The 71,037-nt window shown below is 48.6% G+C and overlaps 1 protein-coding gene across 2 annotated transcripts; it reads left to right on the top strand.

Moving 5' to 3' along the window:
- Positions 1 to 12,192: 12,192 nt before the first annotated feature.
- On the top strand, positions 12,193 to 68,754 carry TRIM67 (tripartite motif containing 67). 2 transcript variants are annotated; one of them, XM_045437379.1, is made up of 11 exons: positions 12,193 to 14,229; positions 48,168 to 48,263; positions 49,415 to 49,537; positions 50,581 to 50,691; positions 52,264 to 52,423; positions 54,461 to 54,606; positions 57,140 to 57,278; positions 58,616 to 58,919; positions 61,603 to 61,765; positions 62,907 to 64,952; positions 65,248 to 68,754. In XM_045437379.1, exons 1-10 carry the CDS (start codon positions 13,186 to 13,188, stop codon positions 62,970 to 62,972), a joined length of 2,352 nt encoding a protein of 783 aa, XP_045293335.1. In that variant the 5' UTR covers positions 12,193 to 13,185; the 3' UTR covers positions 62,973 to 64,952; positions 65,248 to 68,754. The 2 variants fall into 2 exon arrangements, with proteins under 2 accessions (XP_045293335.1, XP_045293337.1); XM_045437381.1 differs by lacking the exon at positions 65,248 to 68,754 and having other exon boundaries at positions 52,264 to 52,417; positions 62,907 to 63,745.
- The last annotated feature ends 2,283 nt before the right edge of the window (positions 68,755 to 71,037 follow it).

Here is a 71,037-nt window from a genome sequence, read left to right as displayed (position 1 = left end):
CCAACTCTTGGTTTCAGCTCAGGTCATGATCCCAGGGCTGTGGGATTGAGTCCTGCTAAGCATGGAGCCTGATTGAGATTCTCTCTCTCTCTCTCTCTCTGTCTCTGTCTCTCTCTCTCTCACTCTCTCTCTCTCCCCCTCCCTCTCTCTCTCCCCCTCTGCCTTTTCCCCTCTACCCCCCCCCCAAAAAAAAAGTTTAACTTTTCCCTTTTCCTAATCTGTAGGCCTTTGATTTCATCTTCCTGGCTTATTGCATTGACTGAGACCACAAGTAAAATATTGAATAGAAATGGTAAAAAGTATTCCTGGCCTTGTTCTTGAGGTTAAGGGGAAAGCATTCAGTTTTTCACCATTAAGTATGTTGTTAATTCTAGATTTTCCATAGATGTTCTCTGTCAGGTTAAGGAAGTTCCTACCATTCTTAATTTGCCTAGAATTTTTTATTGTGTGTAAACCTTACCTTTCTTTCTTTTTTCATGCTATTTCTTCATTTATTGAGAGGATCATAGGTTTTTTTTCTTTTTCGGTATTATTGATGGGTGATTTATATTAATTAATTTTCTAATGCTGAAACAGACTTGCATTCGGGGAAAAGCCCTTCTTGGACATGAAGCACTTTTTATACATATTCCTTTTATATATGGAAGGATTTGAGTTGTTAAAAGTTTGTTAAGGATTTTTGCTACCATGTTCATGAAGGATATTGGTCTGTAGCTTTCTCTTCTAAGATCTTTGCCTGTTTTTGGCATCAGGGTAATGCTGGTCTTACAGTATGAGTCGGAAAGTGTTGCCTTCTCTCATATTTTCTGAAAAGGCTTATATAAAATTGCTATTATTTACTCATTTTTTAAAAGTTTATTAAGAGAGAAAGAGAGTACAAGCAGGGGAGGGGCAGAGGGAGTGGGGAGAGAATCTTAAGAGAGCTCCACGGTCAGCTTGGAGCCTGACATAGGGCTCAAACTCAGGATTGTTAGATCACGACCTGAGCTGAAATCAAGAGTCAGACGCTTAACCGAATAAGCCACCCAGCTTCCCCTTATTTCTTAATTTTTTGGTAAAATGCCTTACTTTTTTGGTAGAATTCACCAGTGAAGCCACCTGGACCTGGAGTGTTCTTTGTGAGAAGGTTTTCAACTATAAAGTCATTTTACTTATTTGATACAGGACCAATCATTATCTAGCTCTTCTTGAGTAGTTTGTGTCTTTTAAGAAGTTATCCATTTCATTTAAGTTATAAAATTTATTGGCATAAAATTGTTTATGATAACCCCTTTTTTTCTTTCATGACAAGGGATTTACAGTGATGGTGCCTCTCTCATTCCTGATACTGGTAATTTATTTCTTGTCTCTTTTGCAGATTAGTCTTTCCAAGAGCTTATCAATTTTACTGATCTTAAAGAACCAATGTTTGGTTTTTAATTTCCTCTATTATTTTTCAGTATCCTATTTCACGGATTTCTGCTCTGATCATCATTGTTTCCTATCTTCTGCTTACTTTTGTTATAATTTGCTCTACCATTTCTAGTTTCTTAAGGTGTAAGTTTAGGTTGTTGATTAAGATGTTTCTTCTTTTCTGATACAGCCATTTGGTGCTGTAAGTTTTTCTCTAGTCATTGCTTTCTCTCTAAGCTGCATCCTATACCTTTGATATGTTGTATTTTTATTTCCATTCTGTTCAAAATATGAATTTCCCTTTTGATTTTTCTCTGATCCATGGGACTAGAAGTGTGTTATTTAGTTTCCAAGTGTTTAAAAATTTTCCAAAGATTGGGGCACCTGACTGGCTCAGTGGGTAGAGTATTCAACTCTTGATCTCGCATTTAAAATTGCTGTCTCCTCTACATGGCCTGGAAATTCTATGAAGATAGCAATCATATCTGTCTTCTTTGTTAAGGGTCCCTGATACATAATAGGGACACAACTGCCTTCAAATGGATGATGATGTGAAATCAGAAAGTGTGGGTTAAATTTCAGCCCCACCACTTAATGGGCAAGCACACCTGAGCAGTAATGTATTCCATCCTTTACATTTTCTTCTAAAAAGTAGAGTCATCATAATCCTATTTTATAGGGACTTTGTGATGATTAAATTGGGGAATATACACGTCAGGTATGATTCTCATGCCAAATACTTAGGAAAACAAGAAATGTAACTTTTTTATTCTCTTTGTAAGTGAATTCAATTTCTATTTCAGCCACCAGTCTGCTGGATGATGGAAATATAATAACAATTATAATAATAATCTGCCAATTAAGTGTTTTCTTAGTCATGTCCAGGCAAACACTCCCCACTTCTGTCCTCCCTGGGGTTAACTTGAGTTCTGGAGGGCTTTCCACTGTGAGAGCATGTGCCGTTGAAGAGACACTAAGCATCTAGTCTCATGTAACCATCATCTTCATGCACATTGGCATCAGCTGGCATATCCGGTTTCCAGTCTGGCTTCTAGTTATACGGTAGATTAACTAGTAGATTCTAGTAGATTCTAGTAGATTCTAAATCTAGTAGATTTAATCTACTAGAATTTAAATCTAGAATCTAGTAGATTCTAAAAGGTTGCTTTAGGCTTGCCAGATTTCTGGGGATAGATCTGAGCCATTATAAGTCACACACAAAAAAAACACTCTGGTGCTTCTGGAACACTTGTGGGGAGTGCAGGGACCCAGCTGGACTGCCTTGGCCTGTCTGGACACAATGTGTAGCTATTTCAGCTCTCCTGCCTTTTCACCCATCTGGGCCCTCCATGAAGCTTGAGGCTTCTCAGGCTACTCCCAGAAATTAAAACTCTGATTCCCTCTGCTTTCAGATCCCCTGATCTACATGAAGTGTTTGCTCTCCCCATCCCTTCCTGCTGGGTCAGTATGGGATCAGGGGTCAGCAACACCCACCTAGTGACATGCCAACACTCAACTCTCCAGCTCTCTTTCTGATTCTGTATCATTTTCTCTGAAGGACACTTTTGTTTGTTTGGTAATTGTTTCTTCCTGAAGCAGGAGAAACTGATTCTAACTGATCTTGCGGTCTTTTAAAAACTATTATTTATGACATAAATTATGTGTGCTTAGTTATTTCAAGCTCAGAACTTTTTCTATACTCCAAATTTGAAAATTACTTTCTTTTTTCTTAAAATATTGTCTTTGCCATGAGTTCAAAACCTTATTTGGAAGTCACAAGCCAAGACTTGACTCTTTTTCTCTCTGGTTCTACTATGAACACCATCCCTTTGAGATGGGTATGGAGTTTCAATGAAAGGATCTTGATATAAAGAGAAATCCTTGAAAATAAATTATTAAAAAATATTGAGACTATTTAACTGATACATCAAAATATCATCCAGTTACATGCACATAAAAGACGTGCAAGTATGAGTTGGTCACAATTTTTTAATTTAGCATTGTTTCACTAAAAGCTTTCAAATCAATGCTGTTAAACTTTAATCAATGCATAGTGTAAGCACTTAAAAGTCTCTCTTTGCTTCCTTTGTTTTTTAAAAAAAATCACTGTTCTCTATTTTTAGCAAGTTCATTACTTGCTGTTTTCTTTGTTCTGACTGTGATATCTGTCTTAGATATTAAGCTCCTCTGGAGCAGAGATTGTTTTTCCTAAATACTATACCCATTTCCTGATAGATTGGTTCTGATAGCTCATCTATCTTTCTCGCTCACACAAGACATGTGGCTCGCTTTCCCTACTATCCTCCAATGCGGTCCTATATTTGAGCCCAAATAGTCTACTTTCAGTTCATTTATTACCAATATCTATTGAGAATATAACACAACATATGTTGGGGGTGGGAGGCAGAAAAGTAAAAAAGTATTTATACTAATAAATGTCCGCTTTTCTTAATGTTTTATACATGTTACTTCACTAAGCTGTCCCAGCCCAAGGTATATACTGTTATTATCTCCACTTACAGCTGAAAAGTCCAACTCTGAGAGATTAAGCATCTTGCCAAAATTTTTCCAGCTAGATCCAGAATTCCAACCCATGTAGTCTAGCTCTAAAGTGCACACTTCTAATCTGTATACTGCCTCAGAACCCAGAAGGTTTGTCATATTTCTCTTAAAACCTGAAGAATCCTTAGGTAGAAATAAGTCAAATATGACTGATGTTAAGAAACTACAGTGCTGGGGTGCCTGGGTGGCTCAGTTGGTTTAGCGTCCGACTTTGACTTGGGTCATAACCTCACAGTTTGTAGGTTCGAGTCTCACATCTGGCTCTGTGCTGGCAGCTTGGAGCCCGGAGCCTGCTTCAGATTCTATGCATCCCTCTCTCTCTCTCTCTGCATCTCCTGAGGTCACACTCTGTCTCTGTCTCTGTCTCTGTCTCTGTCTCTGTCTCTCTCTCTCAAAAATAAGCAAACAGTTTTAAAAATTAAAAAAAAAAAAAAGAAACTATAGTCTACCTAAGTTTGTAGTGACTTCCCTGTCATAAAGTAATGCTTTTGGATAGTGAATTGGATAGTGATGTGGTTTTGAGTGGTCTTCAGCACTTTGCCATAAAGAAGATGCCCTGTCTGGTGCCCTATGTGTTTTCTCTCCTTGGTGATATATCTTTACAGGGGAGATGGGTGAAAAGCTATCAGGGTTTGAAAGCACTTCTACACGATATTCCACTTCTTCTCTGATCTCTTATTCCCACCGATTAGCCAACAGGTTTATAAGCTTTGGGGGTTGGCCCTTTGTTTTAATATAGGAGACTGTTGGACTTAGAGGCACTACCATCCCATTCTAACATCCCATTGATTTCCTGTCTAAGAGAATATTGAATGGAGAAGATAAGGACATCATGGAGCCATGACTTCTGCTGTGGTCAGTGAGAAGCATGGAGCCCAACAAAGGGAAGTCAATGGCCCATTTGAGTTGGAGATTAGGGTAGGAGCAAAGGGTGAAGTGAAGTTTAAGAGACCGAAAAAGGACACGCTATGGGTAGAAAACAGCACCTAAGAAGGAAAAGAGCAAAAACGAAGAAAAGTTAAGGCTATTATTCAATAAAAACAGGTTGAGAGCAGAAAAATATCAACATCCAGACACAGTTGACTAAAATATTCAACTAATCAAGGGCGTTACCTTAATCATTTGAATAAGCAGATGGTCAACCCAATCTTGTCTTTCTGAACTCCTTTCTGAACCCCTATCTTTTCTGAAAGGAAAAGAAGGATATAAAAATATCATAAAAGCAGAGGAATATTTCATGAAACCTAAAGGTAGGAGTGTAGCTCAGTGTCAGAACATGCAAGGTTGTAGGACCCTCAAAGGCCCTCTTTCTTCTCTGTCTCTGCATTTCTCCTTAATTCTTTACTGTTGCTTCTTTTGCTTTTTCTAAGATCACAACAGCTCATTAACTTTGGTGTTAGAAGCCCATCCCATCCAGATTCTTTCTCTGGATTCCAATTCTACATTCTAGGAAGAGAAGATTCGAATTGACTCAGTCTGGTCAGATGACCACCATTGGAATAAACAATTGTGCCTAGGTTTGGGATCCAGTTATATTAGCATGGCTGGTGAGAAACTACCATGTAGGCCAGAGCCCATCCTTCAATTTCACCATCTCCCGGGCCAGTCTGTTTTGCTGTAAGGATCAGATTAGATAACATACAGGAAAGGGTGCCATGAAAATGTAAAGTACTATTACAATTTTCGTGGCTGAAATTTGTAACCATAGAGAAATATTTGAAGCCAAATTGCTTTTATGGTAACAGGTATTAGTTTCCATGCACTATAAAGATACTCTGGGTATGTAAAGAGCCCTGTAAATTGGAGTCCATTTGTTTCATCTGATATTTTATTCTAGACCTTCTGCTCGCAAAGGATGCCGTGAGGGAGGAACAGGCTTTCCAAGACCGTGTTTCCTGATCTGCAGAGAAGAGTCTCAGCCTTAGAGGAAGAGTGAGGCAGTCATTATTTGGTACTCAGGAAGTTGAAATAGAAGGTCGTTAGGCATCGATCAAGGATGTCTGAAGGAGAAAGTGGCTGGGTTTTAAGATTCCTCTGTAGAATCTGTCTTCTGGAAAAGAAACCAATTTTGTACCCTGGAGAGGATGTTTTATGTTGCTAGTGGTAATTGTTCCTCATCAACTTTGCCACAAAAGGCTTTGGTGCACTGTGCATGGGGGGGGGGGGGGGGGGGGGGGGCGTGGCAGCTTTTTTCTAGTTAAATGCAAACTACTTTAGACCATATGGTTCCTGGGCTGTAGATTTTGATTAAATTTCCTGAATCCTCCTATACCGTAAAAAATAAGCCAACGAAAACGTAAAAGAAAAATATCATAAGCTTTCATTTAAAAATTTCAGAGATTCTTATGCCTGAGAATACGACATCTATTTTCAGTTGGTAAAGCCTTAAATACCATTCCAATTCATACTTGTAATTTGAAGGACAAAGCAGATTGATTGTTTTACTTGTAACTTGCTGTGTTCATTGGAGTGAATTATTTAACTTATTTGTACTTTTTTGGGAGGAGAGGCAACATTATCCTGCCTCTTGAGTGTTTCTGGGACACTTTAGCATAAAAAGTATCTGAAGCACAAATAAAAACTCATGGCAGAGTGTTTTTCTCTGCCTTGATGACAGTGCATTGTGGAGTTTAAATTACTAATGTGCTGTTCCAATGTGTCCAAATGCTTCCCTTTTAAAAGAAACAGGGCCATAGAAAATGGAGTGCTTAGTATGACAGTAGAGGGATTTATGTTCATAACCAGGAATTAAATATGGGGCCATCTTTCTGAGATTCATAAGCAGTTTAAAATAGAGATGGAGGGGCGCCTGGGTGGCGCAGTCGGTTAAGCGTCCGACTTCAGCCAGGTCACGATCTCGCGGTCCGTGAGTTCGAGCCCCGCGTCGGGCTCTGGGCTGATGGCTCAGAGCCTGGAGCCTGTTTCCGATTCTGTGTCTCCCTCTCTCTCTGCCCCTCCCCCGTTCATGCTCTGTCTCTCTCTGTCCCAAAAATAAATAAACGTTGAAAAAAAATTAAAAAAAAAAAAAATAGAGATGGAGATGACCAAAGGAAAGAGAAGCAAGTAGAAATAATTAAACACTGAAGACCAAAGTAAGTAAAGGATGTTAAGAGAACATTCACACTGCCAAAAAACAACAAGAATACATTTTAAAGGTCTTCTTAGTTTTATTCAGTGATTCATGAATTGGGCAGCACCCATCTAGCAGATAGAAAGGAGCTCTTTGGAGCTATACAAAAATGAAAACCTTTTATAGGCAGAACAGAGCAGGAACAAGGAAGTCATACTAGACAAAAAAATGGGTTGGTTATTACCTGAAAGTGACTTTCCTCAGGGGATGACAAGGGTCTTACTAGGCAGACTACCTAACAAGTGTTGATCAGGCAATTCCAGATTCACTGGTTTCAGATTCCATTTCTAGGAGAGCTGAAACTGTAATTAAATCTCAGTTTGTTGATGTGGGGCTTAGCATAAGTGACTCTATTTTGAGCCTGTTGTCTTTAACAGCACATGTACACACACACTCTCTCTCTCTCTCTCTCTCTCTCTCTCTCATGCTAAAGAACAAAAAGAACATAACCTATTTGAACCCAAGACTTAAAAGGAAAACATTTCCATGTGGATTTGTTGATACCTTCTGCAGAAAAAAATGGTTTCCCCCAGAACTATGCTTTACAGGGAAGGTTATAGGGATGGATAATATTTTTTTTTTTATATAATTTGCTATCAAGTGAGCTAACCTACAGCATATACAGTGTGCTGTTGGTTCCAGGAATACATTCCCATGATTCATCGCTTACATACAACACCCAGTGCTCATCCCAACAAGTGCCCTCCTCAATGCCCATCACCCATTTTCTCTTCTCCCCCACCCCCCAATCAATCCTCAGTTTGTTCTCTGTATTTAAGAGTCTCTTATGGTTTGCTTCCCTCTCCATTTGAAACTATTTTTTCCTCTTCCCTTCCCCCATGGTCTTCTGTTAAGTTTTTCAAATTCCACGTATGAGTGAAAACATATGACATCTGTCTTTCTCTGACTGACTTATTTCACTCAGCATAATATAGGGATGGATAATCTTGAACACACAGCCAGTTGGTTGGTCCTCAAAGGTGGATACTTAGTAGGATCCAGGCAATGGTGGAAAAAACACAACATAGGGAACAAGACAGACATGATCCCATCCTTGAGGAGCTTCTTGTCTAGAGGAGACAGATACATAAACAAAATGGCAGATGATGCAGATGATGATAGTGCTACAGAGGAATAATATAGGGTACTTCCAGGAACATATGAGAGGCACACCTAACCTGGAGGGTAGTGGTAGCCTAGACAGGCAGAGAGAATTGCATATCTAATGCATGTTCAACAGTGCTGAGTGAGAACAGATAACTTGGCTTGTCTGCATGTTCCTAAGCTCCCCTCTACGAACCACCAGTTACTCAAAACTCAGAGGGAAGTTGACAGCTGTGGCTTAAAGGAAGATGCTTGAACTTGAAGTCAGACCAGTTCTAGGTCCATCATCACAAGTTGCAAGACCTTGAGTTTCCTCACTTCAGTTTCCTTGCTTGTAATTGGAAATAATAAAATATTTCCATGATTCTAAGTGATTATAAGATGCACATTAATTTAATAAGAAATTTTCAAGGTAAGGGTAATGAGAGAGAGAAATATCTGTCAATTGTAGGATACTTCCTGATTTTAGCAGCATCAAAATGTAAAAATATGTACATCACAGGGGCACCTGAGGGGCTCAGTCAGTTAAGCATCCAACTTTGGCTCAGGTTATGATCTCATGGTTCATGACTTCGAGCCTGCATTGGCCTCTCTGCTGTCAGTACAGAGCCTGCTTCAGATCCTCTGTCTCCCTCTCTCTCTGCCTCTCCCACCCACTCTCAAAAATTAATCAACATTGAAAAAAAATTTTTTTAAGTTGATACTAAAAAAAAGATATGTACATCATAAAGTTTAGGAAATGTGGTGACCTGTACTTCCCAAGGTTGTTTGTGAAGATTAAATGAGATTATATGTGAGAATATACTTTCACATTGTGCTATGGACTGAGTGTGTATCCCCTCAAAATTCATATATTGAAATCCTAACCCCCAATGTGATGGTATCAGAAGGCAGGACCTTTGGGAGGTAGTTTGGTGGTGAGGGTGGAGCCCTCACGAGTGGGATTAGTACCCCTATAAGAAAAGATGTGAGGGGTGCCTGGGTGGCTTAGTCGGTTAAGCATCTGACTTCGGCTCTGGTCATGATATCACAATCTGTGAGTTCGAGCCCATGTCAGGCACTGTGCCGATAGCTCGGAGCCTGGAGCCTGCTTTGGATTCTGTGTCTCCCTCTCTCTCTCGGCCCCTCCCCCACTCGCACTCTGTCTCTCTCAAAAATAAAAACATAAAAAAAAGAAGTGATAGCTTGCTCTCCCCACTTACATGTAAGGACGCAAAGAGAGAAGGTTGCAGTCTACACATGAGCATGGGAGCCATCACCAGATACCAAATCTGCCCGTGTCTTGATCTTGGACCTCCCAACTCTACTTGCCTCACCCTCTACATGGCCCAAACTTTTTTTTTAAGTTTATTAATTTATTTAGAGAGAGACAGAGATAGCACAAATAGCTAAGAGACAGAGAGAGAGAGGGAGAGAGAGAGAATCCCAAGCAGGCTCCAAGCTGCCAGCTATGGAGCCCGACATGGGGCTTGAACTCATGAACCATGAGATCATGACTTGAGCTGAAAACAAGAGTTGGTTGCCCAACCAATAGAGCCACCCAGGTGCCCCAGTGGCCCAGCCTTTGATAATATACTAGTGACTTGAAAAACTGGATAGGGCATTCAATCCTGGGATCAAATTTCTTCATGAGTCATTTTTATGAAATGGGATATATTGTTATTAATAACTAATATACAGAGCCTTTTAGAACCAAAAGGAAATTTAAAGTTCAATGAATCCTATCCTTAAATTTTATAATCAAAGTAGACCGAGGATCAGAGATACTAAAGACTTTTCTACACACCTATGCACATGGCACAGTTGGGGCTGAAAGAGGCCTTTTGATAGATAATTGTTGACAATTATTAGTAATTATGGTTCTATAGAGTGAAGTATTGGAACTGGTTGTATCACATGAGCTCATCTGAAGCAGCTATAGAATACCAATCTCCCAAGTGAGCAATGCCTTAGCAACACGCAGTAGAAGGCTAGGCTGATTTAGGTCATGGAATTGAGACGGTGGGGCCTATGGTATACACTCACAGGCATACATTCTTGATGTATTACATGAGCTTCCTTCCCAAGAGAAACAAATTCATGCTCAACCTGAGTGACAGAGCTATTGAAATGGTGGGTCCTCTGTAGGGTAAGATTTACATGCCCCTCCAGCAGTCATCCTCACACCGCCCCCAACCAGTTTACCTGGGTCTGAAAATAACAAAGTAGATTAGGTCTCAGGGTTATGACTGCTTGGTGGGGGAGGAGGGGCTGCTCACAAAAGAACCATAAGAGGTTATTACTTTCTTTGTAGTCACCAGGAAGCAGGGCTGGGCTGGGCTGGGCTGGACTGAGCAATGACAATGCTAAAATCACCAGAAATGCATCTTCAAGTGCATTCAGTCACAGATCTACCTATGCTCATGCCAACCATCCACGACCTGATACTGTAGCAACTTCCTTGAAGGCTTATCAAAGCGTTGCAGGCAGGATCCAGCTCATTGTGGCTTTATCTACAGAAGGCAGATGAGGACAGACTTGTCACCATCTCCCGCCTGGGGAGACTGATACCTGGTTAAATAACCGTTCTAAGCTCCCTGTCGCTGAAGGGAAGTCAAGTCAGGTCTCTTACTTCTGGGGTGCTCTATCTGGCACTAGGTTGGACTGCTCTTCAACCTTAAGACAAACTGGAAGCGGGCTGCTCAATAGTGGACAAAACAGAACTGAAAAGTCCTAGGATTTCAAAGCAGAAGGAGGCTATGCAATTTGCATTTAGGATTACTTCATTTAGCTCGAATACATAATTTGACCCATCTGACAGAGGTGGGATCCGAGACTAGGAAAGCTTAAGCAAGCTGCTCAAGATAGGACGACGGATCAGTTAGTTAAAGGGCCAACAATCCCAAAGTTCCGGGCGGGGCCACAAGGAGTACTGCGGAGAGTGTATCGCCACCCCGCTGCCCCAGCGGTGTACCCGCGAGTAATCCCTGTCCCTAAGGCAGCAAGCCGCAGGGCTGCAGCCTTTTCCTGCTGTGACCCGTCAGCCAGCTCAGCCCCCTCACCCGGTGACCCGCAGGCGCTGAGCCTCCACGCCTTGCTCTGTGGCGCCTATCTTGTCTTTGTTTGGAGTCCTGGAAAATCTGAGACCGGGGGAGGCGTGACTTCACTATTCATATCGCTTTTAAACAAACGATTTCCCAATGTGTGTCTGTTTCAAGGCTGCTGACACTTCCGTAGGCAGAGCCTGCCGCGCGGCGAGCCCTACCTTCTGCCTATCCCCACCCACCAAGCCCTCGGCCTCCCCCCACCGCGCTTCCCTCGGCAGCTGAGAGAGAACAGCGGAGCAGTCGAAACAGCCAGGGCCGCGGGTGGGAGGCTGTTCGCGTAGCTCGTGGCTGGCGTGGAGATCTCCCCATTCATAAAACTACCATCCCTGCTCGCTGAATTCCCGCCGGCCCCGCACCGCCCCACGCGCAGCAGGGTAGGGCTGGGCCCCGGGTGCTCGGTTCCGAGGGCCACGGGGCCTAACGCGGCTCGTTTTCGCGCTTCGCCATGAAGTCCCAATTTACAAATCCCATCTCGTGTCCTCGCTCAGTCTGTATGGACCACTGACATCGACCGCGGATGAGCGCTCTCGGTTGAAAGCAAGAGAGAAAATGGCTTGGGGTTCAATGCATAAATAACACCTCACTCACCCTTTGACTTCAGGCTATCCGACATTTTGTGACTTGCATTTTTTGCTCTATCCTAGATTTAGGAAGCGCCTGTCAAACTATGCTACCTATTCATTTGTAAACAACTGGCTTTTTAGGTCCCTTTCTACCCTTTTACGGTGGTGGGTGGGAGCGCGGTAGTGGGCAAGAGAGATGATGGCAGGGGCGGGGCGGGGCAGGGCGTTGTACTAATTTAAGATGCAATCTCCATTCAAATAATAGATTGTTATTAACAATGATCCTCTCCGCGAAACCCTTAAAATTGCCCCCTGACTCCCCTAGCAGCAAAAGGCGAGCCCTTATTCGCTGAGCTGACGCCTCCTCGGCTCCCCCCGCCCCCCACTACTCCTGCTCTGGAAATTACAACTCCTCAGCGCGCCGCGCGGGGAGGAGGAGGCGGCGGCGGCGGCGGCGGCGGCGGCGGCAGGAAGGCGGGGAGGGGATTCCCGAGCCAGCCGGGCGCTCGCCCTCCGCCCGCCGGCTGCAGCGTCTCGCGGCCAAGGTCAGTGGCTCCGCCGCAGCAGCAGCAGCAAACCAGATCAGCGGGTCAATCCTTGCCGCGGAGGGGAAAAGCCCCAGGGCGCATTTGGTTCGCACCAGCAGCCACCAGGGAGGGAGGCGAGAGAAGGTCTCCGAGCCTGCTGGGCCCCACCGAGACAGTCGCGGGCGCAGCGACCCGGCACGGCAGGTGGCCGCCTCTCAGTCTGCGCTCCAGGAGCTGGGGCGGCACTTTGAGCTCTGGGCGCTGTCCGTCGCCTCGTGGTGCTGAACCCAGCCCCACGGCCAAGGGGCCTGCTCACCCGCCTTCTCGCCTACTGATCGCTCCGATTGGGGCAGGACAGGGGCAAAAGGGAGCCCCTGGGCAGCTGCCCACTGGAGCCGAGGGGTTGAAACAGGACAGCTAGGAAACGGCAGCCTGGCCGCTGCTCCTGATGTGCATAGGAGACGCGCGCTGCAGCCGGCGGCGGCGCTAGTGCTGATTCATCACCTAGAGCTCCTCACAGGCCATCGCGAGGGCAGCGGACTGACTCTGGACTCTGGCCGCAGGTTGAAGCCGCTGGCGCAGGAGCCCCGCGGGCAGGAGGTGAGGACCCCTTCCCTTCTCTTGCCCCCAGTGGTCCTAGGGCGGTGGCGCCAGGACACAGAGAGGGGCGTGCCCCCAGGCTGTGAAGTAGTCATGCCTGTGTAATGCCCTCGCCTGCAGTCTCTCCGGTGCTGACCACGCTTGGTCCCCTCCTCCGCCTGTCTCTGGAGCTTGGGCCGTTCCATCTCCCACCCTGAGCACCTCGGTCTGTTCGCGCCGCGATGGAGGAGGAGCTGAAGTGCCCCGTGTGCGGCTCCCTGTTTCGGGAGCCCATCATCTTGCCCTGTTCCCACAACGTCTGCCTTCCTTGCGCTCGTACCATCGCCGTGCAGACCCCGGACGGTGAGCCGCACTTGCCCCAGCCGCTCCTGCACTCCCGGGGCTCGGGGCTACCCGCCGGCGCCGCCGCGGCACCCCCTCTGGACCACGACGCGGCGGCTGGCCCGGCCTGCAGCGGCGGAGGCGGGAGCGCAGCTGGCGGCCTGGGCGGCGGTGCGGGCGGTGGCGGGGACCACGCGGACAAGCTGAGCTTGTACAGCGAGACAGACAGCGGTTATGGTTCCTACACGCCGAGCCTCAAGTCCCCCAACGGGGTTCGCGTGCTGCCCATGGTGCCCGCGCCGCCAGGCTCCTCGGCCGCCGCGGCCCGGGGTGCTGCCTGCTCTTCGCTGTCCTCGTCCTCTTCAAGCTCCATCACGTGCCCGCAGTGCCACCGCAGCGCTTCCCTGGACCACCGAGGCCTGCGCGGCTTCCAGCGCAACCGGCTGCTCGAGGCCATCGTGCAGCGGTACCAGCAGGGCCGCGGGGCCGCGCAGGGGGCGTCCGCAGCCTCTGCAGTGGCCATCTGCCAGTTGTGCGACCGCACCCCGCCGGAGCCGGCTGCCACGCTATGCGAGCAGTGCGACGTCCTCTACTGCGCTGCTTGCCAGCTCAAATGCCATCCATCCCGGGGACCCTTCGCTAAGCATCGCCTGGTGCAGCCGCCGCCGCCACCCGCGCCGGCGGAGGCAGCCTCAGCATCCCCGGGCGCGGCCCAGGGCGCCCCCAGCGGAGGTGGCGGCTGCAAGAGTCCGGGGGGCGCGGGGGCTGGAGCGGCGGGGGGCAGCGCCGCCCGCAAGTTCCCTACGTGCCCCGAACACGAAATGGAGAACTACAGCATGTACTGCGTGAGCTGCAGAACCCCGGTTTGCTATCTGTGCCTGGAGGAGGGCCGTCATGGCAAGCACGAGGTGAAGCCGCTGGGAGCCATGTGGAAACAGCACAAGGTGAGTGCAGGGTGCGCTAGCGTGGGATCACGGGTGCAAAGAGGGTGGGAGGAGAAAGGTTCCTGGTCTCTTCCCTGGAGAGTTGGCAGAGGCAGGGATTACTTTGTTCACTCACTCATTCCCTCATCAGTCATTTGACAAACACTTAAATGAATCCAAGAACTCTGAATTGGGTGTGGGGAATGGAAAAGGCAGGGAAAGAGGACTTACTCGGTGCCCTTCCCCTGAGACTGTATGATTCTACACAAAGGGCACCCATCATGCAGAAACAGGGCGTTTTTCATTCCCAAAGTTGACTAATAAATTACCCTGACGGCCCCTTCGGTTTTATGGCATCCAGGGCCCTCTTCCTCCATGGAAAAAGATTTTTTAAGTACAGATGTTCCCACCTGCTTGCAGGAAATTGCAAGGCAGGGAGGATTCTTTCCGAGCCCTCAGTGAAGAGACACACTATTTCCTACAGAGCAGAACTCCCCTCTGCTACCAGAACAGAAATTTGCCTACTGTTTCAAGGAGTCTCTAGCACTTTCTACCCCCAGAATGCCTCTCAGCCAAAAGGGAAGATATAATTGCTCATGGGCTTTATTTGAGAATTTGGCGGTGCGCCCTCTTAAGAAAGGAGCATCATTTTCCCCCAGAGACTTTCTCTTCCTGGGACTCTGTCACTCATGCTGGTGGGAGTGTGGTGGCCCTGCAGAGCAAGCCACCCTTCCCTCTGCAAGCTGCTGCAAACCTTCTTCCCCTGCAACCGGCCTGGGGGTGCCACCTCCCAAGTGAAAATGGAACAGCCTCTAAGTGCCAGTTCACGGTTGCCAATGTGTCTTCCTATCTGACACTGGGCAAGAGAATCCTCAAAATCAGGTCATGCCCTTGTTCAGGCCCCCAGGCAAGAGTGGGTCCAACTCTTCTAATGAACATTGACCTTAATTTCCTATCCAAAGGCCAAGCCAAGCAGCTGGACTCAGGGGCACCGAAGGTCAGTGATTCTGGTCTGGCAGAGTTAGAGTCCCTGTTGGATGACCCCAACTACACCTGCACATTTGGACACTTATCATTCAATATCCTCTTTCCAGTAAATTCTCACTCCACAAAGAGGCAGGAGGTCTCAAGGTCCCAACAGAATTATGTATTCTGCTTGAGGAGGAAAGACACAGGAAATTAATCAATTTGCCATGGTTACCTTGTATCATCTAACTGGAAATGGACAGAAAAGGTAGCATACATGAGAGAAGGGACTAACTATTCCTAATATAGATTTATTATAGTCACAATAAGTAACTATTAACTATATAATTTCATCTGCTGCAATGAGTGTGCTATTATTGTAATTTAACATTTTCAAATCAGAAAATTAGAAAAGGAATGGGGAAAACTTTAGAAATCCCCCTTGGAGATGGAAATTTGCAGAAGAGACATCATGTCACAAATAAAACTTTTGCAAAGAGGGTGTGATCAGTTACCAAGACAAGAAGTATAGGTTCACATTCAGATGTCACAAGCTGTTAAATTTTCACAGTCTTGAAGGCTAGAAATAATTCTAGGTATTGCCACCCAAATCTTTAGACTTAGTGAAGAGTGGAAACCAACATGAATTGAGATTTTTTTTTAATTAATCTTTTTAAAAAATTTTTTTAATTTATTCATTTTAAAAATCTTTTTTAAAAATTTATTTATTTTGACAGGGAGAAAGAGGGTGTGAGTGGGGGAGGGGCAGAGAGAGAGAGTGAGATGGAGAGAGAGAGAGAGAATCCCAAGCAGGCTCTGCACTATCCGTGTAGAGCCTGGCATGGGCTCAAACCCACAGACCGTGAGATCATGACCTGAATTGAAATCAAGAGTCGGATGCTTAACCGATCGAGCCACCCAGGCTCCCCCAGATGAATGTGCAGTCTTAAAAGAGATTAAGACTCTTGCCAGGAAAAGTGAGTTAGATAATGAGCTATGGTTTCCAGAACCTCTTGGTTCTTGCAGAAAAAATCATTAGTCATCCTTCCCTTGATGTCCACAGCACTTTTATAACATTTCTAACCTCAACCAACAATGCACAGTTATGAGAAAATACGGAAAGCACACGTGAAATTTGCTCAACAGACTGGGAAAGTTGTCTATGGAAAACACAACTATGCAGAATCTGGTGTGTCAGTGCTGTATGTAATGCCACAGCTTCAGGGAAATCACAACTTCACAAATCCAGAAGGAATGATGGGAGATACTTTCGTGAAACCCCATTTCCAAGAATGAATAGAAGTTCTCCTGTTCTCTTTCAGCAGGCACTGGTTTTCTAAAGAAAGGAAAATTATTGAGTGCTTATGATGAGCAGCTCACTGGAGGGCATGGAATCAAAGGAAAAGATAAATGAGGAAGCACAGGTGGAACGTTTGGTCTTGCTTTGTGGTCAGGCACTCTCCACTGTGAGAGTGGCTTTTTTTTTAAAGTTTATTTATTTATTTGGTGGGGGGAGGGGCAGAGAGCGAGGGAAAGAGAGAGAGACTCTCAGCAGGCTCCACACTGTCAACACAGAGCCCATCGCAGGGATGGATCCCACATCCGTCCTCAAGATCACGAACGGAGCTGATATCAAGAGTTGGGCACTCAACCGACTGAGCCCCCCAGGTGCCCTGGTAGCCACCTTTGAAAGAGAAACTGGAACACTCAATTTCACAGTCCCACTGGGGCAGTTTAAGTTCTTCAGTAAAACTTAGAGTCTCTGTTGTTGTTATCATCCAAAAATCCCAGCCGCCATGACAAAGGCTTGCTGCCCTACCAGAACTAGACTTGGGACGGAAACATTTCCCTAACACTCCTGTGACTGCAGAAGCCTTCATTTAAGCCCTGCTCTAATTCCTCCCAAGCATGACCAGAGCTTGCCATCTAATTAGTGACTCTTCAGCAAAGAGAAATGTAAGTGACACTGAAATCTATTTTATTTTTTTATTTATTTTTTTTTTTTTAAATTTTTTTTTTTTCAACGTTTATTTATTTTTGGGACAGAGAGAGACAGAGCATGAACGGGGGAGGGGCAGAGAGAGAGGGAGACACAGAATCGGAAACAGGCTCCAGGCTCCGAGCCATCAGCCCAGAGCCTGATGCGGGGCTCGAACTCACTGACCGCGAGATCGTGACCTGGCTGAAGTCGGACGCTTAACCGACTGCGCCACCCAGGCGCCCCTGAAATCTATTTTAAAAGGAGACTGATTATCACCTTTTGAAAACAGTGTAAAAACTTTAGGTGTTGGCTCAACACATTTTTATGTTTTTTTTTTTTTCAACGTTTATTTATTTTTGGGACAGAGAGAGACAGAGCATGAACGGGGGAGGGGCAGAGAGAGAGGGAGACACAGAATCGGAAACAGGCTCCAGGCTCCGAGCCATCAGCCCAGAGCCTGATGCGGGGCTCGAACTCACTGACCGCGAGATCGTGACCTGGCTGAAGTCGGACGCTTAACCGACTGCGCCACCCAGGCGCCCCTGAAATCTATTTTAAAAGGAGACTGATTATCACCTTTTGAAAACAGTGTAAAAACTTTAGGTGTTGGCTCAACACATTTTTATGTTTTTTTTTTTTTCAACGTTTATTTATTTTTGGGACAGAGAGAGACAGAGCATGAACGGGGGAGGGGCAGAGAGAGAGGGAGACACAGAATCGGAAACAGGCTCCAGGCTCTGAGCCATCAGCCCAGAGCCCGACGCGGGGCTCGAACTCACGGACCGCGAGATCGTGACCTGGCTGAAGTCGGACGCCCAACCGACTGCGCCACCCAGGCGCCCCTTTTTTTTTTTTTTTTTTTCAACATTTATTTATTTTTGGGACAGAGAGAGACAGAGCATGAACGGGGGAGGGGCAGAGAGAGAGGGAGACACAGAATCGGAAACAGCATTTTTATGTATTGAAGTATACTTGACATACAATATTCTATTAGCTTCACACGTACAAGTTAGTGATTGGACATTTATATATATTGTGAAAACTGACCACCATAATAGGTCTAATCTCCACCTGTCCCTGTAGAAACTTAATACAATGTTATTGACTGTAGTCCCCATGCTGTACATTGCATCCCCATGACTTGGTTGTTGTATAACTGAAAGTTTGTGTGTCTTGATCTTCTTCACCCATTCACACCACCCCCCTTTTGAACCCCTTTCCCCCTGGCCACCACCACTCTATTCTCTGTATCTATCAGTGTGGGTGTTGTTTTGTCTATTTGTTTGTCTTTTTTTTTTTTTTTAGATTCCACTTATAAGTGAAATCATGTGGTATTTCTCTTTCTCTGACTTATTTCACTTAGCACAATAACCTCAAGGTCCATCCATGTTGTCACAGGTGGCAAGATATTGTTCTTTTTTATGGCTCAGTAATGAGAGAGAGAGAGAGAGAGAGAGAGTGAGAGACCACCTCTTCTTTATCCATTTATCTATTGATGAATGTTTAGGTTGTTTCCATATCTTGGCTATTGTAGCACTTTTTAGATGATTCTTCCAGAAAAGTATTCATCCTTTGAAAGACACGTTGATGTAAAGAAACAATGTGTGGGGAAAGATAGGACAAAGGAAGGGAAGCTTTCTAGGAGAGCTTTTGTCTTTCTGCGTATTGAATATGGAATTCTAATTTTCCAGAAGCCAGGGGAAAAGGATTGTTGAAAGCTGTGTCTCTTCCCTAGACAGACACGTCATGGACTATCAACAAGTCCATCTGTAACTCCTACTGGGTGCCAATGATCAATGCTAAATTATTATCGGTAGAAGTTGATTCCTGAACTGAGGTATAAAATTCTAGATGAATAGAAGTCTTTGAAGATCCCCGAGAAAATAAGAGAGTATTAAAACAAAATCTCATTGAGACCCCAGGATTACTGTTCCTAACGAGTCAGCACTTCACAAGAGCAAAGGAAGGGATGACGAGGCCTAGAAATCTCAGGGAAAACAAGACTTCAGGTTACTCTCATGTCTTGAGGTTCTGCCAGAGGGCACTTGACTTCTCAGCACCCTGTTCCTACCTGATTTTATTTTTATAAAAGGGATAAGGAAAGGCTTTTAGCCTTTAAAGCCCGAGTGTAAAGGCTTCCTCCATTAAAAGAAATAACACATAAATAACAAAGGCAGAACATGTCATTGTAGCTGAACTATGATCATTAGTACACTTATTTGAATATCGGCAGAATTTTATAACACAAGTGATCAATGCTCATTGTTAAGACTTAGAATTACAAATCTAGAATTGTAAGAAAAGAAATAGCCCTAAATCCCAATTTGGAGAGAAAAAAAATTTTCTAATGTTTTAGGTTTTCCTTGTAGAATTCTATCATACATTTATTTTGTGTCCTTTTTCATTAATCATACAATATAAATATCTTTTCTGTCAATTAATGTACATCGTTTTTGATACAGCACGCCATTGCTGCATAAAGATTTAGTATTTTACTTGAGCCACACCTTAGTGCTGGACTTTAGGTTGTTTTCAGTCTATGTCTATACTCTTATTAATTATTTAAATCTATGCCTATACTCTTAATTATTTCCTTACGTTACATTTCTAAACATGGGGTTACTATGTGAAAACATACCTGGCTTTAAGATATTTGATTAATGTGGGGCTCAGTCCGTTGAGTGTCCGACTTCAGCTCAGGTCATGATTGCACAGCTTGTGAGTTCAAGCCCCACATCAGGCTCTGTGCTGACAGCTCAGAACCTGGAGCCTGCTTCGCATTCCGTCTCCCTCTCTCTCTGCCCCTCCCCCACTCATGCTCTGTCTCTCTCAAAAATAAACACTAAAAAAAATTTTTTTAAAGAAATCCTATATATAAAAAAAAGATATTTGATTAATGTTACCAAATAAAAAAAATTTTTAAAGAAATCCTATATATTAAAAAAAGATATTTGATTAATGTTACCAAATTACCTTTCATAAAGGTTATACTTATTTTATCCCAAGAGAAAAAATTATGTAAATAATAAAAAAGTCATGTAGAGAGGGACCATGGTGGGGCAGGAAAAAGGTGGATTATTTTGTGTCTAGTAATTACTACTTGCTATTTTCATCACATTATTGATAGAATTATTTTTAAAAAGAAGATTACAAATACAGTAAAATCTTGGATTGCGAGTAACTTGTTCTGCGAGTGTTCCGCAAGATGAGCAAACATTTTTAAAAAATGTTAACTTGATAAGAGAGCAACATCTTGCAATACGAGTTGTACGTGATGCTGAATGTCACATGATCACAACTGAGCCAACGGCTCTTGAAATTCACATTGATATATGAGTGCTTTGGATTACAAGCAGATTTCCGGTACAAATTATGCTTGCAAACCAAGGTTTTACCATATGTAGAATTTTAAATTTTTTTTTAAGGTTTATTCATTTTTCAGAGACAGAAAGACAGAGCATGAGCCGGGGAGGGGCAGAGAGAGAGGGAGACACAGAATCCAAAACAGGCCCCAGGCTCTGAGCTGTCAGCACAGAGCCCGACGTGAGGCCAAACTCACAGACGGTGAGATCATGACCTGAGCTGAAGTCGGACACTCAACTAACTGAGCCACCCAGGCGCCCCCATATGTAGAATTTTAGATCCCTAACTACTAGTTGGGGATCTGCCTTCTCTCAAAACTTGGTTTGATCTGCATGGCTATTGTCCAAATAGCCCTCTTGATCTTGAAGGCCTATGAAAAGACCAGGCCTTGAGGGCCCACCTACAGCACTTTAGGGTGGGGTTGGGTGGGGAGAAAGAGTTCAGTAGAGAGAAGTGCTTGGCAAAATCCTTTGGGGAGGTCTGAGCTCTATTACTCTATAGCTGATTGCTGCACAAGAGCTGAGCTGCCTGTTCTAAGCCAACTGCTACTGAGTGAAAATGCATCAGTGTCATCAGAGCATGTGGCATGGAAACATGTGCAATCTGAGGGAAAGTCTGGATTAAAAAAAAAAAAAAAAGGAGCATGCACAAGCAGGGGAGGGGCAGAGAGAGAGGGGAGACACAGAATCTGAAGCAAGCTCCAGGTTCCCAGCTGTCAGCACAGAGCCCCTCCCGGGGCTCGAACTCACGAACCATGAGCCAAAGTCAGACACTTAACCAACTGAGGCACCCAGGCACCCCAGAAAGTCTGGATTTTCGAGAAGCTGAATCTTTCACCAACTCTAAAGTTCTGAGAAATGTACTGTAGGCTGGCTTCTGTTCCATGTGCCCCAGGCCGGCTAAGAACCAATGGCTAATCTGTTTAGACTTCTGGAAACATGAGTTCACTCTGATAACTAGAGACCACCACGTCCTCTCAAACCACCCTCCAGGTTCACATCACCACTGTCTTCAAAGACACCTGGGCTATAGTCCTGCTCTTTTCTTGGATTTAATCCCAAGCAGGTTGGTGATTTCAGAACAATTACTCGAAAGAACCCTTATGTTAACAACCTTTGAAATATATGCTTTCCTCATCACTCCACACATTTGGAAAACAGAAGTGGGTTTCAGAGAAGAAGGCAAAAATCCATAAGCTTGAACTGCTTTCCCTGAAGGCTGTTTATAGAGATAGGAGTACTTAGAATTTAGGAAGACCTTAAAGAATGTGAAAGGACATTGCTAGTGATAAATAGATTTCATACTGTGTGCTATGGTAGTCATTCCATGGCTGAGGTGTTGTATTTTTAGCCTGCACTGGGAGGTATGGATAAATATTTATGGTGGGTGGATATTCGTGGTGATGGGACTTTAGCTGTGGATGTCAACAACGTGGAATATTCCAGAGGGGAGCTTATCTCTTCCTCTCTGAGGCAGACTAGGGAGAGGGTTGACAAACTGTAGCCCACCATCTGTTTTTGTGAATAAACTTTTACTGGAACTGAGCCATGCTTGTTGGTTTACATATTGCCCATGGCTGCATTTGGCTACAGTTGCTGTTGGGGAGGGTTGAGTGTCTCCAACAGAGACCTGTGGCTTGCAGAGCCGAAACTATTTACCATCTGGTCCTTTGTGGAAAAAAGCGTGCTGACCTCTAGACAAGGACCTGCGACCACAGTGTGGTCTGCTGAGCAGCAAGCAGCAATGACAATACCCAGGAGCTTGTTGGAAATGCCACAGTCTTAACGACTCCAGATTTGAATGTTAACAACATCCCGTGTTGATTTGTGTGTACTTCAAAGTTTGAAAAACCCTGATGGGAATGCTTTCTGGGCTTCAGGGCACTGGGCCCATCATTCTAACTGTGCAAGTCATTTGAGAAGTGGGGTGCCCCCTCAAGCCTGAAGCTGATACTCAGTAAGTGGACTCTAAGGAGTCTAAGCAGATTGAACCAGAGAGCCTTACTTAATTACTCTGGCACCAAACAGAATCTTTAGGTTCAGCAAATTCTGGGTGCTGGGAGACATTTCAGTGTTCGAAGAACACCTGGCCCGGAGGGGCAGGAATCTCTGAGGGGTGGAGACGTGTGCAAAGCTGAGCCTTCCTGGGCTCAAGCGTAGGTATCACAGGAGAAGGGAACGCTGGACAAATGCTCTTTGCTGCTTCCCTGGGATTGAACAGAAATGGATTTACTGTTTGTATCTCTGGATTTCCTTTGGGTTGGTGACTTAGTTGTTCTGTAAAGAAGCAAAGAGAGTCTTTATCCACTCTTTAGCCAGGTTTGAAGGGCCTGCCCAGGGAATGGTGGAGTTTGGAAGTATCAAAACCATGGAACCTAAGGGGCAAGGGAAAATCCAGGCAGAGATGGGGGGGGGGGGGTATGAATTCACCCTTCCCTGCTTGCAATTTCCTCTTGCAAAGCAAGAGCTGTGCAGGATTTTAAGTTTTTCATTCCTAGAATAGACTGTTTCCGGCAGACGTGGTGAATTCCAGCCTCCTCATTTTGCAGATGAGGAACTTGAGGCCCAGGGGCTTGCTATTGTTGCACAGCAAGTGGTGAAATGATTTCGTAAAAAGATGATCCTTTCAATCTCTTCATTGTACCTTTTGATTAACTACAAAAATGTAACAGAATGCTGTGTATGTATCTGAACAAAAACATGTGTATGGCATCACTGAGAGAGTAATTGTGAATGGAAGAAATATTCTAAAAAGTAGGGACAGAGATTGGGCATGGCCTCTCTTTCATTCAACTGCAATGGGGCAGCATTAAATAAAATTGGAAATAAAAGGATGTGGAGGAGACAAAGCATCCTGTTTAGAATAAATAGGATGAAAGAATTTGAGGGCTGGAGGGAATGTAACAGATCACATAGCACCGCCTCTTTATTTTCCAGGTGGCTATAGAGGGGTTAAGTGGTTTGGAGGCGAGAGTAGGGAATGGTCCAGAAGGGACAGGAACGGTGAGGTGGGGCTAGTGAGCTCAAGAGTGTAGAAGAGGTCTAAGTGACAGAGATAGCAGAATGGAATACTGGCACCTGCCAGAAGACTGGGCCTTGGTCACATGTCATTTGAAAAATCTGTTTGGACAGGACATTGTTTTTGTTTGTTTGTTTGTTTTAAGATATATATATATATATATATATATATATATATATATATATATATTTTATCTTTTAGAGAGTGAGTGCAAGTGAGGGAGGGTCAGAGGGAGAGAAAGAGAGAGAGAGAGAGAGAGTGAGTGAGAAAGAGAAAGAGAGAATTTTAAGAGGCTTCATGCTCAGTGCAGAGCCCAACTTGGGGCTTGATCCCACAACGCTGGGATCATGACCTGAGCTGAAATCAAGAGTCCGATGTTCAACCAACTAAGCCATCCAGGCACCCCAGACAATACATAGTTGTTGGTTTTTTTATGTTTGTTGTTTATTTATTTATTTATTTATTTGGAGAGAGAGAAAGAGAGAGAGAATGAGAGAGGCAGAGAATCCCAAGAAGGCTCTGTGCTAACAGCACAGAGCCCAACAGGGGGCTCCAGCCCATGAACAGTAAAATCATGACCTGACCTGAAACCAAGAGTCAGATGCTTAACCTACTGAGCCACCCAGGCACCCACAGACAGTACATAGTTTTTAAAAATGAGGTCAAGGCTGTGTTCATCATTCAATGAATTATGTGTTGCCATATGGTTGACTTTGCCTATCAGCTGAGCGGTATACCCACATAACTAAAAGTGATGTCTAGTACTTAACTATGGATAACTAAAAGCTGGTGGGTGCCTCTTGACCATTAAGCCCTTTTTCTGAGCTTATGTCTCTAATAAGTATTTATTCTTCAATTCAACTAATTACTTCTTCAATCAACAAGTAGATTGTGAATGTCTAAATCATACCAGGCACCATTCTAAACACCAAGGCTACACAAGGGTGTGCTCTCTTCTCACAAAGGGCATAAATGTAGTCCCAAGAGAAGGAAGATCAACAAGTGTACAAATAAATAAATTTCTAATATTAGATGATTTCTTAGTGGACATCAGAAATTATCTGATATCCACTAAGATGGAAGTAAAATAATGTGATAAAAAAAAAAACTTGGTGGACTTCTTTGGGGGGAAGATGGAAAAAGCAAGACTTGAAAACTGGATGAGATGTGGCCAGCCCAGCCCAGTTCTGAAAGTAGCATATTTCATAGGGAAAACAAGAACCAAGAACCAGAGGTGGAAGGTGCCCAGTGTGTTTGTAGGACAGAAATGGGCCCCTGTGTTTGGAGTATAAGAAAGATGAATAAGTTGCAGAAGCAGAAAGATAGGCAGGGTCTGGAGGACACAGGACCTGGCAGGCCACAGGAAACAGGTTGGATTTTATGGTAAATGAATGTAGTGGGAGACTGCCAGAGACCTTCAAGCTTGGAAGTGATGTTTTTTTTTAAATATCATTTTTGACTGCTGTTTGCAAAATGCATAGTAGGGGGACAAGAATAGAGGCAGGAAGACAAATTGGAGGTGATTGCAGTAGTCTGGGCTACTTTAATTGGGAGAAAGGCAGCAGTGATGGAGAGAAGTTTGTATATTCATGTCCCGCTTGGAATTCTCTGAGCTTCTTGGATTTGTGGTCTGATGTCTTTTATTATTTTGGGAAAATTCTCTTATATTGTCTCTTTAGATAATTTTTTTGTTCTGCTCACTCTCTCTTGTCCTTTTTTTAAAAATTCTTTTTACCATTTATTCATTTTTGAGAGACAAACAGAGTACAAGCAGGGGAGGGGCAGAGAGAGAAGGAGAACACAGAATCCAAAGCAGGTTCCAAGCTCCGAGCTGTCAGCACAGAGCCTGACGTGGTGCTTGAACTCATGAGCTGTGAGATCATGACCTGAGCCAAAGTCGAATACCCATCCGACTGAGCCACCCAGGAGCCCCTCTCTTGTCCTTTTGGAGTTCCAATAACATATATGTTAGATTGTTTGATATCATCCTACAGTTCTTGGATGCTCTGTTCTTTTTTCTTTAATCATTTTTCTTGTCTCTTTGTGTTATGGTTTCAATAATTTCTATTGCTATTCTTCAAACTCGCTGATTCTTTCCTAGACCGTGTCCTGTCAACTGATTAGCTTATTTCCAGATTTCCTCTGCATTTTCTTAGTTTCTTGTCCCTTCTCCAGCAGTAGGAGAAATAGTCTGGACCCATGACTGTTTTCTGCATATCCCCCAGAAACATAGGTTTTTTCTCTTTCCCTTTCTCCAGCCATAAGAGGTCTTCACCTTATTCAGACCAATGAGGTAGAAGGACAGGAGTTGCTGTGTGTCCTCAGTGGCTTAGGATTTTGTTCTGGATGGGAGAAGGATCCCAGTGGAGCTTTGTACTTCCCTGTAGTGATTGTCACATGCCTCCTTCAACGCAACTTCTGGGGTGCAGAAGTTTCCCTTTTTTTAATCTAATGATCACTTTAGATTATGTAACTAATCAGGTTCCCTTTTCTCTTCAGCTGTTAAAAAATGTCTAGAGCCAAATATTTGATACATACATAATAGATTTAATTATGTTACGGATTCCAAGCTTTATTTCTGGCTCCATTTATGTCCTCACCCTTCTTTTTCTTTCATTTAAGTGATGCACTATTGAATTCTATAGCCCCTTGCAAACTGCCTTAAATACCTTTTGAAATAGATTAATAAAGAACACAAACAGTGGCCTACTTGAATCAAACGAAAAAGAATAAGAAACCTCATTAAGATAGTACCCTACTTCTGAGCAGTGCTCAGTCACTGCTAAAGAAATGCTGCTTGAAAACATTCAGTTCAGGGAACAGGGATCTTCCCAGTCACTGGGACATGTGGCTGCTCCCTTTCAGTCCTATGTAATAAAGAGACTCCAAAACGACTGCCTGCTCTAGACAATAGATCATTCACCCTATTTCACATTCTTCATGGGAACAACACCATATACCATTGGCTTGTTTGGAGGGTGTGATTACTACCTCTCAAATTGGCTTCCTTTCCAAGTATTTGCAGCTTATCACTGATGAATGTGTGTCCTCCTTACAGTCCAATCTAGCAGGGGCCACACCTGTAGCTTTTAATGAATACGAAGATGCACAAAGGGGCAAGCCAGGGCACATTAAAGTCAAGAAGATCCTGCTGGGAGTAGTAGCGTCAGGAACTGTGAGACATTTGAAATTTTAGCCTATGTACAAGCTCTCGAATCCAGTTACTACAATTTCATGCATGAAGGCAGAAGACATGAGACTCGAGGCAGAGATGAAGAACAATTTATCACTCCCAGCAATAGCAGTAGTCAGAGTGTCAATCAGTATATCTGTGCCAATTCCCTGAGCCGCGATTCACCCTGGGTTGTATGCAGATGGCCAGATCCACCTGCACACATAGTAGGTTGCATCACAAGACAGGAAGCGTGAACTTAGAGAACCCAAATCTTTTATAAAGGGCAGTTATCATGGGGCACTTTGCTCCAGAGAGAATCAGCTCTCTAGTTTCCAAGATTGTTGTCTCTACAAACATTCTTGGAAAGACTGTCCAGAAAAAAAGAGTAATCAGTACTTCATGGTCAGACTTGCAGAAATGTGTGAGACCCACAGAAAAATGTATTCCAACAGGATTAAAAAAAATTTTAAATAGTTCCTCGAGTGATTTCCACCTCATGTGCTTCATGGGAAGTTACACAGGCCCCTCTGGTGCCCAAAGCTTCTTTTCAGTTCAGGTACGCAGGCCTTAGAGCCACCTGGGTAAAGCAGGAAGGATTCATGCTGTTATCTGTCACGTTTCTTGCTCCTTTAGGGTTTGCCGGGTGTCATGATGGTGGTGGTGAGGGAATCTGTGTAATGGAGCCCAAATAACGTTATGAGTTAACATTGCACAGTTAAGGTAGCTTTCGTTCCTGAGTCTATTCATGTTTCCTCTAGCATATGAATGACAACAAACATCATTTCGTGGCTCTGTATTGTCTAATCAAAACATTCCATTGGATAAGCATTTGTTGGGCACCTACTGTAATTCACAGGCTGTGCTGGGGACTGGGGATACGCATAAAACAGGCCACAGGAGAGCTCAGCGCCAACTGGAGAAGAAGGATCATTTGATAATGTTGTTCTATGTACAACCTTATGTTCATAGAATTAATATTAAACAGTAGAACAGATGGGGTGCCTGGGTGGCTCAGTGGGTTAAGCATCCAGCTCTTGATTTCAGCTCAGGTCATGCGTGACCCCACGGTGGGTGAGATCTAGCCCCACATCGGGCTCTGCACTGACAGTGAGGAGCCTCCTTGGGATTCTTGGTCTCCCTCTCTCTGCCCCTCCCTCACCTGTGCTCTCTCGTGCTCTAAGTAAATAAATAATTTTTTTTTAAGTGGAACAAGTGCCATATTTTAAATGTGAATAAGCCAGTGAGGGAACAGAGAGGAAAAGGCAGTTAATTCCGCCTAGAGTTTCAAATGGGGAGGGGGAAAAGAGTAGTAAGGGGGAGACTGAAGACAAGATCTTTGAGCTAATGTTATGAATGATGAGTGTGAGTTTTATCAGTCAAGAAAGAAAGAAGGAACTTACACGTACAGCAATGTGTGGGGTGTTAAGAAGAATGTTTTATGGTAGAGTAAGCCAGGGCCTACCATATATCCACTTGAAGCAAAGGGACATTGAGAAATATGATGCCATTCCTGATTCAAAAAAACCAAACAAACAAGGGATCCTCAGTTACCCATTTTTTTAGCACCTGAGACTTACTGAAAACATATTGGATCTGGAGTGGTAAAAGAATAATGAGGGTAATTGGATTCCAGCAGCTGCATTTAAGGGGACATCTAGCTTGAGAGGCTAAGAAAGGTTAAACATTAGCTTTATTTCAATTTCAGTGGAAAACAGGAATAGCTTGGGTATAATCCTTTAGAAGATTCTTGTAATGTTTCATCATTTCCCCAGGTGTTATATTTACCCTGTTTGCCAGTAAAACCTGGTAACAAAAATCTGTGAACATTTCAACTTGCTTTGCTCGGTTAATGGGTTAGGGGAGGGAAGAGAGGAAACAAAAGGAGAAGAAGAAGGAGGAGGAGAAGGAAGAGAAGAAGGAGGAGAAGAAGGAGAATAAGAAGGAGGAGAAGGAGAAAGAGAAGAAGAACAAGAAGAAAGAAGAAGAAAAGAAGGAGGAGGAGAAGGAGAAAGAGAAGAAGAACAAGAAGAAGAAAGAAGAAGAAAAGAAGGAGGAGGAGAAGGAGAAGAAGGAGAAGGAAAAGAAGAAGGAAGAGGAGGAGGAGAAGAAGAAGTGAGAGAGCTGGATGAGAAAAGAGATTCACAGGACAAAGGAGGCGATAAAAGGGACTGGACCCAAGGGCTGATTAATAGGGTGATTTTGGATTGGTCATTAGATAGACAGGAGGGCTCATCTCTCCACTGAGGCACAAGAGATAAAGAACAACTCCAGAGCACGAGTAACTTGTGCTGAAAGTGCATGGAACCAACCTAAGAATGAACAGGCTCAGAGTAGGGAGTCATACCAGCAGAGACGTCAGGGAGGGCTGTGATAAAAGGGGGAGGTGCAGTTGAGTTTCAGAGAACTAGAAGAATTTGGAGGGGTGAAAAGGAAGGAGGTGTCCCAACAAAAAGGCAAATGGTATTTTCCGTAATTTGACCATGTAAAGAAAACTCTCAATTCTCATCAAACATGATTGTCACAAAAACAATTCTATTATGGTTACCAGTGACGACAGTTGGCCTGATCCTAACGAAGCAGTTTGGGTTACTGGGCCATAAAAAGGTCCCCTCACCTTTGCTCAGTAAATGTTTTTTTGTGCATTGGCAAAGTCAGGATTCTAGTCCCGTGGGGTCTCTGGGCCCGACATCCTATCCCAGGCTTGTTTGGTACCACCCACACATGATCTGAATTACTGTCTGCTCTCTGGCCGGTCTTCATGGTCATGGCTGTGCCCAATTTTACTTTCCTGCCAATAGGGTCCTCTCAGAGTCTTTATTACTCCGAGAAGTAGTTTATTACAGAGACGAGACTTTATTATAACAAGTAATACTCATTGTAATACTCCAGACAGCTTTAAAAATAAAATCCCATCTTGATTAGACTTTCCTTATTTATACATATCGATGGGGTCTTGCAGCTAACAGAGACTTACCAGGTGTCTGTCCTTATTTAACCACCTTTATACATCCCATGCATAAATAACACTGTACTTTGAACATCTTGACAGCAAGAACTGTCTTATTTATCTTTGTATTCACAGTACCCAGCAGAGCGGCTGGCACCCAGTAGGCTATGAGAAACATTTATTTAATAAAGGAATAGTGACGATACCAAAATGTGTTTTAAGAGCAATGCCACAAATGACTATTCCAGTGGAATCCTTATGAATCCGTGGTGAATCACGAAACAGAGTGTGATTCAGCCAACTGTACGGAAAATGAGGGGAGGAGGGATTTTGCATTTTTCTGGTCCCCCTATTGAAAAGAGTCATCCGCACTTGCTGGCATGGCACTCCCTTCTCTCATTATATGTGGAAGTGGTATCGGAAACAGTGAGCTAATCTCATGGCATGACAGAAGCTAGCTGGAAATGTTGGTGGATTTTTCCTAGATGTTAGCATTGCTACATCACTTTTGTCATTAAGTTTTAAAACTTTAATTCCAGTGTAATTAATATACAGTGTAATATTAGCTCCATCACTTGCCAGGGAATGACCTTGTACTAAATGCGATAATGCACTTCAAGAAACTAAGGCAGTGCACACGCCGTAGTAGGTGTTCAAAAAAGGAAAGCCACTATTATCATCATTGTTGTGGTATTATTGTCAGGGTCAAGTGTGGTGTGAAAGGGCACTGGGTCCATCTTCCAGCATCGGTCCTCTGGTGGGACCACTTCACACCATCGCGTAAAATGGATGTCTAGAGAGATCTATCCCAGGATTGTCGGGACCGACCTTCTGGTCCTTCGCTGGCTGAAGTCATGGGAAGGATTTGAATTGAAATCAAAAGATCTAGGATCACTTTGGAGCTGTGTCTTTGGGTTAGTGTTTAATGGCTCTCCTGCCTCAGTTTCCCTCCACTTGAAAGGCTGGTGTGGGATGAAATGAGATGGAGTAAAGGTCCCTATCATACCTTTGAGGCACTCATTCCTTGCGGTCCTCGACTTCTTTCCTGAAGGTACGAGGAACTTGGCCTGCCTTCCCTTTAACTCAGTACTTGTATTTATGATGTGGAGACTGAGGACGTGTGATATGATCCCATGCAGTGAATACGTATGAAAGAATACATGGTTAGATAGATAGGTAAAAGGAGTATACATCATGGCCCCTTGTTAGGGCCGCTGAAACAAATTGTCACAAAGGGTGACTTAAACCCACCACAATTTATTCTCTCCCAGTACTGGAGGTCAGAAGTCAGAGATCAAGGTGCCAGCAGGGCCATGCCCCCTCTGAAAGCTCTAGGGAAGGACGCAGCCCAGGCCTCTTTCCTACTTCGGTGTGTTTCCTCGGCTTGTGGCCATGAACTCCCAGTTTCACATGGCATTTTCCGTGTGTGTGTGTGTGTGTGTGTGTGTGTGTCTCAGTATCCAAACTCCCCTCCCTCGCTTTTTAAGTTTATTTACTTATTTTGAAGTGGGGGGGGGCGCTGCACAGAGAGAGAATCCCAAACAGGCTCCACACTGTCAGCAAAGAGCCCTATATGGTGCTCGAACTCATGAACCCTTAAGATCATGACCTGAGCCAAAATCACAAGTTGGACGCTTAACCGACTGAGCCACCCAGACCTCCCCAAACTTCCCCTTTTTATAAAGACATCAGTCACATCCGATAAGGGGTCACCCTACTCCACTGTGACTTCATTTTTTTTTTTTTTTTTACTTAACTAATTACATCTGCAATGACCCTCAGCCCAAATAAGTCACATTCTGAGATACTGGAGATTAGGACTTCAATATAGGAAGTTTTGTGGGACACAATTCAACCCATGGCACACAATAACATTCATAAATCAACCTGGACGGAGAAATGAAACAAAAAAAGAGCTGGCAATCGAGAGACAGAAGTTACAAATCCAAGCAGGTCAAACCAACTGTTTCCTAAAACCCTGTGACAATATTCAGCCACATTGACTGGCTTTGCTCCTGACGTTGCAGAGACCAGACTCACTAAGGGCCGTGGGGGTTTAGACTCCAATTGTGGGTCAGGGGCAATGAAGGTCCTGTGGTAGGGGAGGGACCGAGGGTGTTAGGTGGCAGTGCTGGACATCTGCAGGTGTCTGAACACTCCGGGCAAATAGTAGGAGAAGAGATGGGGGGGAGGGTGGCTTCACGGGAGCCTTTTCAGCCTTACCATTTTCCCATGAGTCCTCACGATAATCACCACAAGTAACTATATTGAAAATATTAACCATCCAGGATTACAGCAAAGAAATATCATCGCTTAACACTGTATGTTAGCTACTCTGGAATTACAATACAGAAATAAAAGCAGCAACAATACATAGCATCAAGACGTTGTTCTCACATTTAAATCCTGCATTAGAAGGTATTTGGGGGAAAGAACATGGGGCTGTTAGTTTTCGTTCTAAAATTGCTTAGTGGTGGAGATTTCAAATGAGATCTTAGTAACGTTATTTTTTTTAAACAGAAATAGCTTTATTGTTTTTTCTGATTGAAAAAGAAGAATAATACTCATTGTTTAAAAAATTCAGAAAATACAAAGATGCAAAGAAAAATGTGAAAAATCACCTGTACCTTTACAACTTACAATGTGTGTCACACACACACACACACACACACACACACACACACACACATATAATTACCTTAATAGTGGCTAGATAGATAGATACAGCATACATACACACGCACACACACACACACACACACACGGTATATACCATGTATACACACACACTACTTATTTATATATATATAATTTTTTAAAATATTTTTTAATGTTTATTTATTTTTGAGACGGAGACAGAGCACGAGTAGGGGAGGGGCAGAGAGCGAGAGAGGGAGACACAGAATCTGAAACAGGCTCCGGGCTCTGAGCTGTCAGCACAGAGCCGATGCGGGGCTCGAACCCATGAACTGTGAGATCATGACCTGAGCCAAAGTTGGACGCTTAACCGACTGAGCCACCCAGGCACCCCTATATATATAATTTTTTAATGAGATTTTTATGTGTGTTTTTTGGTGTTATGTTCTTCTTTCTACTGAACAATCTATCACAGAGATTGTTCTATGTCAAAATAGAAATATATTTGCCATTTTAATGGATGCTGAGTATTCAGTTACCTGAATAAAGCACCATTTATCTAATCATTATTCCTGAAAATTTAGATTGTGTATAAATTTTTACCACAAATTTTACAAATGTAGTGGCCATTCATATATATCTTTGCATGTTATTTTTTAGCCTGTTACTTCCTTTAAAATAAAGTCATATACAAATACTAAAACACATTAGGGATGTATTTCTTATTTCTCCCTGAATATATAAAGCCACGATCTTGTCTTTAAGAAGCAATTGTCAGCACTTGTATTTAAGAAGCAAGTATTTAAGACCACTGTCTCTGTCTTCCTTTCCTGTCCCTCTCACTCGAATACTTGCCTTGCCCTAAGCTGTTCTGACTCCTGTCAGATCCATTGCATTGAAGTCAACAGCATGGAAGGTAGAGGATGGAGAAAGAAGGCAATCGTAGAAGGAGGGGTAGATGACCCAAGGGAAGGAAGAAAAAAAAGGCACAGGGTGTGATATGTTTTTCAATTTTAATTGTCACAAGTCAGAAGTAGGTGCTGTAATCCACAACATATAGATTCTATAGAAGAGCGAAGACTTGCCCAAGAGCCCATGGCTAGTAAAGGGACTGACTCCAGACATCATGTTGCTACATTAAAAAGAAATTTTTTAATGTTATTTATTTTTGAGGGGGGTGGCAGTGCAGAGAGAGAGGGAGACACAGAATCTGAAGTAGGCTCCAGGCTCTGAGCTTTCAGCACAGAGCCTGATTCGGGGCTGGAACTCATGAACCACAAGATCATGACCTGAGTTGAAGTCAGACACTAACAGACTGAGCCACCCAGGTGCCCCATTTATATATATATATTTTTTTAAGAACATCCCTTTTTTTAAAGTTTATTTATTTTGAGAGAGAGAGAAAGAGAGAGGGAGAAAAAGAGAGAATTAGCAGGGGAGGGGCAGAGTGGATCCAAAGCAGTCTCCATGGTGCCAGTGGAGAGCCTGATGTGCGACTCGAACTCCCAAACTAGGAGATCATGACCAGAGCCAAAGTCGGGATGCTTAACCAACCAAGTCATCCAGGCGTCCCATGTTACTACATTTTATTATTTCTACAAAGCACCTTCTGCCCTCCTTGTGGGATGGTTGTACTTCCTGCCCCATCCGTACAAGGAATGAGAACAAGAAGTAAATGTTTGCTGTTGGAAGCGTCTGAGTTGTGTGTGGGAGTGTTTGTTACGATGGCTTAACTAGCTTCACACTGTCTGATACAACCACACTCTTTCCACTTCACTATCTTGCCTCTCCCTTCTGAGCCTTGCTCTGTTTCTTGGTCAAAATGTTTCTATCTTTTCGCGGTGCCTGGTTGCTCAGTCAGTTGAGCATCCGACCCTGGATTTCGGCTCAGGTCATGATCCCACGGTCATGGGATTGAGCCCCGCATCGGGCTCCTAACTGAGTGTGGATTCTCTCTCTGTCTCACCCTCTGCCTCTCCCCCACTGTCACACACACACTCGCTCTCTCTCTCTTTCTAAAATAAAGAAAAAAATTCTATCTTTTCATTTGATTTCATAATAATGAGGAACCACTTTTTAAATCTAGCACTGTCCTCTACCAGAACCATGTTTAGATTTGTTTTCAGACCTGATTTTTTTTTTTTTTTAATTTGGGCTTTTTCTCATGAACCCCTGAACTATGAAGGGATAGATATTCCCTGTCACACATACGACTCCTGGAAGAGGGCATCCTGTCCGGAGGTGACTTTTTTATCACTTTGGTTTTCCTTGAACTTCTTTTCTCTGTCCTGAACCTTTTTCTGGGTGGTTTCATTTTGCTTAAAATCCGTGTATTCGACTATGGTAGAAACATAAATCTAATACTTCCTGAGCAAGTTTAAAAGTGACAGTTTGAGGGGCGCCTGAGAGGCTCAGTCAGTTAAGCGTCCAACTCTTGGTTTCAGCTCAGGTCATGATATCACGGTTTGTGAGTTTAATCCCAACATTGGGCTTTGTGCTTGTCAGCACAGAGCCTGCTTGGGATTCTCTCTCTCTCCTTTCTCTCTCTCTCTCTCTCTGTCCCTCCCCCACTCATGCTCTCTCTCTCAAAATAAATAAATAAATAAACTTAAGAAAAAAAATTCAAAGCTAAAATAGAGCTCTAATCCTTGCTTCCAATCCGTGGATCACGTTACGAAATTCCGTGTCTTGTTGTCTAATAAAAAACATAATTCATTTTTTCAACAAATACTTTGTACCCTGGTAGTTCATACAGAGGTGGAGCAAACAGAATTTCCATCCTCTAGGACCACGCAGCTTAGCCGAAGAGAAAATAAACGCATGACAACAGTATAATATAATAAGGTGTAGGGTGACACGGGGGCCCAGAAAAGGGGCATCTCCATAGACTCCGGGAGAGTGAAGGAGGGAGGGGACAGGACAACCTGGAGGAGGGACACTTGAGCCGATTTTCGAATGACAACTGCATGCGTCGGCAAAGCGGAGGACACATCAGGCAGGTGAACAGCAAGGCAGGGGTGCAAAGGTGTGGCACAGCCCGACAGGTTGTGCTAAGGTGGTTTGTGTCTGGAAGGTGGCCGCAGCCGCTGCCCTTGCCTGTTAACCGTGACAGGAACTGACAAGCCCGAGTCCCAGGGGGGACAGGCAATTTCCAATTATTCTGAGTCTGGTTCCTGCACATGGGCACCCTTGAGGGTCACTTGGCTCTAATGGACCCCCTTCTCGGAATAAGAAGCAACCGCGTGCCCATGGGTATATTTAATGATTAGAAGCTACTTCCTGGTGATATCAGCCAGGAGGCCTGCCTCTTCTTATTTTTGACCTCAGCATGAAGTCCCAGCCAGGAAGTTTGGTTGGGGGCTCTGATATATCAATATTGGCAGCTTCAAGATCCCAGCGGACAGGCCGGACTGCCCCCCAACCCTTGCATGCCTGGGGGCAAGAGCTCATGGAGAACTCCTGAGCTGTCAGCATTTGGAGAGTCGGGAGTCTGAAGCTGAGTCGTGGGTAGGAAGGAAAAGAGGTCTCCCCGCCTCCCCATCTCCATAAGGATCAGATTCATCGAATCATGAATCATAACACAGCTATCTGTGTTTGTTTGGCCTCCTTGCCACTAAATTAGTTAGAGTTCTGTGTTGCAAACAAAAGAATTCAATTCTGGGCAACTCGAATCGAAGAGGATTTATTGGAAATATCATCCTTTTTTCCTGAGTGCTCGCAGAGTCAGGGGGAGTTTTGAGGGCCGGGATTGAAGGCATAGCAGTGGTGAGCACATGCACAGCATTGCATGGGAGACACGCTCTGTTCTCAGCTCCTCACACGTCTGAACGCACTTTATCACGCTAGAAGGTACCTACCGCCATTATCCCCCTTTCCGTGGTTGAGAAATATGGGGGCAGGGAGAGATGAAATGATTCACCTGAGGACACGGGAGTATGTGAGCCGGGATTCGAACCCAGCATTCCAGTTCCAAAGGCTTTTCCAAATGCTGAGAAGCAAGCCCAACAGGAATGGTCTAATAGCAGGAATCTGGTCAGGGAGCAATGGAAAAAAAAGCTTATTTTTCCAGGTCTGTTTGTCCCTTTGCTGAGTTTTGAATTCTAAGGAGCTGGTATACTAAGGGCCTAGATCAGGGCATGCATTTGCCCCTTGTAGGGGTGAAGACGATGATATCAGGGCTGATTCCAGTCCCACCCGACTGTCCCCCACGGGGGAAAAGGCAGTTTCTCAAAGCAGCATAAAGTACTATTATGAAGAACTGGATGGCCAACAGCAGGGAAACTATGGTCCTGGGCGCCTCGGTGGTTCAGTTGGTTAAGCATCTGACTTGATCTCCACTCAGGTCATGATCTTACAGTTCGTGGGCTAGAGCCCCGCATCCAGCTCTGCGCTGACAGTGTGAAGCCTGCTTGGGATTCTCTCTCTCCCTCTCTCTCTCTGCCCCCTCCCACTCAAAATAAATAAATAAAGTTTAAAAAGAAAAGAAAAGAAAAGTATGGCCCTGTAATTGCCTGGAGAAGCCCTCTCTGGGGTCTCATTATGCTCAGAACCACCATCAGTGGAATACCCCTGAACCCAGGGCTTTCCGTGAACGCTCTCCCTAATACCCTGCCACAGCCCTATGGGGGCATGTATCATTACCCCATTTCACAGTTAAGGACACAAAGGCTCAGAGAGGGTAAGAAACTTGGTCACATAAAATTAGGGTTTGCAGGGGCGTCTGGGTGGCCCAGTCGGTTGAGCGGCCGACTTCGGCTCAGGTCATGATCTCGTGGTCCGTGAGTTCGAGCCCCGCGTCGGGCTCTGTGCTGACAGCTCAGAGCCCGGAGCCTGTTTCAGATTCTGTGTCTCCCTCTCTCTGACCCTCCCCCGTTCATGCTCTGTCTCTCTCTGTCTCAAAAATAAATAAATGTTAAAAAAAAAAAAAATTAGGGTTTGCATTCAGACCCGGACTCCAAAGTCCATTTCTAGGAGTCACTGGGTGAACATGGGGCAGGGCATCTGAACTCGTGGCTGGCATGTGGTAGAGGGTCAGCTTATCGTGCTCTCAGGGCCTGAGTTAGTGTGAAGCTGAACTGGGACCTTGGAAGCACTTCAGTCATCGTCTCCCATCTACCAAAGCCTGAGTGGCTGACTTAGGGAAAATATCCATCTGCAGGAAATTCTGAGTCAAGCCAGCCAACATGTAGCTACACGGCATCCATTCCTGGCCACACTCCACCGTTGTCTGGATTGGCATAGCCTTTATCTGAAACCTCTCTGCAAGAAAGGAGCCTCCCCTCCCCCCAGACCTCCCTCCATTCCACCCATCTGCTTTGGAGGGATCTAAGGAAAGCAAAGGAAGGAAGTCAGAAAAGCGTCTGGCTCTATGTTTCTCATCTTAAATGGGGAAGAATCTAAAATTGCCCAAAGGAGTGGAGCTCAGGCACCCCCACCAGGGTAGGACCCCTGGAAGGGGCCATGAAGCTGGGATGAGCCAGACGGGGCAGGCCAGGAGGTGAGGCTACCTCAGGAACGGGGCATCAGAGTCCCTAGAAATAGAACAAAGTACAGTCCACAGCTGCTCCCCTGGACCTCACCCAAGGGAACTAAGACGTATCCCTGCTTTTCTGTTGCCCCCAGAGTCCCTGGCGCAAGATTCAGTCAATTCACTATTCACTAGCGAGCAATTCACAGACACTACTGAGTGCCTGTTCTGTGCAGGCACAGAACTTCTCACTCTGAAAGTCCCAAGCCAGTGAGTGACACCGGCAGGTAGGCAAGGAACTAGATCTCAAGACACACAGTGATAAGGACTATCACTGGGGAAAGCAAAAGGCCAAGGTAGAACAGTGGAGAAGGGGTCCCACAAACTCATGGACTCTTGGAAGGCTTCATGGAAGAGGAGAACTGTGAGTGAGACTTGGGCAAGCAGAGTCCATTATTAGTGGAAGTGACAGCTGGGATAAGGGCTCACAGCTGTGGGGGAGAAGCCAGGGTTGTGGATCTGCTGGAACGTAGGTGCCTGGGTTTCAAGTTAGCCCAGGGAGGGAGAAGGTGCTAATCCTTCCAGCCATATAACGTGTCTTCCTCATCTATGGGAGGCCAACAGATGGTTGTTGACTGAGTAAACCAATGAGTGGATGAAAATCTTGATGGCCTGGTGGAGAAGTTCTGACTTTGTTCTGCATGAGCTGCAGAAGAGAAAACCTTGAACCCCAAGGGTCAGAGGGAGAGATGTTGTGGCAGAGACAGGATTTTTTATAGAAGGAGGAATCCATTTCAAGGTAGGACAGAACAGATCAGGATCAACCCCTGGCTTTATGGTTTAAGCAGGACTTCTGTGAATATCCTGCTTAGACCCTTTTGCATTTTGCCAAGGCTGCCATAACAGAGTAGCACAAACTGGGGCACCTGGGTGGCTCAGTCAGTTGAGTATCCGACTTTGGCTCAGGTCATGATCTCATGGTCTGTGAGTTTGAGCCCCACATGGGGCTCTCCCCTGTCAGCACAGAACCTGCTTCAGATCCTCTGTCTCCCTCTCTCCCTCTGCCCCTCCCCTGCTTGAGCTCTCTCTCACTCTCTCTCACTCTCTCTCTCTCTCTCAAAAAGTAAATAAACAGGGCACCTGGGTGGCTTAGTCGGTTAAGCGTCTGACTTCAGCTCATGTCATGATCTCACAGTTTGTGGGTTCGAGCCCCGCGTCGGGCTCTGTGCTGACAGCTCAGAACCTGGAGCCTGCTTCGGATTCTGTGTCTCCCTCTCTCTCTGCCCCTCCCCTGCTCACACTCTGTCTTTCTCCATCTCTCAAAAATAAATAAATGTAAAAAAAAAATTTTTTAAGTAAATAAACAACAACAACAACAAAAAGACACCAAAGTACCACAAACTGAGTGACTTGGAATGCCATAAATTTATTCTCTTGCAATTCTGGAGGCCAGAAGTCTGAAATCAAGGCAACACAAGGCCACTTGGTTCAAAGGCTCTAGGAGAAGATTGGTTCCAGGCCTCTCTCCCAGCTTCTGATAGTTCCTTGGCCTGTGGCTGCATAACCTAAGTCTTCACATGGTGTCTTCCCTCCACGAGTGTCTATCTCTGTGCCTGTATATAAGGACCCCAGTCAGATTGGGTTAGGGCCCACCCTAACGACATCATTTGATCTTGAACACCTCTGTAAAGACCGTACCTCCAGATAAGCTCACATTCTGAAGTACTAGGGTTAGGACTCCAACATATCTCTTTGGGAAGACACAATTAAACCCATAACACATCCCCTTGAAGCTGATCAAGGGTGAGGGCTTGAATTGAGAAGTATCTTGACTGTGGGATAATGGAAAGTTATTGCTCTGGCCATCTGGATTGCTTCTATCCCCTGTCGGAGGCCTGCCCGTCTTACTAACATAGTCCCATGGCATCTACGTCTGCCTGATCAGCAAGGTCATGTGTCTTACCAGGCACATGAATCTCGAACAGAAGATAAATCTACGAACGGAAAGCTCAGAGGCCTCCCGGGGGAATGATGAAGCTGGAAGGTCACCACTGTGTTAGTCGTTGGGGTCCTAGTTGCTAGGTCCTCCGGCTCTTACACAGCAGAAGAGAACATTTCAGAAGATGCAAAGAAAAGACGTCAGTGGGCTTGGACTCCCCAAGTGGGGAGTAGGATTCTACCCTAGGAGACTGAGGAGGCCACCTGCTTGGGTGGGGGTGGGTATGTCTTAACACTGCTCATACCTCTCCAGCCACAAATTTTAAAAACCAACACATTATTACTAGCAGAGGATGAAAAGGTGGGAGAAATACTCTGGGGCCCATGCAACCCCATTTTACCACCTCCTCCTCTGTGTGAGTGTGCCAGATGCTCTGTGAATATCCAGCTCCTTTTTCAATGTATCCCTTCTCTAGTGTCTCCCGAGGGGGTGTCACGCTGCAGAGGAGGTGTAGGAAAGGCAGGTCCAGAGGAAGCCAAGTGCCCCAGAAGCACAGGAGGAGGAGGGAGAGCAAACTGTCTCTGAGCCGGGCTGTGTGCAAAGGGTTCCTGGTGGTACTTCCCTGTGGAGACTTGCTGGATGTGGTCACTTGATTAGGCTGAGGGACAGGACATCTAGTTTCAGTGACAGCAGAGAGAGCCATTGGGAATGCCCTTCACAGATGAAAAGCAAGTCCTCTTTTCTGTTTGCTCTTCTAGAGTTTAGCTGCCCATGTGCCCCTCCCCACCTCTCTAGTCTGCCTCTCACACCCTCCTAGTGTGATGGTAGTGTGATATTGTGATTTAAAAATAAAATATATATGTGGTCTTCATCCCAGTTCCTGGCACAGAGCTCCTAAAACCCTAGAAATTTCCTAAGTGATGAGAGCAATAAAGGTTTCTTTTACATTAATGAGGTGACTTTTGGGAAGCTCCTAGGTAACCTACAGTTGGCCATGGGACCAGAGTGTTAAGCTGTTCAGCCCCTCCCCACTCTGGCACCCTCTCCTCCACCCCCAACCCAACTTCCAGGGAGGGGAGAGGGGCTGTCTAAACTGTTTTGCTTCAGGGGACTCCCCACAAACCTGGCCCACATCCACTGGAAAGAAGCTGTCTGGGTAACCCCTGGTTGCTTAGTTCTTCCGGCAAAGATATTTTGTGCTACTAGGGGGGTCCCCTTAGCCTGTGACCCACAGTAAACCCAGAAGAAGTCTGCCATTCAGCATTGCTCCCCTCAGAGCAAATACTGGTCTGATCTGTCTCAAAGCAGACTTCTACTTAAGGGCCCTGTCCATGTTGCCCCTTAGCATCAGTCCTTCACACCCTTTGGATCAAAGTCTCTATGACTTGGCCCCTTGGGGGTGGGGGCTGAGTCCTGGGAGCCGACTGGGAAGGAAGGGTCTTATGGGTTAGAGGGTTCTGGGAGGCCTGGCTGCCACTGCCTCATTGTGGGGAGGGTATTCTCATTCCCATCTCAGCACCCTGCGTGGGTCTATCCACTCCTCCCTCCTGGGAACTCCATGTACCCACCTGTCCCTGTGAGCTGTCTCCAAGGACTGGAGTGCTAGGCTTTCCAGTCTCCAGCTCTGTCACTGCATCTGCTTCAATAGTAACAGCAATCAAATCCCACCACTGGCTTTCCAAGCCTCACTTTAGGCTGACAACTAGGACAGTTTTATTCATTTAGTTACTGGGCTCTTGAAGCGTGTGGCTAGCAGGTTGGAGAAGACTGGAAAACAAAGCTGTTGTCTGCCAGCTAGAAAGGAGGGTGCTGCTATGAGACAGGGCTTTTCCAGCTGTTGGCAGTTTGCTCAGGTCTTCAAGCAGGAGCCAGGAGTGGAAGGACATCAGAAGTCCCACCTAGTATGACTACATTTGGGTGGATCTGTGGTGGCAATTAACTAGAAAGAGTTAACACCCAAAAGTCATGAAAATCATCTCAATCACTAGGGTAGGGTCAGATTGCCAATGCCCAGTACCATATGGGGCTCTGTGCCCTGGAAATGGTGGGTTCAGAGTGGCCACATGGCCATTTTAATTATGCCCAGCAGGTGGGAGAATTGAGTCTTGAATAGCTCAAGGTAGCTAGTCAGACAAAATCCAGAACAAAATCAATTCACTGACACAGATATTTATGCAGCACATTCTAGGTGTAAGGCATCGTGCTGCCCACACAACATGCACAGGGCAAGCTTGCCAGGCACCAGGGGCTGGCACTGGCCAACAGGACAGGAAAGTTAATGCACTTCTCCTGGGCCACCTGTCTCAAAGACAGTGAGATATGTCCTAGAAGCCAGCCCTGTTTGAGGAATTCAAAGGGAACACTCCATTTGCTGAAGGTCGCAAAACTTCAAGAGGAGGTAGCATTTGGGAAGGGTCTTTATGGATGGATGGATGGATGGATGGAAAGATGGATGGGATGTTAACAGGCAACAGCAGGCAAAGCAGGAGTGAGAGAGCTTGTGAGGCCCCAAGCAAGGAGGAGGGGAGCCCAGGGGTTGCTGAGTCCAGTCTGACTGAAGGATGGAAACCACATGGGCAGCCCTAGGAGGTAACGCCAGAGAGGGTGACAATGTCCAGAGCCTTGGACATTGAGCTAAGGACTGGACCGTGATTCAGTGGGGAGTGGAGGCCATTGGTGAGAGGGGAAATGACATGGTCAGAGCTGTTTGAGAGACAACAGTCACAAGGTAATTTGGATATGCAGGATTCAGTTTCCTGGCATGACCTTTAAGTGGTGAGCTTCATCATGTAACGACACATTTCCCCCATCAGGGCATATGGGCAGCGTTGAACTCAAAGCCCTACCTCACTCCCCAGTTGATGGGGGCTAACAGTTCTACTGGGAGCCTTGCCTTTTCTCATTTGGTAGTGGGGTCTCTAGTGCTAAAAGGAAGGATTCAGCAGCTCATGGGAAAAATGTTCTCCAAACATTAGTAGCTGGTGTTAAATGAACACAAATAGACACTGTAATAACATGGGTCTCATTCCTCCACCCCCTTCAAGCCTATGGACAATATTTTCCTTGAGAGGGGCGCCTAGGGGGTTCTAGACCTTTTACATTCAAACAGGAATGGCTTTTAGTAAGCTGTATGACCTTGGGCAACTTCACGAAAGAAACATTTCATGAGTGTTTACTGTGTGTAAGGCATACTACCCGTATAATTTGTGCCATCTACCATCAAGGTAATATGCTAATGCATTTGTGCACTCCTTGACAGTCACCTTTTACTAGGGGCTCAGTTTTTTCGTGTATGAAATGAGAGGTTGGACTGAGCCATGTCTAGACCCCTGGTGTCTAGCCAAGGATGTTTGAGAACAAGGACCGAGTTTAAACAGAGGCAGCTTAGGACCTTCTGCACAGAGCCCATGACAAATGGATGAGAATGATCTCTGAGGCCATTTGCAATGAAAATACAATAGATTCCAGTCAGGTAACTTAGATAAATTCACGCCCTGGTCTCTTTCAGCCCCTCTAACAAAATACCACAGACCGAGGTAATCAACAACAGATTCATTTTTTACTGTCCTGGAGACTGCAAGTCCAAGATCAAGGTGCTGACTGAGTCACTTCCTGTTAAGACCTCTCTTCCTGCCTTACCAATGGCCAGCCACCCCATCACTGTATCCTCACATGGTCTTTGCATAATGGTAAGACGTCTTTGGAGGGAGGGGTTATTACTATCATCCCCGTCTTGTAGAGGACACTACAGAACAAAGAGATGGCGTATGGAAGGAAGAAATAAAAATGATACACAGCCGGTGACAGAGCCAGGATTTGAACCACGCTGGCCCAGAGTTCTCATGCCCCATGCGTTATAATGCTCTGCACCGCCATCCAGAATATGGAAGACGAAGGCAGAGGACTGCCCTGTGTACCTAGAAGCTGCTCTTGGTGAAGACAGTTTGCTGGGCCAGGCAGGCAGCTGGTTTGACCCAGCTGGGAAATACTTATATTTTCAAGCTGCCTGTCTCCATTCAGAGACTTTACAGGAATGCAATTCCAGCCTTAAAAGAATGGGGAGACATAATGGGTACCTGGGTGGCTCAGTTGGTTAAGCATCTGACTTCAGCTCAGGTCATGATCTCATGGTTGGTGAGTTCCAGCCCCGCATTGGGCTCTCTGCTCTCGGTGCCAAGCCTGCTTTGGACCCTCTGTCTCCCTCTCTCTGCCCCTCCCCCGCTTGCTGTCTCTCATCCTCTCTCTCTCTCTCTCTCAAAAATAAATAAACATTAAAAAAAAAAAAAGAATAGGGAGACATAAAATGCAACTTTTTTGATTCAGGTTAAAATCCATTCAGTCATGAAAAAAATTTTACCTTCTGCCTGGAGATTTCCTTTCTTTCCAAGAGTTTGGTATAGTCACCATCCAAAGAGACAACACGATCCATTCTTATTTCTCAGACCAGAAAGAGACAATTCTCAGGGCACCTAGATGGCTCAGTCAGTTAAGCATCTGACTCTCCGTTTTGGCTCAGATCATGATCTCATGGTTATGTGAGTTCGAGCCCCCAAGTTGGGCTGACAGTGACAGTGACAGTGTGGAGCCTGCTTGGGATTCTCTCTCTCCCTCTCTCTCTACCCCTCCCCTGCTCACACTGTCTCTGTCTCTCTCAAAATAAATAAGTAAAACTTTAAAAAATGTTCTTTATAAAATAAATAAATAAAAGAAAAGGACAATTGTCCATGTCCTCTGCTAGCACTCCAAATAGTCCCTGTAGAAAAGAAAAAGCATGTGTCTTAAGGAAAACTGAAGCGGGGCGCCTGGATGGCTCAGTCGGTTGGGTGTCCGGCTTCGGCTCGGGTCATGATCTCGCAGTTGATGGGTTCGAGCCCCGCGTCAGGCTCTGTGCTGACAGCTCAGAGCCTGGAGCCTGCTTTGGATTCTGTGTCTCCCTCTCTCTCTGCCCCTCCCTGGCTCATGTTCTGCCTCTCTCTGTCTCAAAAATAGAATCAAACATTTAAAAAAATTTAAAAAAAAGAAAAACTGAAGCAAAACACAATATGCTGTAAACCCCTAATACATAGCCAACATATAAACCATTTGTCCCTCGAGAAGTGATTTCCACCTTTGCCCCCAGAACCTTTGCTCCTTTTCCACTAGAATGCCCAGGTCCATCTTCTACAATGCTGTCCCCCCGGCAAGTAGAGGTGACTTGTGGCCATTTCATGCACAGAGCAATGGGGGTCAAGAAAAGTACAAGTTTGTGCTTGTGGGACTTCCATTAATGCCCCCCGGCATTCACACTGCCATCAGGGGCTCTTCCGTGGGGAAACAGCAGACCAGGGTACAGGAGCCCCCACGTGGATGAGCACGCCGCTGGGCCCTGGGATGGTCTGTGCTTGGACAGCCTCTCTGGGGGTGCCTTGAGAAGAAGGAGCTGGAAAGATCAGACAGCAAGGCTGGTGGGTCTGGAAGCAGTGTCTACCAAGCTGTGAGATTATTCCCCTTTGAGCTGGGTATTTGCCTAAGGTCACTTGTGTCCTTCAAAATCACTCTGTTCTTGGGCTCCTTGCCATGCTCCTTGGTCTACTTGCCAAGCAGGAAGCAGGTGGACAGGCCCTGCGGTGGGCTGGGCTGCTGGGAGGCCGGTGCTGGCCGGATGGAGTGGGGACAGAGCCATGTTGGCTCCAAGTACCAGGAGGAGGGTGAAGGACCCTCACTAATGGCGCCTCTCAGAACTTCTTGCTGGCAAAGGGTGCGCGCAGCAGTGATAGGTCTCCTGGAATCTGTCCCATGTTAGCATGTACCTCCAGTGAAGCAATCAATCTGTTTTTTTTTTTTTTTTTTTTTATCCAGCCAGTGAGGCTTTTCTGAGCCCCTGCTTTGTGCCAGCATCACTGTCTAGAAATGCAAAGACAAAAGACAAAGTCCCCAGCATCAAGGACTATACAGGTTCATGGGAGATGCCTCCCCCCTACTTGGGGAAGGAACTGTTGCAGCCACTGTGGGCCCCATGCTTTGGGAGAGTGTAATAGGGAGGAAGGTGCCACACTTTTCTGGACACTGATAAACTTGCATTTAAAATCCCTATTGTATGGGAATACAAGCTGGTGCAGCCACTCTGGAAAACAGTATGGAGGTTCCTCAAAAAACTAAAAATAGAACTACCCTACGACCCAGCAATTGCACTACTAGGCATTTATCCACGGGATACAGATGTGCTGTTTCGAAGGGACACATGCACCCCCATGTTTCTAGCAGCACTATCAACAATAGCCAAAGTATGGGAAGAGCCCAAATGTCCACTGATGGATGAATAGATAAAGAAGATGTGGTATATATATACAATGGAGTATTACTCGGCAATCAAAAATAATGAAATCTTGCCATTTGCAACTACATAGATAGAACTGGAGGGTATTATGCTAAGTGAAATCAGTCAGAGAAAGACAAAAATCAGATGACTTCACTCTGATGAGGACTTCAAGAGACAAAACAGATGAACATAAGGGAAGGGCAACAAAAATAATATAAAAACAGGGAGGGGGACAAAACAGAAGAGACTCATAAATATGGAGAACAAACTGAGGGTTACTGGAGGGGGTGTGGGAGGGGGGATGGGCTAAACAGGTAAGGGGCATTAAGGAATCTACTCCTGAAATCATTGTTGCCCTCTATGCTAACTAATTTGGATGTAAATTTTAAAAAATTAAATTAAAAAAAATAAGTATATCTTGAAAAAATAAATAAGTAAAATCCCGATTGTTGAAGATCCTCTTGGGGCCCATGAACAATCCTGACATCTCAGTCTCTTTGGGGGTGCAGCTTTCTGGGGATGGGCTGAGTTATCCTGGGACCTGTAACCTTCCAAGGCTGTCCACACCAGCAGCCACTGGCCACATGTGAAGCATTAACTAAATACAATTTAAAATGCACCTCCTCAGTTACATTGGCTACTTTTCAGTGCTCAGCAGCCACACGTGGCTGGTGGCTGCCGAATCAGAGCAGACACGGAATCCTTCTGTCATTCCCGTAAGTTCCATTGGCTAGTCTTCGTGCATAGATACTTACAATAGAAAGTGGTACCCCCTGTGTGAGCTGTGGGGGGCGGAGCCTAAACCACCTGGGGCGGGGGTAGGGATGGGGAGGCCAGTGGAGAAAGGAGCAGGACAGAGCCCAGACCTCACCCTGACCTCATCTTGAGTGTGGATGCTTCCTGGGTCTGAGGCCCCTCCTTCTCTCTCCTCATTTTTCCCTGAGTGGTCTTTTCCACTCCATGGCTTCATTTACCATGTTCCCCAGAGATGTTCAACCAGGCTGTGTTGGTACAGTTCAGTGGATCTCAAACTACATCAGATCCCCTGAGAGGGCTTCATAAAAGCCAGGCTCCTGGGCCTTCACTCCCAGTTTCTGATCAGTAGGGCCGAGGGTGGGGCCAGAGAAGTCGCGTTTCAAAGTCCCAGGTGACAGGTGACCCCGATGTTCCCGGTCTAGGAACCACACTTTGAGAATCATTGGTACGGTCTAAAGAATCACCTTCACTGGGGCACATGGGTGGCTCGGTTAAGTGTCCAACTCTGGGCGCAGGTCATGATCTCATGGGTCATGGGATCGAACCCTGCACTGGGCTCTGTGCTGACAGTGTGGAGCCTGCTGGGGATTCCCTCTCTCCCTCTCTCTCTGCCCCTCCCCTGCTTGCAGGCATGTGCGCTCTCTCTCTCTCAAAAGAAATAAACTAAAAAAAAAAAAAAAGAATCTCATTCACGGATTCACCCATTCCACAAATATTCATGTAGTGCTACCATGTACCCAGTGCTAGAGGTGAACAAACCAGGCAAGGTCCCTGCTCTAGGGAGCTTACGTGCGGGCGAGGGGAGACCGTCAGTAAACAAACCTGTGTCAGGTGGTGATGAATGTTATAAAGAAGAACAGAGCAGAGCGAGGGGAGAGGGCTATTTCATAGGGTCATCAGGAAAGGCCTCGCTGACCGGGTGACATTGGAACAAAGACCTGAAGCTAGAGGGGGAGGGTGGGCCGGATGTGACCCTGGCCTTTCTGGCCCCGTCTTCAGTTTTTTAATTAGCAAAATGTGACTCATGGTCAATATGGCCACAATCAAGGTCATCAGTCTCCAGCAGCTAGGTTCGAAGACCAATTCGATTGCACGTGTATGCATTTTGTTAAAAAGGCCATAGATTCCATCCGGGCTGGCAGTTCCACCTCTGGGTGCCAGCAACTGGTGTCCCCTCCGAGCCCCCTCTGCCCACACTGCTCTCTGCAAGGGGAGGACTCTGGAGGGCTAAGGGGACCGCCACAGGAGGCTGCGTCCCACTTCCAGAGGATGCCGTAGGGCTCCCAGTCCATACGGCTCCAGCACGCGGGATCTGTTCTAGCCCCTCACATACCCACAAGCCTTTCGGGTGCGGCGCAAACTCAGGGCCGTTCACGCCGGATTTGTCTTTTCACCGCTCGGTATCTTTTTAGGCCCAACTGTCACAGGCCTTAAATGGAGTTTCCGATAAGGCAAAAGAAGCAAAGGAGTTTCTGGTTCAGCTGAAGAACATCCTGCAGCAGGTCCAGGTGAGCAGAGCTGCAGCACGGGGAGGGCGGGCGTGTAGCAAGGGAGGGTCCTGTGGCGAGCGTCTTGTGCGGGACGAACACAGGAGGCTTAACTGTCCTGCTGCACAGCCTCGGACGTTGCAGACATCACCCGCTCAAGCCGCTGACGGTCATGTGGCCCCTGATACTGGAAAGGGATCCCACATGCACCCAGTTACGGGGAATCGTAGAACGAGAGCTGGAAAGGGGCCAGCACTCCGTGCGGCCACGGAGGCCTATGTAATATCTGTGCACAGCGCTTCTGTACCCAGGGAATCGATACATCATTCACGGCGTAAATGTGTTTACTGTGCCACATACTGAGCCCAACACAGATCAGTAAGTCTCTGGCTTCAGGAGCTGTCCGCAGGGGAGAGGACACACACGCGTGTGCTCTATACGAATGTGCATGCGTGGAGGGCCCATTCATACAGACCGGACCAAAGGCACCGACTTCTTAATCTTGGATCAGCCCCCCACGAATGCCTCCATTGTAATGTCATCACCTCTCCAGAGGCCTTGTCTCCAAACACGGTCACATTCTGAGTTCCTGGGTGTGAGAGCTTCACCAGACGCTGTAACACGAGGTCCGGATCCCCGCTGATCTCTGAGACCTAGAAGGATTCTTTTTTAAGACTGACCGAGATCCTGCAGTCTTCCGTTGTTTTCCTGCTTTCCGATTATAAAAAAGCAAAAGCATGTATTATAGAAATGTTGGAAAGTAGAGAGTGAGCGAGCCACGGAAAGGTTCACCAATATCTCCCCCCTGGGGTGACCACCTCACCATCCTGCCATGTTCTTCTGCAATGTGGACACGCGTGTGCACGCACACACAGGACGGAATTATGCTGTGTGCAACTTGTAGCCCCCCTTCTGTTTTCTTCCCAGTCCCTCATGAGCATTTTCCAAGACGTTAAAAACTCTCAACGGACGAGGTTTGAACGACTACCGGATATTTCACCATCCTGGTGTGCCAGGATTCATGGTACCCTCTCCTGATTCGTATTTACGTTGTTTCCAATGCAGTAATGTTACAGATGACTCTGGGGAAAGCCTCTCTGAAATACGTCTTCGCGGCTAGCACTGGCCGGGTTTCAGCATGTCTTCTGTCTAAAGCTCTCTGCTCCCCCCAGGAAAACGGACTGGACTACGAAGCCTGCCTGGTTGCTCAGTGTGATGCGCTGGTCGATGCTTTAACTCGGCAGAAAGCCAAGCTGCTCACCAAGGTCACCAAAGAGAGAGAGCACAAGCTGAAGGTACGTCCCCGGGTGACGACACCCTCGTTTCCCATCGTGGCCTCCACACCGCGAGTGGACTGGGTCAATATTAGGTGGGTGAGAGAATGAATGAATGAATGAATGAGTGGATGAATGAATGAATGAGGCAAGGAAGGGATAAGCCAGCTGCCCCGGACGTGCTCACACTCACGTGACTTTCCCCAAAGCCAGCCATCACCCACACTGTCCCTGCAAAGCCACAGTCAGGTGCGCTGAATTCTGCTGTTCTCAGGGCAGGGGTACCCTTCTCCTATCTCCTCTGAAGTCCTGTTTTCCATCTAAGGGACTCCGCCTGTTCTCAGCTTGCAGAGCAGTAGTGACCAGTGACCGTAGTGAGGCCGCCCTCTGTTCGGGTCGCCAGCTCTGTCACCTTCTTCAGGCCCTCTCTAACATCTCACACATTCAATAAGCAGCAATAATAATGCAGTATTGTTATGGCATTATTAAATATTAAATATTTATTGCGTTGTTAAATATCCACCACGGGAAGGGGAGGGTGTCCCCTCACAGGACGCTGGGCTCCTGCTCCGGGCAGGTGCCATGAACGCTCTGCCTTGACAGAGGACGGCTTCATTGCCTTGACGGCTCAACCGATTTCATAGACATTTCCCAACTGAAGCAGGAAATATTACTTCCAAGGAAAGGAGGAATGCGTGTTGGGGATAGCCCATGGTTTCCAAGTAAAAAGGCCGAGCCCATGGAGTTATCCACAACCACCCATGATGAAAAGTGAGACAGGAGGTGGTCACTGATCGCGTGGACAGTTTCAGACCGTGCACTTTCTCTAGTGCCCAGGGTTCAGGCAGAGAGTTTGTTCTGTTGGGCGGTGGGTCCGTTTATTCCCCAAGGAAGAGGGCGCGTGGAGCTCAGGAGCAGAACAGCCAGAGTCTCGAGAGGGTGCAAGGTGCGCAGACCAGCGCTGCAGCGTCTAGGGCTTTCTCTGTGCTAATTCTCCAACTTCCACTGCAGCCTGGCTGCCCCTCCTCTGATGAGATGGTTACTAGGGGTTCTTTTCATCACAGATGGTTTGGGACCAGATCAATCACTGCACACTGAAGCTGCGTCAGTCAACAGGGCTGATGGAGTACTGCCTAGAGGTGATCAAGGAGAACGACCCCTCTGGCTTTCTACAGGTGAGCCTGCGCACTGGGAGAACCCAGGGAGGCTTGGTTTCCTGCCTCCAAATCCACCACCGCTTCCCAAGCTATCCAGAGTTTTAGGACGGTCCCTACCAGTGGCTTGGAATTGAGTAGATTCTCCCTTGCTCAGAAATTCCAGAAGACCCAGGTTCTCATCTCGTCTGACTCTTGCTAGCTGTGACCCTGATTCTGTGCCCTCGTTAAAAGAGGAGGTCAAATGTCATAATACCTAGAGCCAACGTGTCGTGCATTTATGCTTTGACTTCCAGAGACCCCAACTCAACATTTTCTCCACAAATGGGAAAGGACAGTCTTTGCCAAACAAGCTGGAGGCTTGGAGGAAGTGAGTTAGCAGAATCCACACGGCCCATTACCTCAGTGTGCGGAGTGCCACAGGCCTGGACAGATGGCCGCTGCCTGCAGAGCCCATGCAGGCTTGCCAGGGCATCCCTCCAACAGCCAGGCTGACTCAGGGCCACGAGCATCTCTAGAGGACAGGGCAGTGACAGGGGCTCAGCGCTCCATCTATGGGGTAATGATGGCCCCCTTCACTAGTCCCCACGAAGGGTTCACAGGATGGCTCGACAGGGACGTGTAAGTGTCTGAATGAGCAGGACTTTCCAGCGGAAGACAGCAGAGCTGGGAGTGCAATGGAGGGACAGTTTGGAGCAACTTGGGAGGAGGGAGAGGACACACTGTGGGGAGCAAGCTTCAAAATTCCAGGGATACAGGAAGCGCTCTCTTCAGACCCTGGGAGGAACTGCTAGTATGTTTCACTTTGCAAAGTACTGGATCTCACAAAAGCAGTATAAGGAAGAATGCTTTTGTGTATTTGCTTCACAAAACGGTTTGGCCTGATATCTTCATATTTTTTAATGTGTATTTATTTTGAGAGAGAGAGAGAAAGAGAGACAGGCCAGGGGAGGGGTAGGGAGACAGGAAGAGAGAGAGAATCCCAAGCGGGCTCTGCACTGTCACGCCAGCCTCGATCCTACCAACCATGAGATCGTGACCTGAGCTGAAATCAAGGGTCAGACGCTCAACCGACTGAGCCACCCGAGCGCCCCACCCGATACCTTTAGATAGCAGGTTCTTCTTTACATTTAAATTATTGCCCTTTTAAAATACAATTTAGGGGCGCCTGGGTGGCTCAGTTGGTGAAGCGTCCGACTTCAGCCTGGGTCATGATCTCGCGGTCCGTGAGTTCGAGCCCTGCGTCAGGCTCTGGGCTGATGGCTCAGAGCCTGGAGCCTGTTTCCGATTCTGTGTCTCCCTCTCTCTCTGCCCCTCCCCCATTCATGCTCTGTCTCTCTCTGTCTCAAGAATAAATAAACGTTAAAAAAAAATTAAAATACGATTTAAACAATACAGTTCACTTTTATTTGCACGGTGGCATGCCGGCAGGGATCATATACTCCCTGCCCTGGCTGGCCTGAGAGCATACGGCTGACACAGCCCCTTCCTGTCCCCAAGCCACAGACACCAAGCCCCTCCTCCTAACCCATCACTTGCTGCATGATTTTCCCTTTGCACATCGAAACCCTAAACTCTGTGCTCCCCTTTAAGATCTCGGATGCTCTGATCAAGCGTGTCCAGGTGTCTCAGGAGCAGTGGGTCAAAGGCGCCCTGGAGCCAAAAGTGTCTGCGGAGTTTGACCTGACCTTGGACAGCGAGCCACTGCTGCAAGCCATCCACCAGCTGGACTTCATCCAGATGAAATGTAGGGGTGAGCCGTGGTTGGCCCAGTTCTGTCCATGCCTCTTTTGGAAGGGGCATCCACTCTGAGGGGGGCAGCTTAGTGTCCTCAGAAGACGGGTGACACACAGAGTGAGGCAGAGCGTGAGGGGAAGGCCGCCCAAGTCACAGGCCGGGGCCCAAGTCCCAGTTCAGCCTGGGTCACCCTGGGTAGCTGGAGGACCTAGGGCGGGTGGCATCCCGTCTGAGTCCAAGTTCTCTCCTTTGTAAAAGAGGGTTCTTTGTTTATTCAGACACTTAGTGACTGTCCACCCTGTGCCAGGCACTGTTCTAGGCGCAGGACACCGCTTTGAACAAGTCAACACACTCGCCCACGAGACTCAGCTGATATTCCAGAAAAGGAAACAGACAGTACACAGATACATCGTGTCATGGCCAAAAGAGGCTTTTGGGGACAGCGGGATGTTTTGAGGGGAGAGAGATGCAGTATAGGGAAAGAACATTCCAGGTGGCAGAGGAGTGGCAAATGCAAAGGCCCTGAGGCAGGAATCCATTTTCTGGGTTCCAAGAAGAAGAGCAAGAAGGTCAGAGGTGAGAGCAGAATGAACAAGGTGGAGGAGGCTGGGAGGTGAGCTCAGAGAGCCACGAGGGACACGGGCTAAGGGTCAGATAAAGTTGAGTGGCTTGCACCAGGTTACAAAGTAGCAAGCGATGGCCCGAACCAGTCCTGATGCAAAGGCCGCCTCTCCAGAGGCATCGAGGCCACATTCAGGAGAGGCAAGGAAGCTGTTTGGTTTTTTAAAACCAGAATATCGAAGGAGGGAGTGCTACACCTGCAGAATCTGTCAGCGCAGGAAATCCTTACCCGCCAAACGTGTGGCCATTTTTACGCCAAAGATGAAACAGGAGTCTTGCACATCTGCGTGCTCCCTCCCACACTCGGTTTGCACCTCGGGCCAGGTTGGGAAATGCTGCCTGCCCAGGGTGTGAATGAGATGTGGTGCTGAGGAGCAGGAGGAGCCTGGCAGAGTGTGCAGGGGTGCGGCAGAAGACAGGGGGTCTCGGGAAAAGCTGAGGTGCCAAAGGTGGAGGCCTGGAGCCGCTCTGGACACTGCTCCGGGAGGGATTCACAGAGGGCGTGGGAGAGCCTAGGGATAGAGGGGGACCCCTACCTGTTTGTAAACCGAGGCCCCGGGGAGTCAGCTACGCTCAGCCAGCCCTGAGACCAAGTCTGTAAGTAAGACAGGGCTGCACCCAGCTAAACCATGGGGGGAAATCTGGGAGACACCCCTAATAACGGGAGCCAAATGGAAATCTGGAAGTTTTACAAATCTGATGTTGCAGTTTTCCCTTTAAAAACTGTCAGTGTGGACTGTATTTATATCTAAAATCTCCGGAGCCGGAACAAGGCTAGAATATAAAAACTTTCTCTGGATCTTGCTGTGACAGAACTTACCATGATAACATTTGATTCAAATCCCTGATTCCGAGGGTTGACCACTGGATACTCTGATTGCCTCTCCTTCCCGGCTCTGGTTCCCTGGGCCTCTAACGTGCTTCCAGCCAAAGGTTTAAATGCATCCTTGAATTCACCCCACCAGCACCTTCCCAGCCTAGTGTCAGCTGCATGCTGGCCCCGCAGTGGCTCCGAGGCACTTGGAACCCGGCTCTGTTGGCAACCCTCACGGGCTCCTTGTGGGTCTGAGACTCAAAACTAGGGGTTCTCAGTGGGTAGGTGGGGCTCCTCCTTGGGGCTCCAGATGCAGAGTCGTGGAGGCACAGGCCATACCTCTCCCACCTCCCACCCCAGATTCCAGGACAGGCTGGAAGTGCACGGTCACCTGAGATCACGCTGCCCCCACCTTCCCTCTGCCAGCCTTGAGACTGAGATCCCGGGGCTGAGGTGTGCCTGCGAGAGGCTGGGAGGGACCGCAGGGTGGCGCCACCGTTCCTCCTGGGGGCCGGGGGGGGGGGGGGGGGGCTGCGATGGGGGAGGAGAGTCCGCACAGGTGTCTGGCATGCTGCCGGGGTCCGTGAGCTGAACCCGCAGTTCCTGTTCCTGTCACAGTGCCGCCCGGCCCCCTGCTGCAGCTGGAGAAGTGTTGCACCCACAACAATAGTGTCACACTGGCCTGGAGGATGCCGCCCTTCACCCACAGCCCCGTGGACGGCTACATCCTGGAGCTGGATGACGGCGACGGGGGCCAGTTCCGGGTGAGGCCCTGATGCTGGACTGGGGGGTCCTAACGCAGAGGCCCCTGGGCTGCCCTCAGCTCCATTGCTGCCCCTAGAGGGCGTTGGCCCAAACACAGAGGGCTGGTGGGTCTGGAACCTTGGGAAATGGGGCTTCTCTGCCGGGGGGCTAGGTCTGGGCAGCTGGGGCAGGCAGAGGTGACAGCCACAGAGAAAGTTTAGGATGGCCTTTCTGCGGAGACTGACACAGGTCTGAGGCAGAGGAAGAGCTCGGAAAAGGGATCCCCTGCCCTGATCTACCTCCTGCTTCACCCCACCAGTGCAGTCCCGGCTATTCCTCAGCACCTTCCCAGATATCCCCGCTCACACAGGCTCTCCCCCGCCACTCCCTCAACGCTCTATCCCTCCTTGCCCCGCCTGGGTCACTGACTGTTCTACCTGGCGAGGTGCTCTGTGGGTGAGGACAGCCACTTGGTAAATGGCCGTTGGGTTGACATGAACTTCTACCTTCGTGTTTCCAGGGATGAAATGTCATGGGGACAAGAGAGGCTCTTAGTGAGCCAGAAAATGGTGTTCTACTCCCCCATCCGGTAGAGACCCCCCAAAGCCAGGCCCCCTACAGAACTCTTCCCTGGGTTTTCACACAGCAAAGTTCAGGTCACTGTCAAGTTGCTTTGTTGACCAGGGTCTTCTTAGAGCTCCTCCTTGTCCATTCCCGAGGAGACTGCATAAAGATGTTCCGGAACAAAGCACTGCAACCACGACAGTTCCGACATCCCTTCTCCTGGGGGGCCGCGCCATTGAACAAATCTTGCTGAAGATCAATATTCCTTTCGTTTCTTTCAAAGGGATTTATGCATAGGTCATTACATTTTCTGTTTGAGACCTACCCTACAAGAACGTAAGCGTTGGGGAAATAATAGCAGCCTTCCCTTGGGAATTATTGGGTCCCGTGTGAATATATGGGCAATTTAGGGGACAGAGGAGTTGAGGAATGGCAGATCATTCACTGGGTGCAGAACCTCAGTCGTTGTGGCTGCGCAGAGAAGCTAGGGTTGGAAAGAACTCCTGGACTGGAAACCAGGAAAAGAGCCCCTGTTTCTGAAACGGGAAGGGAAGACTGTTTCCGGATGTTAAAAGAAGCAGCCACAGGGCTCACATACTGATGGCCCCTTCCCTCCGAGACATAGCCACCAGCAAAAGCTGGATACAAGGGCTAGAATTTATGAGGAACCACCTGTTAAAGTGGGAAGAGTGTCGGCTTTCAGTGTAGGCAGGCCTGGATTTGAACCCTGGCTTCCAAATGGGTTCATCTGGATCTTGGGCAGGTTTCCAACCTTCTCCGAGTCTCCTTCTGTATGAAATACAACAACAACAACAACAAACCAATAACAACATCCAAGGGTTGTGTGAGGATTAAAATGCCCTACACAATGCCTCGCACCCAGCTGTTATTATTAATGACTTGGCATAACAAATGAAGAGTGAACCCCCTAGACAACGAGAGAGGAAAGATGTTTGAGACCAAGTAGAAATGGTGACACAGGACGGGGTGCAGGGCTGTGCATTTGAGGGAGTTAATAGGACAAAGGTAAGTTTGAAGTGGGTGGGGAACAAAGTCAATCCCTACTAATGGATCTTTGGGGTCCCCTGCAGAAATGTCTCACCTCTCAGGAGGCCATGAGCAAAGCCGTTCAGGGGGCAGGGGGGCCAACGAGGGGAAGATGGCAACCTCAGGGGTGGCGGAAGTTGGGGAGGGGGGCGGAATGCCCCTCTCGATCCAGAAGCGATCCCGGCCCAAACCCACCTGAACCCACCTGTGCTTGGTCACGCCCTTCCTCTGTCCACTTTTTCCCATCATGGGTGATGACCCTTCTTCTTTTTTTTTTTTTTTTTAATTTATTTTGAGAGAGAGAGAGAGAAAGCCCAGGTCGGGGAGGGGCAGAGAGAGAGGGAGAGAGAATCCAAGCAGGCGCCTCACTGTCAGCGCAGGCTCCAACGTGGGGCTCGAACCCACAACCTGTGAAATCATGACCTGAGCCGAAGTCGGATGCTTAACCGACGGAGCCACGCGGGCGCCCCTGTGATGACCCTTCTTTTAAAAGTATTGCTTATTTTGTTTATTTAGCTGCTTTAGCTCATGTTCTCTAGCTTAAATTCCCACCGACAACCAAGAAGGAGGTGGGGGTTTCTGCACCTCCACCCCTCCTGGAGGAGTGGGTGTCCCTGGGATCCAGGGTCCTATCTGATCGGCTGGCCTCAGCAGAGGTAGGACATTCTCGGGCAGCTGCCTAGCTGGCTACACACCTGCCATCCCTCCCCGCCTCCCTAAGACCCCGTCACACCTCACATTCTCACGGGCAGAGGGGCTGGCCAGCCAGGAGTAGAGTTTGTGCCCAACTTGGACACGGTCTATGACCCTGCCTCCAGTCCTCCAAATGTCCCTTGCTCAAGAACTCTGCTGAGGCGCTAGCACTTTGAATGTCAACATGTTGCTAAGAGAAACTTTCCAAATAACGGAGGCACCTCCTGAGCAGTCTTGGCCGTCTTTTAGGAAGTGTATGTGGGCAAGGAGACCCTGTGCACCATCGATGGTCTTCACTTCAACAGTACCTACAATGCCAGGGTCAAGGCTTTCAACTCCTCCGGCGTCGGGCCTTATAGTAAAACTGTAGTCCTGCAGACATCTGACGGTGAGCACTGGGGTGCTGGGGGAGGCCAGATTCAGGCACGGGCGGATGAGCTTCTAAAGGAGGATGGCAGGGGGTGAGGGGTGGGGGGAGACTATCAGCTGCGCAGGGCAGGGGAGTGAAGGGATGGAGGAAATTCGGCAGCAGCGAAATGTATGCGTCTCCTCCCAGCCCTGTCCCTGCCCTTCTCACCACGGCCCCTTGCCTACTTCTCCCTACTCATGAGCCACAAAAAAAAAAAAAAAAAAAAAAAAGCCATTTCTTCACCCCATTTGCTGGCGTGGGAAAGGAGACAAGGATGTGAGAGGCTCAGGGAGACCCAGGGACTGAGACCGCATAGAACAGACCTGGAGAAAAGACCACTTAGTCCCTGGGTTTGACCTTCCCCCCCAGTGGGAAACTATCCCTCGAACACCTGGCACGAGAGCCCAGATCTGATGGCTCACATACCCAGCTGCGTCCTTTCAGGTTTCAGGCAAGAGGAGCACATCAGCATCAGTGGGATGTTGGTCATCTGTGTCCTTAGCAGGAAGAGATGATGTAAATAAAGAACATGTCCCAACAAGAGCCTGCCCTGCTAACCCGGGCATCCCAGGATGGTGTCAATCCTGTTTATCGTCATCGTGTATCCCAGCACATCCTGCGGTCACCCTGAGGAAGATGTGACACGCCTGGCTTGTCTCCCCAGGACGCAGGGGAGAGAGGGCAGGGGCAGATGCTGTTGTCAAGGGCACGGCTGGGGACGCTTTTCTGAAGATCACCAGCTTTCTGCCCTTAGGTGCCCTCTGCCCTGCAGAACAGTAGTTCTTGCCCTGAGCACTGTGGTCACGATTCTAGAGTCAGGACCTCACTTCCCGCAGCCTGAGGATATCGGAGAACAGAAGGAGGACTGTGAAACAGGAGGATGGAGCGTGGGGACTTTGGTTATATCACTTCACCGCTCCGTGTCTCGGATCCCACACCCACAAAGCGGGGCAGGGATTACCTCCTTCCTCTTTAACTTACAACGGCGTAGGAAACGTAACGGAAGGGTGTCGGAAACCAAGACTCCGTAGAATGCATTTAGATTTGGGGCTCCAGGGCTCGAATGTCTGCGTTCCTTGGCAAGGCTGGGTTCGTGGGACCGAGAGCTTGGATGAACAGAGATCGGGGAGCGTGTGTGTGTGTGTTCGCGTGTGTGCACGTGTGTCCCTGTGTGTGCCTGGGAATCACACAGGGAAGAGCGTGTGTGATGCTGGATGCCAACTTGCTGGTAGATGTGGGTGAGTGAGTCTGTCTCCGAGCCCAGGTCGGAGACTGCTAGCGAGTCCCATCCCTGACTCTGCTTCCTTCCTTTCCAGTGGCCTGGTTCACCTTTGACCCCAACTCTGGGCACCGGGACATCATCTTATCCAATGACAACCAGACGGCCACCTGCAGCAGCTATGACGACCGGGTGGTGCTGGGCACAGCCGCGTTCTCCAAGGGCGTGCACTACTGGGAGCTGCATGTGGACCGGTACGACAACCACCCAGACCCCGCCTTTGGGGTGGCCAGGGCCAGCGTGGTCAAGGACATGATGCTGGGCAAGGACGACAAGGCCTGGGCCATGTACGTGGACAACAACCGCAGCTGGTTCATGCACTGCAACTCCCACACCAACAGGTGCGTTGCCAGTGGCGGGGGGGTGGGGGGCAGTTGGGGAATGAGGCTCCTGTGGGGGACAGCATCCCTTCTGCTAGGCATCAGGAATGTGGGGGAGGCCTTTCAGCCACTTGGGGTCCCATTTCCAGGGAGAAGTGAGTGTGTGCCCAAGGGACAGCATGCAACAGAGACTAGAGTGGCCCCAGGGCATGTGGCTTTACAGGTCACCCGGCCAGCCACACGACCAGGCTCTGCCAGGTTCCTCGGCTGCCACTCCCTTCCCACTTCTGCTCCGTTTCCCTTTAGACACTGTCAGCCAGGGGCACAGCCGGTGTCCTCGCGGCTGTGACCATGTCTCTACAGACGTAGCAGGTGCCATTGCCCTGGCAGTGACCTCCCCCACTGCCCAGCCTTGTGTGGGCTTTGACCCAAGACAGTGCCCCCAAAAGGGCAGGCCTGGGCGTGGCAGGCACTGTTGGGGTGCTCACTGCTGGGGACTCTGTCAAGGGCCCTGCCAGGGCTGCCTTACTCTGAGGCCGGCCCTGGGAGTGGTGTTACCAGGGCGGACACAGGAAGATGGGCCCTTTGGGGTCGCCCTGGGAAGATGTCCCTGATACCTGGGCTCCTTCAGGGACTTGTGGGCAACTTGATCTCTCTCCTCAGAGAAGGCAGTGGGCCCCCCACCCCCCCATCATAGCTCAGTGCTTACTTTCTCCTCACCCAGGGATTCCGTGTTCACACCCGGCCTGTGTGTCCAGGGTGGGGGTGGGGGATGGAAAACCTTTTAAGGCCAGCACTGGCCAAGGAGCCCAGAAATAAAGAATGGTAGTCACCTGGAGCTGCCCTCTCCCCGCGCGATCTCCTTCCTGGCCTGCTCAGGGCCATCTCCCCAGGAGGAGCCAACCTCACGGGGCCCAGCTCTAGGCCATGTCAGTGAGCCTGGAGGCTCTCAGTGTTCTGGCCCCAGAAGTCCTGATCTGGGGCAGGGACTTGCCTGAGGGTCCCCAGGGAAGCAGACTGCACCTCTCCCACCTGCCCTTTCTCTGGCAGTGACCTCTAGCTCTGGAGGCCTGCGGGAGGGTAGCGCCTCGTCCCTCTGTCCCCTCTGCCTGGGCCCTGAAGGCTGACTGGGTGTTGCAGGCTGCCAGTTGCTGCGGGCTGACCCGGCACTGGATCTACCCCCGGCCGCTGTTCCCAAACCACAGAAGAGTGGAGTCCAGACCTACTAGCTCCATCTCTACCTGCTTAAACCAAATGGTGCCCAGATACACCGCTGATGGGGGTAATAACGGAGCGTTATTGAGCTTACTTGGTGCCTGAGGCTGTAGGAAACACCTGACTTCCATGATCTCCTTTAGTCCTCCGAAAAGTACTATTGTGATTGGCATTTTACCCATTAGACCAAGGGCTTAGGTGAAACAAGCGTCCCAAGTCACAGGGCTACTTAGCGGCGCTGTCAGGACTCGGCTCAAGAGTCCTCCGGTTCCGGGGGGGGGGGGGGGGGCGGGCGGCAAGGGAGCCGGGGTAGGGGGCCGCGGTGGGGAGCCCATGAACCTGGGGCAGCCAGCGCTTGGGTGGGAATCACGTGTTTGCGGCTCACGCCGGTCTCTACCGCCACCCGGTGGTCAGTGTCTGAATAGCACCAGGAGCCCGGTCGTAGCTCCCTTTTCCCACATGCAGGATCCTGTCCTGGGGTCCTGACACCGCTCCCCACCCCCACCCCACGCCTCCCGCCTTGGGGAAATTTGACCTCCTGGGAAGTGCCTTTCCCGTCAGCGCACCGAGTTTTCCTCACGGCTTTCCTGTGCTCTCTGCCAGGCCATCAGCCCCCAGCTAATCAGCACCTGCCCCATCAGGAAAGGCTAAAAATGGTTTTCTCATCAGAGCCGAGCAGCTGGGGTGGAGGATGAGACCTCAGCCCTCAGCCCTCAGCCCTCAGCTAAGGGAAGGGAGTCTGATGGACCCTCTTCTTCCACGGATAGGAAGCGGATCAGCCAGGGAGCCTGGGGAGAGCATCTAAAGAGATGCTTCTCACGGGCCGATATGAATTCCCACCACTGCCGAATGTGGGATCACAGACATTTATCAAGAGCTCCACAATTTAGTCTCAAGGCTCCACCGCTGGCGCTCATGGGATGGCAACTCGGGACAGGGGACTTGATTCCAGATTCAGCATCTGTCCCCTGCCACGCATGGCTGTTCAAGAGTCCCTGGGATGTTTCGGAGAGCAGCTGAAGTCGAGTGGGCCTCGAGATCTCCCGAAGGGCTGGCTCTCTGCCTCTTTGTGGATCTCAACGTTCTCGCTGGTTAAAACTATAAAGGGTGCCAAGCTAGTTCTTTCCCTTGGAGGGCAAAGGAGCCTTCCCTACCCAGGCTCCAAGCTCCGGGTGTTCAGGTGGGACCCGCTCATCCACACCCTAACTCCCTGGGTGCCCAGGTCTCAGGGACTGCCAGGAAACCAGGGACTGAACGAGCCGATCCCTCCGGGGTAAGGAAACTTACACGAAGGGTAAGGTCTTCCTGTGTGGCCCTTAACTGGAGAGTGCGTTTCAAGGCAAGTCTCACAGCCCAGAAGAACAGCTCCCTGCACCTCCATGAGGGCTGTGTGTTTTAAGTGAGGATATTCCTAGCATCTTCTGAACCACCACCTACATCCCAGGCTAGATGTGGTGGTGATGGGGCTTCCTGGGGCTTCTCTTCCCAGGACGGAAGGCGGTGTGTGCAAGGGGGCCACTGTCGGCGTGCTCCTGGACCTAAATAAGCACACGCTGACCTTCTTCATCAATGGGCAGCAGCAGGGCCCCACAGCCTTCAGCCATGTGGATGGGGTGTTCATGCCAGCCCTCAGCCTCAACCGCAACGTGCAGGTACCACTTACCCTTCCGGGCGGGAGCCCCTCTGGCTGTTCCTCTCGGGGTGCTAGGGCCTCCGAAGTGCACTTGGACGATGTGGGCTATAAAGAAGCTGACTGCTGCCCGCCCAGGCAGAGAGCCACCTACCAGCTCCCCTTGGGCATTCCCCGGGGACGGTCCTCTGTGGCATGATCAGTTCGTACTTGTTCGCTTGAGATAAGTGGAGGCGCTAAGCTGCCAGCTTGTGGAGCCACAGTGGGAGGGAGGGGGGAAAAGGGAATGGAGGGGGAGGCAGGTGGGGGTTCCATTTTCTGGGATGGGTGCGATGGAGGCATTCGTTAAGCCATCAGGAGGAAGTCAGTGCCCCCTGCCCAGCTTGAGCCGATGGCCAGGTATGCGCTGGGGCCTTTCAGGTATGGCTTTCCCCAGAGAGGAGAAGCACAGGGGGGCTGGGAGAGACCAGTCCCGGGGGCTTTGAGTCTCCTTCTGCCCCCTCTCACCCCTCCGTGCCCCCTCTGGCTCCCACCTGAAGCAGGCAGGAATGTTGTGCTTTTAGATCTCAGGGCTGGAGCCAGTCCTGGGGGGCTGGCGAGGGCTCGGGAGGCCCCAAGTGGACAGAGACAAAATGGGAGCTCAGTGAGGGGGCGAGGGTGGGAGAGAAATGTGGGGGCACTACCCTTAGCTTCTAGCAGAGCCCTCCTCCCTCTGGGAGTCCTGGCTGTGAATACTGACAGGCCTACATCAATCACTGATTGATTGATTTGTACCTGCACTCACTCACGAAAGGGCTTTGAGGCAGCCTGAAATATAACAGATGTAAGAAAGGAACGAAGGCCATGGGAAGAACGCAGAAACAAATAAACAACCATGAGAACCGTTCACCTGCTGCAATGGAGCATCAGCCTTGCCGGGGCTCCTGGGACAAGGTGGGAAACCCAGGCCCAGACCGGCTCCTCAGGATGAACTCGGGGACATTACGTTAGTGAGACTGGGCGACAATAAACAGCATACCCCGCAGTACAGAGAGGCCCTCAGGCTGCTGCCTGTGGCGACCCCAGCGAACAGGGGGCCTCGCACGCGGCCGCTGGGCTGTCTGAGCACTCAGGATTCTCATAGTGGCCTCCCCCATCCTCACTGACTGGGTCATCTTTTCCAGGTCACCCTGCATACAGGATTGGAAGTACCAACAAACCTGGGGCGGCCAAAGCTATCGGGCAACTAGCCTCCCGGCCCCAGCTGTTCACCGGCGTCTGGGAAAAGCCCCACCATCCCTCGCTGAGGTCGAAGGACCCGCGAGGGCAGGACGATCGCCTTGAGGGGTGCAGCCCAGCAGCCGCTCAGTATCTTAGAGACGTGTTTTCTTTGGAGGGTGAGAATAGGTCTGCAGGCCACGCTTGTTGAGGCAGCTGGTTAATAAGTGGCCACTGGTCGGTGGTGAAGCTGCGTGTGTGTTTCTCTCATTCCTCCTGGACATTACGAATGCTCACAGAGAAGGAACTTTCTCAAAGGAGGGAGAAGGCATCCAGGGTTTATGATTATGTTTCCTGCCATCTGTTTTCAAAGCTTGTCTTTTTTGCTGGTGGGGGGGGCAAGAAGAGGGCCGACTTTGAGACTGGCATCCTGAGAGCAGAGGCAGGAAGACACTTCCGGAATCCCACTCCCTAAGTGTTGATTGACCCTTTGCTGGGACACCTCTCCGTCCCGAGGCTGCAGGTTCTCATCTCCTCCAGGAAAGGTTCTCCTTTTTGCTTTTTTAGTCCTGGAGTCTCCACAACATTATGCCCTTGCAGACCTAATCCAAGGTCGATAGAAAGGGGCATTAATCTTGACCTTCGCCATTCCCACTGAACTACTGAGAACCTTTAAAATGGTTTCTTTTGGTCCTTCATTAATCATCTCTCTCTCTCTCTCTCTCTCTCTCTCTGTCACACACACACACACACACACACACACACACACACGTCTGCTAAAATGCATTCAGTCAGTTCTTAGTCCTTAAACACAAAAGAAAACAATGGAATTGGAGTGACCACATGAAGCGTGTCTGCTGGCCGGCAGCTGTTTTCTGGAACTGCAAGCTTGTCTGAGTTGGTCTCTTCCAGGCTTTGGGGAAGCCTCTTAGAGTCTGCCTACCTTTTCTTCCAGACCCACCCTACTGTCATCATGAAAGTAGGAGATGGCCCCCCATGGCAGTGGTGCCTCTGCCTTGGGATGGGCAGGTCCTCTAATGAAGGCAGGAAATAGCAATATCAGCATGTCCCTTACACCCCAGACTCCCGGGGTGAGCCTGGCTGTGCCAGAGGCCCAGGCCGAGCCCCCTAGCAGGGCGCCCTCATGGGCCCAGGAGGTCCCCATAGAGTCATTTGCATCTCTCAGAAACAGAGCTCGCTTTCGGGGGTCTGAGCCCGGAGCCCGCTGCGGTCCTGTCCCCAGAGCACCTTCCTGTCCCCTCCTTCTCTTCCTCTTTGTCACCTGCCACCTCCATTTCCATCTGGTGGTGAACCTTTCTCCTTTTTAAAAAGAATATATTTTATCAAGCATTTTATTTTTGAGGTTGAGGAGTACCTTGTCCATTTGCTGGATTGGATTTTTATAAAACTTAGCCCATAAACTGGCAGCAACTGTGTTTACTCGGTTCTACCTGCTTGTGTAGACACTGCCCTTGTTTTCTGAGCGGCCAAGGCCAACGCTGTGTAGATCCTGCCCCCCTAGCAGCAGATCCTACAATCCTACCTCAGAGCCCGCGCACCCTCGGACCTCGAGGCTGCCTTGTCCCCGCCGTGTGGGCAGACGTGGCTGGCTAGGCCACCTGCCCGGCGTCTTCAGGAGCTGCTTGGTGCTGTTTCGGCCTCCAAGCTCGGGTCCTGGCAACCACCTGCGTGTGGAGCTGAGGTCTTGCCTCTTGGTTCTCCGCCAGCGGCGTGGTTTCTCAGGCACCCGGAGGTCTTCCTGTCCCGGACCCCCGCCAGAGCCCCGAGGGGGATGTAGGCTCCCGCCTGTCCTCCTGCCTGCACCTGCCTCTCCGTTTCACTCCTTAGCCATAGCTCCGGGTGGACTCAGCTTGGAAGCTGGGGAAGCTTCCTGAAGATTGGAGGACACAGAGGAGCCACGGCCTTGCTGGGGCTGATGAAGCATGGCCGGCAGGTCCAGATGCATCGGCTTTGGGAAAAGACTGGCCAGCGTGCCGGGAGTGACACCAGGAGTGAGTGTGGCTGGGGAAGGTGGCAGTGGCTTCCTGCGGCGGGGGCTGGATGAAAGGCTGGGGAGCTTCCAGAATCCCCGACGCTGCGCTCCCCAGGCGGCCCTGGCTCTGCCTCTCCGGAAAGGAGCTCAGCTGGACTTGGTGACACCCTCGGGACAGCCAGCACCGGGGTCAGAGGGAAATGTGGAACAGGGAGAAGCAGCAGTCCCACAATGGTGGGGGGGGGGGGGTCTCTTTAGGAAGAAAAAGGTAATTTTTCAGAGGGAAGCCGCCAGAACTTGCCGCCTCCCTGCAGGGGTCAGCAGCTCCAGGAGGCCCCGTGAGTGTCCCCAGCAGGCACCTTTCCGGCTTTGCTCCTCCTCCAGGAACCCAGCAGCACCGTATCAGGCTGTCCTGAAGCCACCTCTCCCGTCCTCAGCACAAAACACCTTTCAGGGACAAGAACGAACCTAGGAGAGAAGGCAGGTCTGTGCCACACTTGTTTTCGAGGGATCGGCCAAACAAAGAAGAAATCATCAACGGCTGTGGCCTGACTTACATCACCCTCCCAGGAAGCCCCTGGGATTCGGAGCAGAGGCTACAGGTCGTGAATTTCTCATTGGCCATCGAATTCCCTGTCCCCTTACAATGTGGTGGCATTTTTGTACTTAGAATTGTATCAAAATGATGCTTTTGTTGGGCTGGCTGAGGAATCACTTGGTGTTTGTCTATCAAGCAGTTTCAGTGAGAAGAGAATTCAAAGTAACTTAAATGTCAGGTCCCAATGCACTGTAAATAATGCCTCCTTGACGTAGTTCCGCCGTTCGTGCTCTGCTCGTGAGCAAGTTTGCTCAAAGCATATGCCTTTCCTTTTAGAATGAATCCCTTTTAAGCGTCCACTAGCGACTCACCGCAAAGCACCCTAGCTCCTAATTCAAAGCAAAAGCTAAAACATTGCACACAGCCCTCTCTGCCCCGTCGGGGAAAATAATGATTCTAATCAAAGTGGACATCAGTAATCCTGACCCACAAAGTAACTGGCATAAAAACTATGTATACAGTTTTATATATAGCTCTGGGCTGAATCTTCAGCCCTCCGTGAACTCTGTGGTTGTGACAGCGCCCTCGGGCGCCTCGTGGCCCACCGAGAGTGAGGAGGGTCATGCTTTCCAGAGCGAGCCTGGGCAGAACCGGAGTTCACCAGGGACGCTGGGAACAGGTTCGTGCTTCCTGCTCTTGGTGCCCGGGAAAGCCCAGCCTTGCGGTGCCCGTGCCCTCTGCCTACAGATTCTCAGGAAAGGATCACAACGCAGGTTCTACGTGTCCTTCTTCCGGGGACATTTGCATTTTAGCCTTAATTCTGGTTGCAAGTGAAAGGCTCGGTCCCCTGTGAAGGCATGTTTCAGCACAGATGAGCAGACAGTTGTCCTGTGGCCACCCACACGCGGTGAGATGGGGAGGATAGGGAGGGTAGGTAACACTCCGAGGTGGGGGGGGGGGGGGGACTCAGCACGGGAGTGCCGGAAAACACTCTCACAAGGCCCATGGCTGATGCCAGGGTTCCTCAACCTCCGCACCCCCCGGGGTGAGGGGTGGGGGGGTTCTCTTATTGTTGTGAGCTGGCCATGGCCTCCCCACACTAGATGCCGGGAGCACCCCCCCAAGTGAGGGGTGACGACCCAAAGCGTCTACAGACATTGCCAGATGTCCCCTAGGGGACACCCTGGGTTAAGAACCACTAGCGGTTTGTCATGTGTCCATGCGTCGATATGCAGGGTTGATGCTGGGGTATCCACTTCAGAGGTACCCGGAAAGCCTGTATCACAATGTATGGACCTTCCCACCCAAGACCAGGATTGTCCTTCCATAGGCCTGCAGTGCTCTGCCAGCCGGGGCAGGTAGGGGGAAATGGAGGTGAGCCACCAACAGAGGCCAAGCTGTCAGGTCTCACTTTGTATTTACTGAAGATGCCCCCCCCCGCCCCCCCCCCCACACTCCTAGAAGACACCCCCCATTCCTAGAAGGCAAAACTTGTTACCAAATGTTTCCTTGGCCGCTTTTGCCTGGAGGCAACAGGAACTTAATGGATTTGTGGCCTATTATCTGGTTTTAAAAATCTAATCAGATCTCATTAGAAGATATTTAGGGTCCCTGCCGATTCTGGGAAATCTCTACTTTTGTTTTGCAAGTAAGCCAGTAAGCTGTTTTCAAGGATCACTTTCCTTGGCAGGTTCCTCCTTAAAGAGAAAGGGATCCTGGTGGCTTTCGCTTTCAATGGACTGTACGTAAGGTAAGAGCAGGTGTGGGGTAGGATGTGTGGCTCAGGCACCGCATTCAGCCCTCAGACACTCGTGTCTTTGAACCTGGCTTTGACATTGGTTCACACGTCTTAAATCTTTCTGTGCCTCGGTATCCCCACCGAGGGAATGCTTTTGAAAGAAAAGAATGTAGTCTCTCATCTATTGAGTCTAGGCTAATGGTCCCCTTCAAAGAATCAAGCCTGTGTGGTGACCTTCCAGAATGTTCTCCGACCACAAGACAGTGTCTTCCATCCCAGCCTCTTGTGACCAGGAGCATGTATGTATTAACACTGCTGCCTGGCCTTGAGGAGGGAAAATTGACATTTGAAATAGGCTTCACATGACCATGCAAAGCAACACCCCAGACGTTCCCATTCCCAGCGAGGCCTGTTTTAACGGTACTTTGGTGCAACGTGCTGTAAGCGGGCCACACGTCAGCATTGTCATTGTTAGTCCCAAAGGCATCTGTGTGCAGAAGCCCCCATAAAACGTAGAAAGAGGTTGACCTGCCTCTCTGTCTCCTCGGTCACCTTAAGTTCTAATATCTGAGGTGTCCCCCAACCCATCCTGTGTCTCCATTGTTTCCGAAGATCTCAGCAGGGGAGTGGCTTTGAGAACCAATGTCTAAGAGTAAGGCGGGAGGCACCTGACCCCGGGGCTGGGAGTCTGCATGGCCCTGGGACTCCACTCGCACTACCTGTTGGGGAGGGGGGTGGGGGGTGGTTCCCGGCTTTCCTTGTGAACGACGTTGGCTTCAGGCAGGAGTTGGGAGTCGAGACCCCACAGGGGAGTCTTGTCTGGAGGGCGCAGGCTGCCCAACCTAGTCCTGGGGAAGACCCCCGCAAGGTGGGCGCCACTCACCAGGCCAGGCCCTCAGGCAGCCTCTGAGGAGACTCCAAACACAGACTTCAGATCCGGAAAAGCGGCCTCCAGTGGCTGTGGAAGCAGGAACACGGCGAGGGCCTGCAGACCTTTCCAGCTCGTCCCGCGCCCGGTGGCTGGGCGTCCCCAGCCTGACTTCCTCGGCACCAAGAGGAAGCGCGGAGTGAGCCAAGCAGAAGACGTTAAATGCATGATGTAGACGTGCTGCTTTCCCACTGACTTTGTCGTATTCAGCATGAGTGATTTGTTTAACGTTGGCAAAGGAATTTAAAAAGTAACAAGCTCTGTGTCCTTGTTTTGGCTGTCCACAGTTCTCGCATTTCCCTGCCTTCCTTTACCCCCGCCCCCCCCCCCCCACCATCGCATCCACTTTCTGTCACAGTTGTCCATATACGGTGGCAGCTCTTGGTCCCGTTGGTGTTCCACTGGAAACATGGGGGGAGGGGGGGGAGGGGGGGAAAGCAACTTTTTTCTAGTTTTTGTATCGGTATCCACGAGCGTTTGTATTTTTTGAATTGCAAACACTGTGTTTTCTGGTCTTTGGGGGGTTGGTTAACTTTGTGTATTGCCTTCTGGAAAACCTGAGTTTTATCACAGTCTTGAGCAGATTTGAAATAAATTCTTTGGACACTGCCAACAACTGAAAGGCAGGGCCCAGTCTGGATTACTGCCCAGAAGCACGGCGCCCCTCTTGCCACGCGGGCCCTGGGTGGCGGTGGGCGGCTGGGACAGGGGAGGCAGAAGGGAGGCCACCCCGTCTCTCCCCCGCAGGGCCTGCGCCTGTGAGATGCCATAGGGCTGTGCTGCATGTGCCCATGAGATCTTGAAGCGGTTCCATGGCTCTGAGTAAGGTGCATCTCAGACAAGGGGGGCTTTATGAATTCATTCTCGCAAGAGGGGACAGGGCTAGACATTGGTAACAGCACATGGTTAAGGTACATTCGTGAATAAAACATTGGTCAGGGGTTACAAGAAACTGAGATTTGGGGGGGACCTCCTAATAACCTATGAGCATCAGGGAGACCGACCGGCCCCTTCAACCACACCGTCTGAGCCCAGGTGTGTCCGACCTGAAACCTCTTAGCCTTCCTCAAACTGTGGTCCTCACAAACACCCATCTCACACGCCTCCCCCAGCAGCCCCTTCGGCCCGGCCTCACTGCCCAGTTAGCTGCTGGATCCCTGAATGGCTTACCTGGGGAGGGGGGGTTGCAGACTTCAAGATGAGGCAGCAGGGCATTTATGAGCAAGGGCTCTGCGGATCAACCCCCTTGGGAGCGAAGGAAGCAGGGCCGGCCAAGGGAGACATCAGGTTGGGACGCAGACCCAGCAAAGGCCTCTGCCGCTCTGGGTTGGGAGAGGGGCACTGGGTTCAATACTCCCGTCTCGATCCAGCACGGACGTGGGCCACCCCGGGAAGGAGGTGAGGTGATCCCTGAAGAGGGCCAACGGCTGAAGGTTGTGCCTTCAGTGCTCAGAACAGTAAGTTCTTCTACCCGAAAAAGGATCTGAGGGAGACATCCGGGCATCGACCCCCCGCGCCACAGGTCTATAACGCTCCTTCAGAATTCCAGTGAGGGAAGCTTAGCCGAGGAAGGCCAGGGACGCTGGAGCTGGTCTTGGAGCTGCAAGGGACACTCGTGGTCAGCCTCCTCTCCTATTCATTCTAGACTCCCTTCACTCTCACCTAGTGCCTCTGCTAATCGTGGTTGGGACCCTCATCCCTGGGGGTCTGAGCCTCAGGTCACCAGGCCCTTCGCACCCAGGGTTGCTGCATTTGTCTACTTACCATCAAAATCAGGTCAAAGGACTATGAAGAGATGCCTGAGTCCCACCTGGGTGCAGAATTTTCCCTGCCCCACCGGGTGACGGCAGCCTCGTCTCCTCTCGATGGTCAAGGGTAGGTCACCCCTGCCAGGTGGTGGCTCTTCTTGCCTGGACAACTTTGGTTCAGCGGGACATGTGCTGTGTTGTTTCTTCCTTTGGGAAGCAGGGTCTCCAGGTGTCCGGGGCCGAGAGTTGTAGGGACGGGAACCTCCAGGTCCCTAAGTGGGTCACTGGGAATAACGGTAGGCAGGGCATCATGTGGAACAACGGCTAAGCCACCAGACGTGTCGGGGACTGAAAGACACCCCTGCAAAGGGGAAATGGCAGTGTGACGACAGTAAGGAAACACGTACCCACCGCACGGAAGCCGTCTGTTCCCTCTGTGGCTGTTGGCAGAATCTTAGTCATAACCGTCTTTCTTTGGATGACTGGTTTTCATGGTGGCTTCTCTCTGCTGCTATCTTGCTAGAGGAAACTTCCATTGATGGGGAAATAAAAAGCGTGATCTTAAGCCTGCTCTCTAGCCCTTAAAGTACAGGTTTTTCCTAGTCCCTAAATATCTGAGGATTCCTGGAACGCCCAGTGGTAACAAGACCACTCTTTAAGTATTTATTCAGTAAATTAAAAGGTTAGGGTTAGGGTTAGGGTTAGCAAGGTGAGTAATTTAAACTCGGAACTTGCATGCTTCTCCCGAGTGGCCTAGTCTGCAGTTCTGGTCCAGAGTCTGGCTAAGTGTTCAGCTGTCTGAGCTGCGAGGCCGGTGGAGGTGGGGGTGGGGTGGGGCGGCCTTGGACCCTGGCCTGTAGAGAAGGGGAACCAAACTGTCCCGGTCGCTGCTCTGATAGGTCACCTCTAGGTCTTCAGATATTTCCTGGTGCTTTGTCAGGCTTGGGATCCTCTACACCTTTAAAAAAAAATCACTCTCTGGGGGCCTGGGTGGCCCAGTTGGTTGGGCGTCTGACTTTGGCTCAGGTTCACGGTTCACGAATTCGAGCCCCACATCAGGCTTTGTGCTGACAGCTCTCCCAAAAACAAACATTAAAAACAATTTTTTTGGGGGCGCCTGGGTGGCGCAGTCGGTTAAGCGTCCAACTTCAG

This window comes from Leopardus geoffroyi, chromosome D2 (genome assembly GCF_018350155.1).
Source record: "Leopardus geoffroyi isolate Oge1 chromosome D2, O.geoffroyi_Oge1_pat1.0, whole genome shotgun sequence".
Classification (NCBI taxonomy): domain Eukaryota; kingdom Metazoa; phylum Chordata; class Mammalia; order Carnivora; family Felidae; genus Leopardus; species Leopardus geoffroyi.
Note: the sequence above shows the minus strand (reverse complement) of the source record. Positions and strands in the feature narration are given on the sequence as shown.

Excerpts from the sequence above, each read along its gene's own strand:
- TRIM67 (XM_045437379.1), top strand. The coding sequence starts at position 13,186 with ATGGAGGAGGAGCTGAAGTGCCCCGTGTGCGGCTCCCTGTTTCGGGAG. Across the intron at positions 48,264-49,414 it reads ACATCCTGCAGCAGGTCCAG|GAAAACGGACTGGACTACGA; the intron begins GTGAGCAGAGCT and ends TGCTCCCCCCAG. Across the intron at positions 50,692-52,263 it reads ACCCCTCTGGCTTTCTACAG|ATCTCGGATGCTCTGATCAA; the intron begins GTGAGCCTGCGC and ends CTCCCCTTTAAG.